The sequence below is a fragment of the Mesocricetus auratus genome, unplaced genomic scaffold (assembly GCF_017639785.1).
Source record: "Mesocricetus auratus isolate SY011 unplaced genomic scaffold, BCM_Maur_2.0 contig_7743_pilon_obj, whole genome shotgun sequence".
In the NCBI taxonomy this organism is placed as follows: Eukaryota; Metazoa; Chordata; class Mammalia; order Rodentia; family Cricetidae; genus Mesocricetus; species Mesocricetus auratus.
The window spans coordinates 2330-71168 of record NW_024430852.1 but is presented as its reverse complement, the minus strand read 5'-3'; the positions used below and the strand labels follow the sequence as shown (position 1 = coordinate 71168).

The following is a 68839-nucleotide window of genomic DNA, read 5'->3' as shown; positions in this document are numbered from 1 at the left end:
CTTTCAATGCCCTACCCTCCCATCCCTTATCTCCTTCCCAATGCATCTTATTGGAGAAAATATTTGACATGTGTCTTTCAGTGCCTGGCTTATTTTCACTAGTATTACTTCCTAAATTTCCATTCACTTTCCTTCAACAATAGAATTTCACTCCTTTTAGGTGCACATCTCATATTTCTTTTCATCTGTTGGCAAGAACCTAGGCAAATTTTATATCTTAAATAATGTTAAAAGTATGACAGTTGAGTTCACTAGAACGGGAGTTATAGGTGATTGAAAGACAGTGGACAAAAGTGCTGAAAATAGACCCAAACCCTCTGAAACAGCAGCCTTTGATCTTAAAGGCTGAGCCATCTCCAGTGCCATAGTCTCCAAGAACAAAGGTTTTGTTTTGTTTTGCTTTGCTTTTCCGCTTTTGGTTTTAGATAGTTTTTGTCACTGTATAGATTCAGCAATTCTCTTGAGAGTCAGTTCATAGTATACACCTGGTTTTCCTTCTAGATTATCATGTTCTATTGATTTATTTGATTCACTTTGATGTTGAAATGTGCTGCTTGTTGCTATGGTTCTATAATATACTTTGAAATATCCCCAGTAAGTTTTACAAATCACTTGGAACTTAATGGAAATTTTAACTCAAGAACACAGGAAGATCTTTGTCTTTTGTCCTGTTCTATTTAACTCCTTTCTTCCTCGTGTCGTGTTTCTTTATAATTGTTATTTCCTTTGCTTACTTAAGTTTATTCTCGGCAGGTTTTGTTTGATTTTATTTATTATTTATTGAATTTTTATTAATGGGAACAAGTCCATTATTTCTTTCTCAAAAAAATTGTGTTGCTATATTGAAAACATATGTTCTGGCTGGCTGGGCATGGGTAACAGCTGGTGAGGTGTGTGGAAGCTGGCGCTAGGCCCCCATCCATCTCCTCCCCAGGTTCTGGCCACTAGGGAGTTCATTGACACCGAGTGAACCGAGCTTACTGCCAAGATGCAGGCCTATTTCCAGAGGCTGGAAAATGCCTTCAAGCATGCCAATGAATGTCTTTAGGTTGGCAAAAAGCAACCTTCCCTGGATGTTCTTTATGATGTTACGAAAAGTAAGAAACACAGAACATGGCAAAAGATACATGAGCCAATTATGTTGAAATACTTGGAACTGTGCATGGATCTTCGTAAGAGCCACTTGGCTAAGGAAGGTTTCTATCAATATAAGAACATTGCCTCACCCTCCCTGGAGAAATGAGAGGATAACGGGGGGGAGGGGAGGGCACGGGAGGAAGGGAGGGAATGGGAGAGGGACCTGGAACTGACTTGTGAAGCAACCTTGATTCTTATCTAAATTTAAACTGGAAAATAAAATTTAAAAAAAAAGAACATTTGTCAGCAGGTAAACATTAAATCTTTAGAAGATGTTGTTAGGGCATACTTGAAATTAGCAGAGGAAAAAACCGAAGCTGCTAAAGAAGAGTCCCCAAAAAACGGTGTTAGACGTAGAATATCTGGGTAACATTCAGACGCCTGAGAGTGTTCTCGTAAGTGCAGTAAGCAGGGAAGACACTCAGAATGACACTGACAGATTGCTACTGACTCCCTGGGTCAAGCTCCTGTGGGAATCATACAGGAAGGGTTTGAACCTTCTTAGAAATAATTCTAGAGTAGAGCACCTTTACCAGGACATCGCCCAGCAAGCTCTCAAATTCTGCTTCCAGGATACTCAAAAGGCTGATTTCCACAAGTTCTGTGATAACTTGTGAATGCACTTATCTCAGATTCAGTGATGCCGTAACCAAAGCATGGCAATTAATCTTAATAATCCATAGAGCCAGTCCATGCATTTGGAAACCAGACTTGTTCAGCTGGACAATACTATCAACATGGAACTATGGCAGGAAGCCTTCAAAGCTGTGGAAGATATTCATGGGCTATTTTCCTTGTCTATAAAACTACCTAAGCCTCAGTTGATTGCAAATTACTATAACAAAGTCTCAACAGTGATTTGGAAATTTGGAAATGCTCTGTTACAAACATCTACTCTTCATTGTCTTTGTCATCTGTCTAGGGAAATGAGAAAGAATCTTACACAAGATGAGATGCAAAGAATGTCTACTAGAGTCCTTTTGGCTTCTCTTTCCATACCTATTACTCTTGAGCAAACAGATGTTTCTAGACTCTTGGACTTGGATGGTATTATAGTTGAGAAGCAGTGACGCCTTGCAAGGTCTTCAAGCTCTTCAAGCCCCACCTACACGAATTGGCCTTATTAATGGGTCAGATTCAACATGCTAAAGTATGTTGCCCCAGAAGCTCCTAGTAACAAGCAGTCAACAGACCCCCATGCCTGCCTTTGGTATATAAGGCTCCACTCTTGAAAACTAAACGCCAATCTCCTTGTAAGAATGAGCCTCTGTCTTTGTCTTTATTTTCAACCTTAGCCCTTAGCCTCGGATCATTGAGAAGTATGGTAGCACTGTAGCTGCGAACACACTGGCAGCTCAAAGGCACCCATGTTTGTAAAAGAAACATTACTAAAACTCAAATCACACATAAGACCTCATACAGTTATACTTGGAGACTTCAACACCCCACTCTCACCACTAGACAGGACTACCAGACATTAACTTAATAAAGAAACAAAGGAACTAACTTAAGATATGACCCAATTGGATTTAATAGATATCTATAGAGCATTCCATCCAAACACAAAAGAACACACCTTCTTCTCAGCGCCTCATGGGGCATTCTCTAAAATTGACCACATACTCAGCAACATAGTAAACCTCAACAGGTACAAAAAATGGAATAAATCCCTGTATCTTATCAGACCTCCATATTTTAAAGTTAGAATTCAAAAACAACACAAATTGCAGAAACACTACAAACTCATGGAAATTGAACAATGCACAATTGCACCATTCCTGGGTCAAGGAAGAAATAACAAAAAAATCAAATAAAATAAAGACTTCCTAGATTTCAATGAGAATGAAGAAACAACATTATAACGATAATCGAGGCTATAAAGGGAAAAACAATATATTTATTTATCAGGCAAAGAGAGAGTCGCACATACCAGGAGTTAGAAGCGTGGCTGGCTTTCAGGAGAAAAGAGGGAGGCCCCTTTTCCTTTCACTACCTTTTATCTCTACCTTGACCCCGCCCTGTTGGGTGGGTAGCTTTGTGGGGTTCACTCCTACAATTCCCCTTTTAGTCTAAATAGAAGATTTAATTTGATATAAACTCAAACATATACAACATATATACATAGAGGGTGATAATTAAGTTATAATCTACTTATCCTAAACTAAACATATCCATTCCACCTAAAATCTAAACTTATCTGAAAAGGATGCCTAAGTCTGAACACCTCCTTCCAGTTCCAACACTAAATAATTGTAAATTACACTAACAGGGGTAAACTATCCTTTATGTCAATAGTAGGGAGAGGGGACGTGGAATTCTCAAAGTTACTTCCTGCTGAAGTGGGACGATGACAATCATGGGGACCTGTGGGAAAAAATTGTTAGTATAACAAGAGTCTTAAATAGGTCGTTTTGCAGGAGAGGCTTGACTGAAGTTCCGGATTAGATTTCTGATTTTGATTGAAGCTCTTGTCTGAAGCTCTGATCAGATTGTAGAAGATGCACTGTATCAGTTTCTTGGCCTGACGATGTGTCGGGTGATGTAGTTCCAAGCTGGTTTCAGGATGGTGCCTGTCAGGTGGGGTCGATGATGTGGGGCAGTTTAGATGTATCCAGTCGAATGGCAGAGTTGGGAAAGTAAATCCACATTGTCTTTCTGAAGCAATGAGACAACAAAAGGAGATTAAGGGGATACAAATTGGAAAGGAAGAGGTCAAACTTTCACTATTTGCAGATGATATGATAGTGACCCAAAAAACTCTACCAGGGAACTCCTACAACTGATAAACATCTTCAGCAAAATGGCAGGATACAAGATTAACTCAAAAAAATCAGTAGCCCACAATATACAGACAATAAATGAGCTGAGAAAGAAATCAGAGAAACATCACCCTTTATAATAGGAACACACAACATAATATATCTTGGGGTAACACTAACCAAACAAGTGAAAGACCAGTTTAACAAGAATTTTGAGTCTTTAAAGAAAAAAGATACCAGAAAATGGAAAAATCTCCCATGCTCTTGGATAGGTAGTTTCACCATAGTAAAAATGGTAATCTTGCCAAAAATAATCTACATATTCAATGCAATCCCCATCAAAATCCCAATACAATTCTTCACAAACATTGAAAGAACAATAATCAACTTTCTATAGAAAAAAAAACAGACACAGGATAGCCAAAACAACACTGTAAAATAAAGAAACTTCCGAAGGCCACACCATCCCTGACTTCAAGCACTTGTCTATAGCTATAGTCCTGAAAGCAGCTTTGTCTTGGCACAAAAAATAAACAGGTAGACCAATGGAATCAAGTTGAACATCCCTATATTAACCCATACACGTATGAACACTTGATTTTTGACAAAGAAGCTAAAATTATACAATGGAAAAAAGAAAGTCTCTTCAACGAATGGTGCTGGCATAATTGGATGCTGGTATGTAGAAGACTGCAGATAGATCCATGTCTAACACCATGCAAAAAACTTAAGTCCAAATGGATCAAAGACCTCAACATAAATCCAGCCATACTGAACCTCTTAGAAGAGAAAGTGGAAGGTACCCTTGAATGAATTGGTACAGGAAACTGCTTCCTCAACATAACACCAGTAGCACAGACACTAAGATCGACAATTAATAAATGGGACCTTCTGAAACTGAGAAGCTTCTGTAAGGAAAAGAACACAGTCAACAAGTCAAAAAGACAGCCCACATAATGGAAAAAGATATTCACTAACCCCACATCTGACAGAGGGCTGATCTCCACAATTTACAAAGAACTCAAGAATCAAGTCTCCAAAACACCAAAAGACCCAATTAAAATGTGGGGTACAAAACTAAATAGAGAATTCTCAATAAAGGATTCTGAAATGGCTGATAGACACTTTTTAATAAAGTGTTCACCATCCTTAGCCATCAAGTAAATGCATATCAAAACAACTCTGAGATACCATCTTAGTCCTATCAGAATGGCTAAAATCAAAAACACCAATGATGGTTAAACTGGACAGGATGTGGTAAAAGGGGAACACTCCTCCATTGCTGGTGGGAGTGCCAACTTGTACAGCCACTTTGGAAATCAGTATGGAGATTCCTCAGAAAAATGGGAATAAACCTACTACAAGACCCAACAAACCTACTCTTAGGCATATACCCAAAAGATATGAATTTATACAACAAGGACATCTGCTGAACTATGTTCATAGCAGCATTATTTGTAATAGCCAGAACCTGGAAGCAACTTAGATGCCTTTCAACTGAAGAGTGGAAAGAGAAAATGTGGTGCATTTACACAATGGTGTACTACTCAGAGGAAAAAACAGTGGAATCTTGAAATCCTCAGGCAAATGGATGGAACTAGATGAAACTACCATGACTGGGCTGGTTTAACTCCCAGAAACAGCTGACCTGACAAGAGTTAACTCTTGAATCCCAGGCATCAGCCTGGAAATCCAGCATGGGACTGATCAAGAACCCCTGAATGTGGGCGTCAGTGAGGAGGCCTAGGTAATCTATTGAGCCTTGGGTAGTAGATCATTATTTATCCCAGGTATACAAATGGACTTTGGACTCCCATCCAACAAAGTGAGATGCACTCTCACCCTGAACTCTTGGGGGAGGGTCTAGGCCCTGCCCTGGATGAAATGACAAACTATGGACACCCCCATGGAGGGCCTCACCCTCCCTGGGGAAATGAAGGGATATTGGGGGGGGAGTTGTTGGGAGGGCACGGGAGGAGGGGAGAGAAACGGAGAGGGACCCGGAACTGACTTGTCAAGCAACCTTGTTTCTAATTTAAATTTAAATTTAAAAATAAGTAATAAAAATTTAAAAAGCTGAGGGAAAGCAAACAGGAATAAAATGTTTTATATGTGTACTAATATATTGTATATACACATATATCACGTTTGGATTGTTCTGATTCAATCAGTTTGTTTATGTCATTTCTATAAATGTCTATTATCAGTGAAGGGAGAAAATAGGAAAGAAAGATATGAACTAGCATTTTATTCAGACAATAAAAATAGCAAGATTAAGTGAAAAAGAAAGGTAAAGAGGTCTGTTTTCCTGTCCTCAATGACGGTATATGCGGCTCAGAGCCTGCCTATAGGACACGGCTCTTTTCCTTCTCCAGCAGCCTGAACTGCTATCTTCCACTGAGAGCAAACCTTTATCGTATGTGGCTTTCTCTGTTGACCCTGTCTTGTTTTGGTCACATGAAAAGGGTGTGGTTTGTGGACTGGGCTGAGGTTATTATTCTGGGTGATCCTTGGTCTCTAGTACTGATGATGGGCAGTACTGTCAGGAAGCTGGCTACTAGTCTGTCTTAATGCTGGCAGCTTCAAGCATTTACTACTAATTCTTTCTTCATGAAAACCAGTGACTCTCAGTACAGCTCAAACAAGATTTCTGGTTCTTGGTCAAAGACTTCTCCTTTAGCCAGAGGAATTTTGTGGAGAGGGTGGCTGGTTGCCTGCGGCAGTTAGGATGTTCACACAAGATAGGTCTTTTGGATATGTTCAGTTTACTCACACAGATATTCATTATAATATCACACTTTTATATATAAAAGTTAATCAGACATCTCACCAAGCATAGAATAGTTAATTGGACGGCAAATGCCACTGCAGGGTTCCACTGCGGAATTTTCTCCAGAAGCTTGCAGGCTCAACACATGTCTGCCCTGAAAGCCTTTAGGTGTGGCAGGCTGGTGGATGGCACTGACGGAAGTCCAGTAGGTCCTTGACTTCTGGCTATTGCTGACAGGCAGGCATGGGCGAGGCCAGCAACAGTGGCAGAATTTCAACAGTCACTGAAGCCAGGGCTACCCACAGAAGCCAAACTCAGGCCCCCTTGCTAGAGGATCAGAATCTTTGGGAACACCCCAGTGAGATCCTAGAGAACGTTTTCCATGTCCCGGTTTTTGTATCATTTCACTGAGAAGTAGCTTTGTGCTATCAGTGTTTACAAGCGTGGTTCACTAGTGTAGCAACGCCACTTTGGGGTTAGTCATTAGCACACGAAGGCTTAGCTTGGCTTGGCTCCTATGTGAGTTCCAGGTCAAGTGTAGCCATGTCTTATAAGAGCTGCATGGTACCATCTCTTATCTTATAGGCATTGCATTATTACAAGTAATATAAAAAGGCTTTTAAGTTATATAAAATTGTTTTTACTTGTGTTGCTAAAAGAGTTTTGAGGACAGACTTTTAGGAATAAATTATGTGGGGACTTTGGTGGATTCCACAGCGGGAGAAGGACAAACATGCCAGGCAGACAGAGTTTAAGAGAGAAGTTTTGTTAGAAAGGGAAGCGGGTAAGAGAAAAGAAGGCCAGAAAGAGAAGAGGGAGGCAGAAAAAGTCCTGTCTGCCCCTTCAGCGGATCAGCGGGAAAGAGTTTTTATTTTAAGGGGTCCTTTTTACCAGGTTTCAGACTATGTCATGACGTAGCAGCAGCAGTCATGGAACACTGGGCTGGCCAGAGCACTGCCTGAGTGCATTCTACCGGGTGATGGGGGTCAGGCCAGCATAAAGCCTAAGTCTTTAAACTGATACCAGCTTATACTCCTTGGACACTGGTACTTCCTTCTCAGAAAAAGGGGAGGAGCATTTTGGGTTTTTTTTTGTTTTGTTTTGTTTTTATAAAACCACCACAAGATTACAGGACAGAATTAACTGCTGAGAGTTGCCCTCTGCCTTACAAACACACACACACACACACACACACACACACACACACACACACACATGCATGCACACAAGCACGCACGCACGCACGCACGTGCGTACAAGTTCCGTAAAGAAATGCATTAAATATAACATTTGTACTGGCAGACTGCCAAGAGGAAGAGAGGATTTTCTTGGTATCTGTATGACATACATACTTGAAGATTCGCATCGTGTTGGGCTACAAATATCCCTGTTACTGCGATTTTTAATATCTCTGTTCCTTTTCTCTCCATCACTCCCTCAACTATGTGACTTTCATTTCTGGACCCCTTTTCTCCCTCCCTCCATCCGTCTTTCCTTCCCCATTTGCCTTCTCTTCCCTCCCTTTTTCCTATCTAAATTCTCTAGTATTTTGTTACTTTCATGCATGGGACATACTTTCTGAGATTCTCTTTGCCTGTGACGGTGTTCCAGATATCTGAATCTGAATCACATTACTGACTTGCACTGTAAAGCCATACCCTGACCAATTACTTGCCTGAGGGCTTTGAGCATATGCTTTGCAGTTTGAGAATTCTCATTGTAGTCACTGAATATTGAAAATATCCCTTCCAAAACATCCCACTTTTTATAATTTCTCTAATTTCGTGATTATCATATAATTACATCAGTTCCCCCTCCCGCTTTCTCCCTCCAAGTCCTCCCGTGTAACCCTCTTTTTCAAATTCGTGTTGTTGTTGTTGTTTTCTCTATGTCATTACTTCCTTCCTGTTTACATTTACATCTACTCTGAACACTAGTTTACTATTTCTAACTGGAAAATTCTCCTTTTTTCTCAAAGTTTCAAACAGCACGTTAACTATAACAAAATTTAGTGTATTTTCATAATTACATTTTTTATAGTTTCTCCATTTCAGTAGTAATGTTTTGACAAATGAGGAATATTTAACATTGTGAAAAACAGTTCATTTTTTAAAAGATTCCTTGAACAAATAGCTATTATAAGGAGTAATTATTGGGAATGTTAGTAAAAATATTATCTAAAGTAGTTTAAATAAATCAGATCATTGAATCTTAGCATGTAACTATGACTAAGAGAACACAAACTAAATTTACCCATTTCAACCTGAATTATGCAGTTCTGTCACTTGTATAGTGTGCTCTCTGCTTATGTTAATATCATCAATGTCTTTATTTTTATTTTCAAACTTGACTTAAATCTTAAATACAATTTTCACACTTTTAAAATAAGACTGTTCTCCTCTTTGTTTAGTATATTTAATGAATAAAACACAAATTTGAAAAGCAGTATATCCTTCTTAAATTGGGCTTAAGCTGAAAAGTTAGCGATGTCTTATCCTTGATTCATCTCTCATATATAATACTAAAATTAATAAATAATTTTTGTATAAATATACCACATTTTCTCTATCCACTCTTCGGTTGAGGGGCATCTAGGTTGCTTCAAGTACTATTCAGCAGAAAAAAAAACAATGGAATCCTGAGACTTGCAGGCAAATGGATAACACTAGAAGAAACCAGTCTGAGTGAGGTAACACATGGTATGTATTCTCTGATATATGGATTTTAGACATAGATCTGGGGAGTGCCAGCCTACAATCCCATGGCCAGAGAGTGTGGGAAACAGAACCTTCATTCAGTGGCTGATGGAAGAAGAGGCAGACTCCCATGGCTAAGCACTGAGCTGAACTCAAGAAAGTCAGTAACAGAGAGGGAAGACTGATGACCAAAAGGATTAAGACTGGGCTGATTTAACCCCCAGAAACAGCTGACCAGACAAAGGTTAACTCTTGAATCCCAGGCACCAGCCTGGGAATCCAGCATGGGACCAATCAAGACCCCCTGAATGTGGGTGTCAGTGAGGAGGCCTAGGTAATCTATTGAGCCTTGGGCAGTAGTAGATCAGTACTCATCCCGGGTATACAAATGCACTTTGAACTCCCATCCAACAATGAGAGATGCACTTTCACCCTGAACTTTTGGGGGAGGGTCTAGGCCCTGCCCTATATGAAATGACAGACTATGGACAACCCCATGGAGGGCCTCACCCTCCCTGGGGAAATGAGGGGATAATGGGGGTGATGGAGGGTGGGCACAGCAGGAGGGGAGGGAAAGGGAGAGGGACCTGGAACTGACTTGTGAAGCAACCTTGTTTCTAATCTAAATTTAAACTTAAAAATAAATATAAATAAATAAATAAATAATTTTTGTAGTTCCCTTCATTTGCTCAATAATACCAATAAATGAAAACAACCAAATATGCACAATTACTTATTTGCTACATATCCTACTTTTGATAGCTACAGTTGGGAAACTGTATTTGATACCACATTTACAAATACTATTTAGTAAATTTGAAACAATAGTGAATTACTCAATGTTTGCTATTATTTTTAAAAGATCATTTGCAAAGTACAGCAAACAGAATCACAAAATTTTACAACTTCTAGTCCTTGCAATTTGAACTGCTGTCAGCTGAATGATTGTCATTTTTAGAGTACAAAAAATGGATAATGCTTAAAACACTTAACAAAACTTGCATATAATAACATGCTCATTAAATGAACAATGTAGTACTAAACAGAAATTTATTTTTCCCAAATATTAAACTAAAATAACTCTTTAACCAAACAGTAAATCATTATAATGGTTTAGGTTTAAGATGTGCAGTGGTGGCACACGCCTTTAATCCCAGCACTTGGGAGGCAGAGGTAGGTGGATCTTTGTAAGTTTGAGGCCAGTCTGGTCTACAGCCCCAGGACAGTAAGAGATACATAGAGAGATCCTGTCTCAAAAAACAAAAATAAATAATGATTTATAATTAAGCTTCACTTATCATGAGATTGTTATCATGAGCTATCTTTCTTAGCTTAATTCTAATGTGAACTTCCATGGACCTGCTATAACACAAACCATCAGCTTTGCAACTCACCTCCTGACACTGAATTTCAGGATTGTTGCACTGGCCTATAAACCCCACTGTCAGAAGGAGGCATGGAAGTGGTGCCACTGTGATGATTAATGAGGAGTGTGAGTGTAAGGGTCAGGCACTGATATGCTCCTTAACTAGTGTGGCTGGTGGAGAATCACTTCACATCGTTTCTTTACGCCCCATTCACATTTTCATAATTGCATACACCAGGATTCTCTAATTCCAGAAGGTACAAATTGGTTTAAATGTGAAGTAGAAATGGCTCAAGGATGTGGAAAAATGGTCGTTTGGAGATAGACATTCATTTTCTACCACAGTGCATAATCCTAAGGATCACAGAAATCTTGCTCCTTTGTCATGTTTTAGGGGTATATGAGTTTCTGCACGTTCATAACTGTCATTATTTAATCACTTCATTCCTCTTTAAGCTGTAATTATTACTTGGTCCTTTTTTTCTATTGACTTGATTATTCAACATCCTAACTAAAGAGAAAATCCTGATATTTTGGGGATTTTTTTCTGGAAATAATTATTTCCATTAACTTCCTTTTAAAGATTCAGATGTATTTTTTCTACAATCATCACACAATTTTGTTGTTTCATAAAATCTGTTACACTTAATAATGAAGAAACTGAAACTAAAAAGAATGGGAAGGAGTTTCTATACTGAAATTTAGAAACTTACTTCTTAGTTTCCTCATGGCTGAATTTACTTCTTGATTTCTCAAAGTATATATTACTGGGTTCAGAATGGGAGTGAAGATGGTATAAAAAACAGACAGGATCTTTTCTATCACAAAGCTGTTTTGTGGCCACATATAGATGAAGATACATGGTCCAAAGAACATGAAGACAACAATGAAATGGGCTGTACAGGTGGAAAGGGCCTTCGATGATCCTCTGGAAGAATGATGCTTTATTGTGACCAGCACGATAACATATGAATTAAATAAGAGAATAAAGCAAGACAATGCAATAATGCCGCTTGTTGAAATCATAAAGAGACCAAGAACATAAGTATCCACACAAGCCAACTGGAATACCACAGGAAGGTCACAGAAAAAGCTGTCTATCTGATTGGGACCACAGAATGGTAATGTCAGGGCAAATATGACCTGGCTCATTGAATGCATGACTCCCACAATCCATGAAGACAACACAAATGCAACACACACCTGGGTACTAATGATGGAAGCATAGCGCAGGGGTTTACAAATTGCAATGTACCTGTCAAAAGACATAGCCATTAGTAAAATTATCTCAGTGCCAGTGAACAGGTGGAGGAAGAATATCTGGGAGATGCATCCACCAAAAGAGATTGTTTTATGGTCAGTGAGATAGTCTATGATCATCTTGGGAGTGGCAAAAGAAGCAAGAGACATATCAATAATAGAAAGGTTGGTAAGCAGGAAATACATAGCAGAGTGCAGGTGAGAGTCGGATATGACAACGACAAGTATGATGCCATTACTCACCATTGTTGCCACATAAAAGAGGGAAAACACTATAAAGAAAAATATCCGTAGTTCCCAGGAGTTAGAGAGTCCCAGCAAAACAAATTCAGTCACAACAGACTTGTTAGCCATATTCATAGGTAGAAGCCTGCACATATACAAAAATATGTGTAAGTAAATATAATACAAATTGTCACTATCCTTTTTCTACATCTTATTTAATATGTTGACTTGAGAGAATGTGAGGAAACAAATACTCTTTAAATAAATGTACTGAAAATGGCACTGTTTCTGGCACTACATGCCAGTTAAATGCAAATAATATGGACATATGTACTACATATTTTTCCATCTGTTTATCCACATAATCTTAATGATTATGGCCTATGCTCTATAACAACTCCTTTCAAACTGACAACGTACTAAACATATGCATAGAAACACACATTTGTATACAAATATACAGTGAGTCATTACAAATAGTTATAAGACTATCCTTACCCAAAAATCAAATAAAAATGTATCACACGTGAGGGATCTTAAGTAACATAATAGCACTTCATAGAACACTTTCAGAAAAATTATAAATTTCTTAAGAACTGTTTATATTATTTATAAATATGAATTTCCTAGTTGATTGTCAGGAGACACACTTAGAAAGCTATTTTCACTGATACTGACGAAAAATGCTGTCCTATTTACAAGGACAATGTCCTACTTACAAACACAACCAACGGAAGGGCAATACCCTCTCTAGTCATTGGAAAACAATTACCTTCTTTTCTTCTCACAGTTTCACTCTTACTAAATTACAAGTTTGCTCCTCCTAAAGATATATGCAAGTCTATAGTTTAAATTTTACTTTTTGCTCCTAAGATACATCACATAAATTTCTAGAGGAGAGTCAAAAAATGAACACATCTCTGTCATCAAATTTGTTAACAAATTCTTTCTGTTTGAGTTCTCCTATGGTATATGCCAACATGCATGAGCTATTTTATGATGGGATGGAAAATGACCAGCAATTAAGTCTGTCAGAAGTGTTTTATAATAAAATATCACTTACTAAATCTAGGGCAGAATCCAGGCTTTTGAATTACTGAAGATTAAGTAAGTTTCTTTCTGAGTTCCCTAGGAGGCAATTTCAAAAATAAAGGAGTGACCTTGCTGAACCATTAGTCATTTAGAAACTGTAGATTAAACAAGTATTGTAGGGAACTGGAAATTGACCAAGAAATCATCTTGCAATGGGATTTATTAAAAAACAAAGCAATACAGCATTAGTGAGCTCACAAAGAGAATTAAATAATCTTATGGGATTTTACAAAAGTTGTTTTCACTTGGACCTAAGTGATTTGGGGGCAGAATGGAAAATGTAACAGACATCATTTCAAAAGACAGTTGGAAATATCAAACCAACTAACCACAATTCTCGGTTATTTAACCCTCTATGGAAGTACTAGAGAAAAAAATCAAGAACGCTGACCACTACTTTAAGCAATCTAGAGTTCTTTGGAGATTTCAAACATGAAAAAGTAAAATAAATTTGAAAATGCAATGAAACATATCCCACATGGTTAACCATTTTCCAGGAATAATGAGAGAAATGGACCTCAGTCAACAAAAATATCTTGTAATGTGCCAACTATTTTCAAATTGTAGGAAGTGTTCATACAATCGAAAGCAGTATTTCATGTGTGGACTCACCAAGTAGCTCTCGAAAAGAAATTTAAGGTAGGTAGTTATTAATTAAATAAATATAATGGGTAGATTTGACTCAGGTATTAATGTGAATGTGATCATTAATAAAATGAGAACTACTGACTATTGTTCTGAATAATTTCACTTATCAAGTGATAGTCCCTGCAGTAGACTGAATTTATTAAAATAAAAATTGGCAAGATGTGAAGATGGTTCAGTTATACAAGAATAAAGACAAAACGTTAAGAATTCACTTAAATATGGGCATAGTGGCACTTATTTTCTTACTTGCAATCCCATTATTGGGAAGACAGAGGCAGAAAGGTTCCTAGCACTTTCTGGCTAGCCAGTCTGGCTGAAATGGTGAGGTACGCATTCAACAAGAGACCCAAGGATGACATCAATGCTGATTTCTATCTGACTTCCATACATAGGCATACATGGTACATACAACTACACACATGTATTACACACATAAAATGCCCACATGCTTACAACACACACACACATATGAATAAATGAGTGAATATAAAAATCAAAACAAAATTTGGCTACTGTTTTGTATGTGGTCCCTTCCATTGGGGATTTGGCTGTGCCACGGAGAAGTACAGCCTCCACTGCATTTATCAAATGTTTAGATACATGGCTTAGTTTGCTCTACGTAATTTGAACAGAAATGACAACTATGTGGGCAGTCTGTCTCTTCAGCATGATTCCCTTCTATCTCCTTGGTCCCAGTGCAAGTAGAATTAATACAAAGAAAGAAGGGTGGTAACTATGCCAATAAGCATTAAGATAAAATATCACTAGGCTGACATTGTGACTGTAGTTGTTTCATCTGTTGAACACCATGAAGATCATTAAGTTCAAGAGGCTTTAGATAGAGGCAAACTCAATGAAATTTACATGGAAGTGAAAAGGATCTAAAGGTACAAAACGAGTATTTAGAATATTTTGTGTTCTCATTCTTTCTACTTACAACCCTTAATATAAAACAAGAGTAATCAATATCCCTACTGTTTCCTAATACTATAAAAGCTGATAAAGCATGTTTTATTTTATTTTTCTTCTATTTTCAAGACATTACTACATCATTTTTTCTTCCCATTCCCCCTTCCAAATCCTTTCATGTGCCCTTCCTAGCTCTCTTTCAAATTCATGGTTTCTTTTCCCATTAATTATTGTTACACGCATTTATGTATGTGTATGTGTATATGCATTCCCACTCTATTTTCCTAAGTGTAACCTGTACATTATGCATGTATGTATGTGTGTGTGTGTGTGTGTGTGTATGCATATTTGAACTGTTCCTGAGCCTTAGGTGTGGGACTTGTTTTGCACCTGTAGCCATAGGGACTGGTCTGCATTTTCATAGGTTGCAGTATTCTGTAGTGGTCTATTACAGAGAGAAGTTTCCTTGATGAGAGGTGAGGTCTACACATATCTTCGGGTATACGGACAAATATTTAGATTGTTGTCATAGATTGTGCTGTTTTAATAAAGCAGTGGTTGTAAGTCCTTATCTAAGATCCAAGACTTCACTAACCCTGGATAGTTGGCTATGTTTTTAGTACCAAGCATGATGTTTCTCATGTTGAGAGGGTCTTAAGTCCAATTAGAGAGCTGATGGTCTAGACAGCACCCTCTGTAAGCCAATTTTGTCTGTCTGGCCTCTTTCTGACAGAATGTCTTAGCGGCAGATCCATAGCCCACACCAGTTCTTTGTTCTACTGAGGGCTTAAGCCTCTGAGGAACTCACAAGCCTGGGCAGCATTATCCCACAAATTCACATTGTTAGCTGAACAGGGAAGAAATTTACAGGCTGTTTTACTTACAGGCCGCTCTCTTAATAACCATGCCATGTTTCTCTTTTTGTGACTGGGTTACCTCACTCAGGATGGTTTCTTCTAGTGTCATCCATTTGCCTGCGAATCTCACGATTCCATTATTTTTTTCTGCTGAATAGTACTCCATTGTGTAGATGTACCACATTTTCTCTATCCATTCTTCGGGTGAGGGACATCTAGGTTGCTTCCAAGTTCTGGCTATTACAAATAAAGCTGCTATGAACATAGTGGAACAGACATCTTTGTTATATGAATGGGCATCTTTTGGATATATGCCTAAGAGTGCAGTTGCTGGGTCTTGTGGTAGGTTTATTCCCATTTTTCTGAGGAATCTCCATACTGCTTTCCAAAGTGGCTGAACCAGTTGGCACTCCCACCAGCAATGGAGGAGTGTCCCCCTTTCACCACATCCTCTCCAGCATAAATTGTCATTGGTGTTTTTGATTTTAGCCATTCTGACAGGAGTGAGATGGTATCTCAGAGTTGCTTTGATTTGCATTTCCCGGATGGCTAAGGATGTTGAGCACTTTCTCAAGTGCCTCTCAGCCATTTTAGACTCCTCTATTGAAAACTCTCTATTTAGTTCTGCAGCCCACTTCTTAATTGGGTCCTTTGCTGTTTTGGAGACTTGCTTCTTGAGTTCTTTGTAAATTTTGGAGATCAACCCTCTGTCAGATGTGGGATTAGTGAATATTTTTTCCCATTCTGTGGGCTGCCTTTTTGTCTTGCTGACTGTGTCCTTTGCCTTACAGAAGCTTCTCAGTTTCAGTAGGTCCCATTTATTAATTGTTGATCTCACTGTCTGTGCTACTGGTGTTATGTTCAGGAAGCTGTCTCCTGTACCAATTCTTTCAAGGGTACCACCCACTTTCTCTTCTAAGAGGTTCAGTGTGGCTGGATTTATGTTGAGGTCTTTGATCCATTTGGACTTAAGTTTTGTGCATGGCGATAAACATGGATCGATCCGCATTTTTCTACATGCCAGTCTCCAATTATGCCAGCACCATTTGTTGAAGATGCTTTCTTTATTCCATTGTATATTTTTAGCTTCTTTGTCAAAGATCAGATGTTCGTATGTGTGTGGGTTAATACCCGGATTTTCAATTCTATTCCATTGGTCTGCCTGTCTATTTTTGTGCCAATACCAAGCTGTTTTCAGGACTATAGCTCTATAATAGAGCTTGAGGTCAGGGATAGTGATGCCTCCGGACGTTGCCTTGTTGAACAGGGTTGTTTTGGCTATCCTGGGTCCTTTGTTTTTCCATACAAAATTGATTATTGTTCTTTCAAGGTCTGTGAAGAATTGTGCTGGGATTTTAATGGGGATAGCATTGAATCTGTAGATTGCTTTTGGCAGGATTGTCATTTTTACTACATTGATCCTACCTATCCAAGAGCATGGGAGATCTTTCCATTTTCTGAGGGCTTCTTTAATTTCTTTCTTTAAAGATTCAAAGTTCTTACGATACAGGTCTTTCACTTGTTTGGTTAGCGTTACCCCAAGGTATTTTATGTTGTTTGTGGCAATTGTAAAGGGTGATGTTTCTCTGATTTCTCTTTCAGCCCTTTTATCATCTGTATATAGTAGGGCTACTGACTTTCTTGAGTTGATCTTGTAACCTGCCACTTTGATGAAGGTGTTAATCAGCTGTAAGAGTTCCCTGGTAGAGTTCTTTGGGTCATTGATGTAAACTATCATATCGTCTGCAAACAGTGAAAGTTTGACTTCTTCCTTCCCAATTTGTATCCCCTTGATCCCCCTTTGTTGTCGTATGGCTATAGCTAGAACTTCAAGTACCATGTTGAAAAGGTATGGAGAGAGTGGACAGCCTTGTTTTGTTCCTGATTTTAGAGGAATTGCGTTGAGTTTCTGTCCATTTAGTTTGATGTTGGCTGTTGGTTTACTGTATATGGCTTTTATTATGTTTAAGTATGTCCCTGTTATCCCAGATCTCTCCAAGACCTTTATCATGAAGGGGTGTTGGATTTTGTCAAAGGCTTTTTCAGCATCTAGTGAGATGATCATGTGATTTTTGTTTTTCAGCTTGTTTATATGGTGGATTACGTTGATGGATTTTCGTATGTTGAACCATCCCTGCATCCCTGGGATGAAACCTACTTGATCGTGGTGAATGATTGTTTTGATGTGTTCTTGGATCCGATTTGCCAGTATTTTATTGAGTATTTTTGCATCAATGTTCATGAGGGATATTGGTCTGAAGTTCTCTTTCTTGGTTGTATCTTTGTGTGGCTTGGGGATCAAGGTTATTGAAGCCTCATAGAAAGAGTTTGGCAAAGACCCTTCTGCTTCTATTGTGTGGAACACTTTGAGAAGAATTGGTATAAGCTGTTCTTTGAATTTGTGGTAGAATTCTGCACTGAGGCCATCTGGACCTGGACTTTTTTTGGTTGGGAGACTTTTGATGACAGCTTCTATTTCCATAGGGGTTATAGGTCTATTTAAATTGCTTATCTGTTCTTGATTTAGTTTTGGCAAATGATAGCTGTCCAGGAAGTCATCCATTTCCTTTAAATTTTCGAATTTTGTGGAGTACAGGTTTTCAAAGTATGACCTAATGATTCTCTGGATTTCCTCAGAGTCTGTTGTTATGTCCCCCTTTTCATTTCTGATTTTGTTAATTTGCGTGTTCACTCTCTGCTGTTTGGTAAGTTTGGACAAAGGTTTGTCTATCTTGTTGATTTTCTCAAAGAACCAACTCTTCGTTGCATTGATTCTTTGTATTGTTTTCCTGGTTTCTACTTTGTTGATTTCAGCCCTCAATTTGATTATTTCCTGGCGTCTACTCCTCCTGGGGGAGTTTGCTTCTTTGTGTTCTAGAGCTTTTAGCTGTGATGTTAATTCTCTGGTATAACTGTTTTCCTGTTTCTTCATGTGAGCACTTAGTGCTATGAACTTCCCCGTAGCACTGCTTTCAAAGTGTCCCATAGGTTTGGGTATGTTGTGTCTTCATTCTCATTGAATTCGAGGAAGTCTTTAATTTCTTTTTTTATTTCCTCTTTGACCCAGGAATGGTGCAGTTGAGCATTATTCAATTTCCATGAGTTTGTAGGTTTTCTGCAATTTGTGTTGTTGTTGAATTCTAATTTTAAGGCATGGTGGTCTGATAAGATGCATGGAGTTATTCCAATTTTTTTGTAGCTGCTGAGGTTTGATATGTTGCCAAGTACGTGGTCGATTTTTGAGAAGGTTCCATGTGGTGGTGAGAAGAAGGTATATTCTTTTTTATGTGGATGAAATGTTCTATAGATATCTGTTAATCCCAGTTGGGTCATTACTTCTATTAGACCCTTTGCTTCTTTGTTGAGTTCCTGTCTGGTATTCTTGTCTAGTGGTGAGAGTGGTGTGTTGAAATCTCCCACTATAACTGTGTGGGGCTTTAGATGAGATTTAAGTTCTAATAATGTTTCTTTAACGAATGTGGATGCCTTTGTATTGGGGGCATAGATGTTCAGGATAGACACTTCGTCTTGGTGGGTTTCACCTGTGATGAGTATGTAATGACCTCCTTCATCTCTTTTGATTGATTTTATTTTAAAGTCTAGTTTGTTAGATATTAGGATTGCTACCCCTGCTTGTTTCTTGGGTCCATTTGATTGAAAAATTTTTTCCCAACCTTTAACTCTCAAGTAATGTCTGTCTTTGAGGGTGAGGTGTGTTTCTTGTATGCAGCAGAAGGAAGGGTTCTGTCTTCGAATCCATTCTGCTAGTCTGTGTCTTTTTATGGGTGAGTTAAGGCCGTTAATATTGAGGGATATTAATGACCATTGATTGCTCATCCTTCTTCGATTTGCGATGGTTGTTGTTGGTGGAATTATGGGTGGAATTTCGCCCCTTTGTTCTTTTGGCTGTTGGTAGAGAGGGATTCTCTAATGCTTATGTTTTTCTGGTTGTAGTTAGCTTCCTTGGGTTGGAGTTTTCCTTCCAAAATTTTCTGTAGGGCTGGGTTAGTGGACACATATTGGTTGAATCTAGTTTTGTCATGGAATATCTTGTTTTCTCCGTCTATAGTGATTGAGAGCTTTGCCGGGTATAGTAGTCTGGGCTGGCATCCATGGTCTCTTAGTGTAGGTAGAATATCTATCCAGGACCTTCTGGCTTTCAGAGTTTCCATGGAGAAATCAGGTGTAATTCTGATAGGTCTGCCTTTATATGTTACTTGACCTTTTTCCTTAGCTGCTCTTAATATTCTTTCTTTATTCTGTATGTTCGGGGTCTTGATTATTATGTGGCGAGGGATTTTTTTTGTGGTCCACTCTATTTGGTGTTCTGTAGGCTTCTTGTACCTTCATTGGCATGTCTTTCTTAAGGTTGGGAAAGTTTTCTTCTATGATTTTGTTGAATATGCCTTCTGCCCCTTTGAGGTGGATTTCTTCTCCTTCTTCTATACCTATTATTCTTAGGTTTGGTCGTTTCATGGTGTCCCATAATTCCTGGATGTTTTGTGTTAAGGATTTGTTGGATTTAAGGTTTTCTTTGGTTGATAAATCCATTTCTCCTAATGTATCTTCAACACTTAAGATTCTCTCTTCCATCTCTTCTATTCTGTTGGTAATGCTTGTATTGGTAGTGCCTGACTGTTTGTCCAGCTTTTCTATTTTCTGCCTTTCTTCAGATTGTGTTTTTTTAGTGTCTCTATTTCAGTTTTCAACCCTTGCAGCGTTTGCATTGCTTCTTGCAATTTTCTGTTTATCTGTTCGTCCGTTTGTTGCCTTTTATGAATTTTTTGGTTTGTTCTTTCTTCCATTTCTTGCATTTTTTGGTTTGCTTTTTGTTCCATTTCTTGGATTTTGTGCTTTGTTTCTTCTTCCATTTCCTGCCTTTTTTGGTTTGTTTCCTCCTCCATTTTTTCATTTTTTGCTTTGTTTTTTCTACCATTTCTTGCATTTTTTGCTTTGTTTCTTCTTCCATTTCCTGCCTTATTTGGTATGTTTCTTCTTCTAATTCTTGCATTTTTTGCTTTGCTTTTTCTTCCATTTCTTGCATTTTTTGCTTCATTTCTTCTTCCATTTCGTGCCTTTTTTGGTTTGTTTTTTCTTCCAATTCTTGCATTTTTTGGTTTGTTTTTTCTTCCATTTCTTGCATTTTTTGGTTTGTTTTTTCTTCCATTTCTTTGAGGGATTTTCCAATATCCTCTTTTAGGGCCTCTATCATTTTCATGAAAGTGCTTTTAAGGTCGTTCTCTTCTGCTTCCTTCGCGTTGGAATATTGGGGTCTTGCTGGTGTGGAGTCTCTAGAATCTGGCGGTGTCATATTTGTTTTTCTGTTGCTGACTGTGTTTTTGTATTGTCTCTTTCCCATCTCTTCTTTTAGTGGGTGCAGAAAGAGCCCCTTCCTGGTCTGGGGACCAGAGTTCCCTTTTGGTGGGTGCTAGTAAGTCCAGTAATCTGGTGGTTCTTCTATGCCTTGTCCATATGCTGGTCCGTGGGTAGAGAAGAAGAACAGGAATCTGGGGCGCTTAGCCTCCTACCTGGTCCCCTGGACCCTATGCTGGGTCCTGTTGTACCTGATCCGGAACAGCTACTCCCCTGGTCTCCCTGGCTCCTGTAGTTTCCTGGTCTCTTCGATGGGAGAGAAGATCTGGAGTCTGGGGTGCTTGGCTCCCGCCGGGATTGGGAGCTCTGTGCAGTTCCCAGGCGATCTGCAGGCTCTGGAACACAGGCCGGGAAGCTGGCCTGTTTACCTGATGCTCCCGCCGGGATTGGGAGCTCTGTGCAGTTCCCAGGCGATCTGCAGGCTCTGGAACACAGGCCGGGAAGCTGGCCTGTTTACCTGATGATGCCAGAGGGACAGCTACTTCCCTGTGCGCCCAGCCTCCTCTCCTTTCCTGGAATCGTTGGTGGGAGAGAAGATCTGGAGTCTGGGGTGCTTGGCTCCCGCCGGGATTGGGAGCTCTGTGCAGTTCCCAGGCGATCTGCAGGCTCTGGAACACAGGCCTGGAAGCTGGCCTGTTTACCTGATGCTCCCGCCGGGATTGGGAGCTCTGTGCAGTTCCCAGGCGATCTGCAGGCTCTGGAACACAGGCCGGGAAGCTGGCCTGTTTACCTGATGCTCCGCCAGGATGGGACAGCTACTGTGCAGTTCCCAGGCGATCTGCAGGCTCTGGAACACAGGCCGGGAAGCTGGCCTGTTTACCTGATGATGCCAGAGGGACAGCTACTCGAAAGTTGTTTTAATTAAGGCAGTTGTCTAAAACGGTTTCCACACACGAGAATAACTAAAGCCCTATGAATAATCCCATTTTTATAGCCATATTGTTCTTAAGTTGAACTTGAAAATTGAAAGCCAGACAAGGAAAACTTAAATTTGTCTAAGGATAATGAAGTAGTTATCCAGCAGATGGCGCTCTAAGAGCAGGAGAGTCTGAGGAAACTCGGACATTCCTAACTACCACCAAATCCAGCAACTCAAGGCACTAGCTCACTGAGAATTTGATGGATCTATTTCTATTATCTTAAATATTCCCACCTATATATTATCACACATGAGATATACCACATATTTGTGAATCTGTATATTGTGAAACTTAATATAAACTTTCAGTATGAATAGCAGACATATACATATACCCATATATATATATATATATATATATATATATATATATGATTACCAAGCTTCCTAATGTAATAACCCCGAGAACTCACCATTGTACTAAGAGTTAGAATGCAGTTAATATTCTTGTATGAGGGCTGAAATGATGACAGAGAGGTGAAGAGACCACAGTGTTCTTACAGAGGTCTAAGTTCAGACCCTAGCACCCACATTAGGTAACTCACAACCACCTTTAACTTCAGACCCAGAGGGACCTAGCCTCTGTAGTCAAGACATCTATGCTCACATGCACATATTTATACACTAACACACACGAACATACACTAAAAATAAATTATAATTATACACATATACACATAAACAAAAATAAATAAATAAATAAATATTTTTAAAGGGCTTTAAAACACGTCCATCCTTATGATACCTTCCTGATTTATGTCTCTTGCCATCCACTGTTTTGGCTCTGTCCTCTCCTCCGACAACATAAAGTATAAATAGTTTATATACATGTTCATTGATTTATTTGCCCCCTAGTTCTTCCTGAATCTCAGCGCTTCCTGCCAGGATTGTATTTCTTTCTCTGGTAGTAGAGTTCATTTTACAAAGTTTGTTTTTATTACTTCATTCTCAGAAGCATGGAAACATAATTCTCGGCTATCCACTTCTCTCCAGCACTTTGATGATGGCATTCTGTCTTCCAGTTTATGCTTCCAGTACTCTTCTGTGATGGCCATTCTCTGTCTGCTTTTCTTTGGAAGTGATCAGTCTTCTACTTCTGAATTTATCCCTTCTAATTAGGGTTTTAAGAATCTCCCTTTCTCCTCCTCACTCTTTCCCATGCCATCTGCTTGGTCATTGTTAGAGTCCCCTGTTACTTCTTTGTGTTTGTGACTTCATTTCTCTGCACATGGTGATTTCACATTATGTGTCTGACAGTTGTGGTCCCAACAATCACTCAGTTGTCTTTTCTGCTCTCCTCAGTTCTGGTGAACTGTCTCCTTGTTGTCTCCTTGACCCTTGTTACAAGTCGTTGGTTTGTTTAATTCTAATGTATTAAGAAGCCTGTGGGTTTCTACTGGGAATCGTTTTATCCAGAAAGAATCTACATTTTTGTCCTCAAAACCAAGCTACAGTATGCTTCTTAAAGACTTTTCTGTCCACTTAGAAACCCATTTACCCAGCTCTTAGTCATCTTGCTATGTGAAAGCCTGTCAAGTCTTCTGTCAAATGCTGAAGTCCAATACCTTTAAGAATAAACTCTAGTCTATTCCTTTGAGGCAGTCCCAACAAACTGAGTAAGAGATTCTTTTGCTTTCTCAAGTTTCAGATAGTTATAAGAACATCTGCTATCTGTGGCATCTTTCAAAATTAGGTAAACACTCATGGGGTGGTGAGATGGCTCAGTGACTACAAGCACCTGCTGACAACCACGCTTCATGATGTGAGTTCGAATCCTGGGCCCCACGAGATGAAAGGAGAGAATGGAGTCCCAAAGTCATCTTACCTTCACACGCGCATCACACACGCACGCACACACACACTCAACCCCCACACACATCCCTAAAATTATTATACAAAATATTAAATTCAAGTAATACTACATATAAAACGTTGCCTTTATTAAAACCTTATGTTCACTTCAGTCTGATCTTCTGAATGCCAAATAAACATAATTACTGAAGCATCCCATATTTGTATGCATAACTTTATTGAAAGTATTAAATTTCAAACTTCCTACTAAATGTGCAACAGCAAATATAACTTAAAATTTCCTGAAAAGTAGTCCTTAACACCGTTTAGAAGTAACATGGCTGAGAAAAATTTTGAGGCAAGATAATTAGTCTTCTTCAAATAGTGGTTGATGATATTTTAATATTTATTTTACCTCATTTAATTTTTCTTTCTTTAAATCTAATAGTTTTGCTCTTGATCACATCTGTTTCCCTTGTTTGTGTCTAAATGTGTGAATCCCTTACAACAATAGTGATAAGTTCTAGACTGTAACTTCTACTTGTTATACAATTTGCTCTTGATTCAGATAACAGCCTCTTGTGAATGTCTCTTCGGAAACAGGAATAGAAAACCATTCTTTTTGTAGCTACTCTGTTTAGAGGCAATGAAGCTGCATTAGCCTTGTATCTATACATTGTGAGCCATCCAATTTCAGATCTTTTATTTCAGCAACTTAGTTACCATAAAAGAATATTTTCTTCAACTGAATGAATAAAACCTGTGTATAAAACTCCACATTTATGCAAAAGATAAATTACAGATTGGATAGGCAGATTATTGGCTGCAAAATTCCAATTTAATTAGATTTTTTTTCTTCAAACTCTAAAAGTGGTCAACTTTTCCATAATGAGGGGTACATACTATTTTTGTGGAGATATGTTTTCCTTATTATACCTGTGAGTCTTTACTTTTTTTTTGAGACACGGTTACTCTGTAGCTTTGGAGTCTGTCCTGGATCTCACTCTATAGACCAGGCTGGCCTGATTCTACCTCCCAAGTCCTGGGATTAAAGACATGTGCCACCAAAACCTTCACTTTTTGAAAACAGAATTTGTCATATCCTTCACTGAGCCCAACCCTAAGAATCAATCACTGCATCTTCCTGGAAACATCCCCTCAATTATGTACCCTTTATGAAGCCTGAACAAACTTTTTTGTAAAGTTGCACTAGGCATATAGATCAAAAGACTATGATATCAACTTTCAAAGGAAAGTTCATCTATGCCCTGTTGTAAATACTGGGGAAGGTGGCATAGGGGAGATGACACTTTATAAGTTGACTCTGGCCAGTGCTAGAGACTGATGCCCTGTGCCCCGCCCTTTTCTCACTTTTCTAATGCTACTTAAAGAATAGCTTAGGAATACTCTGGCTTAATAGAGTGCAAGCGTCACGAGAGAGTCTTCTGAGGATGTGAAATGATGTGTGGCCCCCCCAGGGGCATCCATGGATCCTAAGAAAATTCTAGAAGACTGTGATTGGGAACCTTCACCTCATTCGCACTGTTTTAAATGCTCAATTTTGGGTCAAAACCCCCAGTGGGCTTGAGTAGTCACACATGCATCAAGAGAAGGCAAACACGACAGTCATTATGAAGACAAGCACCTAATCTTGGCTTTACACAACAATAGCACTGATAGGCCACTGTGCACATGGCTAGACAGGAAGATCTGAGCCTGCTTCTAAGCAAGATGGAAAGATGCCAACTGAGACATCATACGCTGACTTTCTCTGTATAGGAGAGCAGATTCATTCGGAGTGTGCAGAGCATAAACATAAAACTGGGGCTGGGGCGGGGAGTCGCCTGTAATCCCAGCCCTCAGGAAGCTGAGGCAGAAGGATCCTAAGTATGGGTCCAACCCGGGCTACACTGCAGGATTCTGCCTACAAATTAAATAATTATTTACAACAGATAAAAATCTGGATTGATGGCTACCACACACAAACCAGAATGTCCCACATCATAGTGAAAAGGCTGGGCTTTTCTTAGATTTGGTGCCACTAAGCTCAGATTTCCCTCCTGACAAAACAGACCATTCGTCTGGACCAGAAGTGCTGTGCTCTCCGGCAACACATCACACTTCCTGCTGTCTTCCTGTCTTCATATTGCTGCTACTATGTCATATACCTGCCACCCAGATAGTGACTGCATAGGGAGATGTACTTCATTGTAATACATGATAAATCATATGTAGTTTTAGGAGATGAGGTCATCGATCATGAAACTAAGCCATATTATACATTAATTCCATGTATAAATGTACACTAAGAATATTACATGTACCATCACATTTACTCCTCACAATCCAGGTAGAAATATCAATGTCCTTGTCTTACATACAGGAAACTGAGGCTTAAAGATGGCAAAGACTTTGATAAAAATTCATTGTGGTTTCCTGGTGGATCCAGGAATTGCACTCAAGAGAGTCCATTGGAAACCAGAAGCAGGGGAGTTTTCCCAATCTTTTCTGTCACTCATTGTTTAAGCTGGCTGGTCCAAGAGGCTTCACAGGGGAGGGTTTGATCTGAACTAATTCTGTCTCTTTCTCCCCCTCTTAATTTTAATTTCATTGCTCTGTTTTTGGAATTATATGTATTTCTAGTGGTTATTCCCCTACAATATGCCAACCTTAATATTCTATAGGTGAGAATATTGTTAAAACGTGTAGAAACAAATCAGGATTTGTCTTGGTTAGTACTGACTGTCAACTTGATACATCCTCAAGTCATCTTGGAGAAACTGCCTAGAGTAGACTGATCTGTGGGAAACTGTCTTGATTTTTAATTGATGTAAGAGGATCCAGACAAGTGTGAGCAGCATCTTTTTCCAGGGAGGTGATCCTGGGCAACATAACAAAGCTAATTTGTCACAATCCTCCCAGAGTGTTGTCAAGCAGCCTTCCTTCATAGTTTCTGTTTGTCTTCACTGGCTTGAGTTCCCTGGTTAGGGATAATGCTGTGTGGAATAGCAAGCAGGCCTGCCTTTGGGTTCCTGCCTTGAGTTCCTGTCCTGACTTCCCTCAGCTACAGAACTTGCAATTAAAAACAAATGAACAACACCCTTTCCTTTCCTAGCTGGGTAGGCATACACTTAAGCAGCACCATGGTGATGAACAGAGCCAGCCAGAGTACCAGCGATAGCTAGTGACTACCCTTACATCCATTCACACATTTCCCATGCTTGCAATAATTTGTACTCGCGTGCAATGAGATTTTCATATTTACATCTGTAAAGCAATACGTATATATGTCCATTCTCATACTGAAAGCTATGCCTTGATAAAAGACCAGTAAGATGGCTTTGTGGGTAACAGCACTTATTGCCAAGCCTGATAAATGGGGGAAGGAGAGAAACGACTCCTACAAGTTGTCCCCCAACCTCCGTGTATCCACAGACACACACAATAATGCAAGTTTAGGTTTAGAACATTTTTAAAAAGAAAAGAAAAATGTCTCCTCTGAGAATATGTAGAATATTTTTGGTATCTGTATGCAAATATCATAATGAAGCCCATACATGCTAATAACATTTTTAAAAACCTTGTGGAAGGAATTGGCAATAGGGTGGGAGGTTGGGGGAGGGATGGGGGTGCGGGAGGAGGGGAGGGAGAGGGACCTGGGATTGACATGTAAAACAAGCTATTTAAAATTAAAAGAAAAAACCTTGGAATCTCTTCAAGCTATTATCTACTTCCAGACTACATGCTTACTTCAGCTGCAGAAAATAGCCACTCCTCACAGAGACTCTGGACTACGGTGCATGAGCCACATAAGTCATTCAGAACAACACCTTCTGCATGGCACCTGAATAACCCTCTCAAGAGGAACACGGTACAGGTTCTAATGAAAGATTTGCTGGCCTGAGACTGAAAGCACAGCTGGGTCTTCGGTACTGACTCTTCTGTCACAGCTGTTATTAGAAGCTACCGCCCTCTTTTTAAGACAGAGTCTCACGTGTGTCTCTGGCAGGCCTAAAACTCTCCATGAGGACCAGACTGGCCTCAAACCCATAGAGATCCACTTGCCTCCTTCTGCCTTTCAAGTACTGAGAAGGAAGGTATGTGCCACCACTCCCAGCTTAAAAACTAATCTTAAAGAATAATTCATCTCACCACTATCTGAATTAGAAAATTTTGCTTGCTTCAATGTCCATAAGGTAATTTAGTGTCACATACGTGGTACCTATTCACTTTTCTTTAACATTTTTCCATATTTGAGGATTTGTCATACTTATTTTTCTGTAAATACCAACTTCATAATGAAGAAAGATATATATGCAATTCTAAATACACAGACATATGAGCATATGTGTCCATTCCATATTTCTCTAGCCTGGACCTTTTACCTTGCATTGTGTTATTTGCACATCTATTGTATATTTTCTACTAAAACTGTGCTCTGCATTAAGTCAGGCTCAATCCCTAATTCTTCTTGGTATTCCCTGAATTGCCAAATACCTCCCAAATGCATGCATAACCAGATGACTAAATAATACTGCTAGACTGCAAGATATAACCAAAATAAAACCCTTTGTTCAACATGAGTCTTCACAGAGTGTGTTCTTGAATGACTAAAGATGATCACACCAAGCAGTATTGAGTTGGGCAAGTGCACATGCATACATGTACATATATTTGCACACACACACATATACACACACACACACACAAACACACACACACACATCGGCCAATGGAGGACATCAACTCTGCAGCAACGATGTTGCTGAATTGTGTAGGTATACTAATAAATAATTCCCTGTGGTAAGAAAACATACCAGAAAAGTAGAACAAAGGTCATCTGTCTTTCTTCAGTGGCAGAGTTTGTGGATATAACATCACAGTAGCCCATCATAATTTTAATTTCAAATATTTTTGAAATACCACTGACCAAATGAACATTACTAGCAAGTGTGTGGCAGCCATTCTGAGTGACAAGGATTGGTTGTGCCACCCTTGGCTGCTGACAGATGCTCAGGAAGGGTCTGTCATGGATGCCTAAGGAAGCACGATGACTTCGGGGCAGGACAACAAAAAGACCTACCCTAAGAGGAGGCAATCGATAACTGAAATGGCCAGCAATCTGCGTTTCAAAATCTGCCACAGAAAACCCTTACAAATGATGCACAGAGGGCTGGAGAAACGGCTCATAGGCCAAGAGCACTGGCTGCTTCTGCAGAGGACCTGGGTCAATTCCTGACATCCACATGGCAGCTCACGGCCATGTGCAACTCAGTGTAAGGGGATCCAACTCTTTTCCAGTCTCTGTGGGCACCAAGCATCTGTGGGGTGCCCATACATTCATGCAGGCAAAACACCCATCCCAATTAAATAATATTTTAAGTCAAAGGACCCCTTCAGTGTCCTCCATGGAGATTTCAAGTAAAGTATCTGAGAAACTGTTCTATACTGCCTCTTAGAGCACTTCCAAATTGCTTTCTAACTAACCAACAAAATAGAAGAAGCCTTTTGACTGTAGTCAAACTGCAAGAAGGCTATCACATTGCCAGAAGTCTCATCTCAGTTGCTGGGATAAAGGCCTCCTTTCTAAGCACAACCTTCTGCTCCTGCTCTTGTGAGGCAGAAGTTGGAGGATTTCTGTGAGTTCAAAGCCAGCCTGGTCTATAAAGACAGTTTCAGGCCAGACAGGGACACAAAGTGAAATCCTGCTTCAAAAAAACAAAACAAAAAAATATTACTTTCTCCTAAAATCCTTATGTCATCTGTAGAGAGAAATGTCTGTTTTTTCATATCTTTATATTGTATATGAATCAATTTATGTTTATTAATGTAAATTAAATATACAAAAGGTAGTCCTCCAGCAGCAAATCAACTACTGTTCCATTATCCCTGCATTTATTACAAGATTATTATTCATTTATCCCATTAAAAATTGCATGCAGTGTCCATTTGAAACAATAAAGAAATGGGAATTGTCTGGGATAAGGCCTGGTCTCAACACTGTGCTCACACACTCGTTAAATAGGACCAACCCTACCACTGAACTCATTTTCTCTAGATAAGGCATCCCGGCAATGTTTCATCTCTCAAGCATTCCAGGAGAGCCTGGTCTCTCCATTTTCCTGTCTCTGCTGCACTGGTTTCCCACATCCAGGTGTTTAACAAAGGAGATAAGAGAGCAGAAGGAGAGTGATCACAAGGCCTGCAATGTCTCAGTGTTTGATTTCTTAGCTCTCGCTTAAACTTAGTATCTGGCAGAAACAAGAGCCACTGCAAATTCTTCTAAACATTGAATTTCTATTCTTTTCCTTTTCACAGTACTTGGGATTGAACTCAGGAACTTAGATGTGCTAGGCAAGCACCCTACCACCGAGCTACATCTTCAGCCTCTACATGCTGAATTTTTCAAGCAATGTCCTACTTCTTACAGAATCAGTGTTGTAATTTTGCAACATAGATTAATTTCCATCTCCTTGGGAAACAAAACACAGAAGGATTTTAAATTACATAAAGAAAACATATTCGTTTTGAACATGCAGAAAGTAAAAGCTTTAAAGTATTATTAATCCTTATTCCGTTTAATATCAGCATTAAAATATTCAGCCTAACAACCTGCCAAAATCTCAAGTGTGCTTTCAAAAGTAATCGTAAAATCTAAATTAGTACTTCCATGCACATAGACATCAATATTAAATTAATTTAATTACAAACAAATAATTGCATATATAAACTTATTATCATGTCTTTATGAGTTACATTTGACAAGCTTGTATTTAGAAATGCTGTAATACTAGTAGACCTATAGATATACTAAATAGAATGCTTTTTTAAAAAATCAAACTGAAAATACTCTTTCTTTTTTAAAAAAATGTGCATAAAAGTAAATGTATCCAGTAAGGTGAAAAATAAACTATTAGCTCTTTGAAAATAAAATTGCATTTTGATGACATAGTAGAAGACTTACTAAATATGCAGAGGGTGGCTTATCGTCTCAAAAGGAGGCTTTCCTGGGGGACCAAGGAAACAAAGCTTGCCTGCACACTTCTTACCCTACCAATTCATATCACTGGGGCAGACAACCAGAGATGTCCAGCTGCTCTCAGAGCCAATTGGCAAGCTGTCTGGCAGAAGAACCCTGTTATGTGTGGAATCGTTCCCTCGGTTTAATAAGTCGCACTTATGAACATGGCTTTATTAATAAGCAGAATCTGGCCAGATACCACCAAATTAAGACGAAACTATTATGGTGGGTTCTAATCCATTGACTGATGACCCAGTAAAAGAAGGAAATTGTAGCAGAGGCATGAAATAAGACAGTCATATGATGACACTGGACTTAGGCTTTCATGAACGAGGGTAGAGCAGGGTTCTGGGGCTACCAGAATCCGATGGCGGTGAGGCAGCTCTTGACCTAGAGGCCTTGGAGGGACCATGGCCCAGTTACACCTCAGCTTGGTGTTGTGGGGCTCCAGAATGGCACATGAGTAGTAGATTACTATTAATTAAAGCCATTTTGAACTTGTGGGAGTTTTTATGGAGGCTCCGAGAAACTAGCACATATTCTTAGTCATCATGTGTGAGAAATACAAATGAGGATGCAAGAGAAAATGACATCTTTACTCTGTTTGGGGCTTTTAGTTATCTCATGCAGAATAAATAGATCAGTGGGTTCTGAATTTGCACAATTCCAAGGTTCTGTCTCCTTGGGTTTCTGATATCTAATATGGGAATTTTTTTTTTACATTTTACATTGAGGCAAAATACCCTCAGTTATCTGGAGGAATGACTCTGTCTTTTCATGGGAAGGAAGACATTCACATAAAACAAAAAATAAGTGTATAGACAAATAAATACACATTTTTCTGCTTTTGACAGAGTCTGATGTGTCCTAGGCTAACCTCGAACTCATTCTACAGCTAAGTCCAGATCAGTGAATAACACACTAATACCCAGTTTCAAAAACAAAGCCACCTTGAAAGGCAGTTAAAGAAAATGTGACGTAGCTAATGCATTATTTGATTAAGAATAAATTCCCTTCTGATTTTAATTCTGTCATTAAATTAAAATGCCTCCCTAGTCAATACATCAGACTGCATTTACACTCCTAGTAAAGGCAGAAAACACAAGGTGAAATGGGAGTCTGTATTAATCCAGGAGTCCGGTGGGTTCATCTTTTCAAATACGTATAGCTTCTTCAAGCTTTCTGAGAATTAAACACCAGCTTAAAATTCTTATTTTAATACACAGTGATTTAACATATAGTATGCACCTTGGCCTTTGGGAGAAATTGTGTGCTAATCTAACTGTAGACCTTACCTTTTTTTTTCCAGTTTAAATTTAGAAAAGAAACAAGGTTGCTTCACAAGTCAGTTCCAGGTCCCTCTCCCTTTCCCTCCCCTCCTCCCGTGCCCTCCCCTCCTCCCATGCCCTCCCCCCAACCCCCCCCCCGTTATCCCCTCATTCCCCCAGGGTAGACCTTACCTTAAACCCAACAATGTAACAGAAAGAGTATTTTTTTAACTTAAAATGTCTTTCAGAACCCTTGACAAGAATCATAACTCAGGTCAAAACCTGACAAAACATGTTCTTGAAAAGGAAGCTGAAACTGAGTTGTGTAGAAGGGATCTCAAATCCCAGGATATCTTTAGTAATGTTAGAAAAATCCTCATATATTCCAATACAACTGCCATCATCTACTAAATATAGAAAACTACTACAGTTTTACAAGGATAGACTATTCACAAATGTTTTTTTTCCTTTGATTTAATGATCCTTGCCAAGTAGAGCTGCCAGCTATGTCTCAGGTTGATTTAAGGAAATTTTTTTAATAGATGGCATTCACGGGAACTGAAAACATGAGACAATGAGCCCAAAGCCATGTGGTATCTGTCTTCATGTGACATGAGAGGGATATTAGCCTCTGGGGCCAGAATTCCTCTGAGAAATTCTCTGAGCCACTCTGAACAGACTACAAGTGTCAAGCCTGGAAAGCTGTGAGACTTGGCCTGGAGAGATGACTCAGCACATAAGGGTGTGTATTGTTTCTGCAGAGTCTCCCAAGTTTGATTCTCTGCAGCCATGGCAACTTCCTGTGGTTCTAATTCCAGTGGATTTGATGCCTCTGGCCTCTAAGGCCATCAACACACACACACACACACACACACACACACACACACACACACACGGAATGCACTTATACACACACACACACACACACACTCATGACATTTTAAAACAAGGTAAAATGAATCTCTGTGGGAGGGAGCACCACCTCCTACACACGCAGTTGAACCTCTTCTTTGCAAATGAGGAAACAAAAAATCCCAGTACTGCTGTCCTTGTTCAGCTAAGACATGACTGGCTGCCTAGCAAGAGTGTCCCAATATTCTGAGTTAGCATCCTGTAACTCCAAACATTTGCACCCCCCAACCTGACACTCCTTACCTTTCAGGGTGCTCACTCGAGCAGTCATGTGGCTGTGTGACCTATCTCCATGCTCACTGTGTGTTGATATGCAGCTACGCCTCCATTGCATTTTTTTCACGGCCAAAGCCAATGCCTTAGACAGTACAACTTGTCATGAATTTCTCACCATTAATTAACAAAGAAGTTGTTTATCTCTAGACAGTAACTCAATGTTGTTACGAAGAGAACATCCCAGTACTCATAGAGTGATGTTATGAAAGGACAGTAAACCTATAAATGTTCCTCAGTCAGTCAGATGGAAAAAAAAAACAACGCAGTTCCTCCATTTAAATCTACTATTCTCATCCAGTCTGAATAGTGGAACCAACTAAGACATTCATTTTAAATGTAAATGTAATTAAAATCACAGGGAGAAACCCCAGGCAGAGGGTTTTACTAAAAACTCTTTGGTGGCAGGACAGTTAACCCAATGACATAAAGTTAAAGCTACTTCTTTGTTTTTCAAAATATGTGGTCAGAGACAAGGGTACCTTCAGATTCAAGTTGTTCCAGGCCATAGGAGGTGGATGTATTTGGGTGGTTGATAGATGGAAGAACCTCAGAAGGGAGTGCTGGAGAAATTGTGGGAGCTTCCACAGTCATTGCAGGGGGTGTCATTGGAGAGCCCAAAAATGGTATGAAGTCCTCATTTGGCACAGTGATTGTGTCCATTATGTCTGCCAAGTACAAGAGACAAGACTTGACACACAAGACCGTCATTACAGAATGTGTTAACATATGCTTTGAAAAGCAAGGAAGCAGTGTCTCAAACACAGTAAACTCAGCACTTAGTCCAACTCCTCTTCTCCCGTCAACCCAGCTACACACGGAAAACACTTCATCACCTGGGAGAAGCACAGCCTCAAATCATAATTTTGCTTTTAAAATTTAATCTCCCATTTATTCGATTGACAGTATAATGGATGGCATAGAATTTTGTATAGGGGACCAAAGGCAGAACATGCACCAAATTAAATGCCAGGGTTTACTTTGGAAAGAACAAGTATGCTTCACAAAATCGTGTGGAAACATTTGAACCTAGAACTGTAGCTAAAGTAGACTCTATTTCAAAGCATCCACATGAAGCCCCCACATCTACAGAAATTACAGCAATCATACCTTGAATCATTAGAATCTCCCTAGACAGAATTCACACATGCCCAAGTTTATATCCATGAGCCAGAGGGAATATGTCCATAGATATAGACATAGATATAGATATATAGATAGAGATAGAGACATAAGATAGATATATAGATATATAAATTCCTATGATTCAGAGCCAGAGGACCCCCTTATATTTCTTATGGGAATATATATTGGTACAACAACCACTATGAAAAGGAGACATTGGTCCCTATTGCCAAATACACATACATCCTGTGGTCAGCATATATCCATTATCTATGAGACAGTCCTTTACAGGTCCAATGCAGAACATGCAGAAGCGTGACCATAATAGCTGTACTCACAACAGCTATACCTGTAAATGGCCCAAATGCAGACAGCAGGAGCACAGATGGAGACCAGATGAATAATGAAATGTGTTTCCATAACTGCGTATGATACAATGGTCAGAACAACAAACTACAGAATGTATGACAATCAGAACAGTAAGCTAAAATACAAAGTTCCCAAAAATTTATCCGTAGCACAGTTTTTTTGCAGTGATATATTGTATATGATTTATTAAAGCCACTGGAGATCAAAAGAGCAAAGCAGTCATACTAGTTAGCCATAGAAGCCAGGCAGTGATGGCACACACCTTTAGTTCTAGGACTCAGGAGACAGAAGCTCAGGGCCACCCAGGCTACATGCGAATGAATCAGTCTATGAGAGTAACAAAACTCGCACCTTTAATCCCAGAACTCACAAGAGGTATTTAAGACAGAAACAGAATCTCAGAGCTGGCGTTCATTCTCCACCCACATTGAGGATAGGAATGATGGATTCTCCAGCCGCTCTGAGGAGAGGTTACAGTCTGAGGCTTAGTGGAGAGATCGTGGAGACAGGATCAGCCCTTTCAGCCTGAGGTAGAGTAAGAGCCAGTGGCTTGGCTTCTTTCTTTACCTGACCCTTGGCTTTAACCCCATTATCAGTCTCGGGGTCTTTTGCTTTCTGTGTTATAATTTTTCTTATAAAGTTAGAATCAACAAAGAAATGAAAATGTGTACTTGTAGTAGTAATTATAGATACACAAAACCTGGAGGTAGTGTGGAGAGAAGGAGATGATGAAAACAAAATTGATAACGCTGGTTCCCAGTCAGAAGCGAGACATGTAGGGTTAGGGTCAACAGATTTCATGAAGGTGGAGGAGAAAGAGGGAACAAGATGGCCGAGGCAGGGAGGGGTGCAATGGAGGAGCAATGAAAGACATATCTTAATAGAGAGAGCCACTATGGGCTTGGGAAGAAACCTGGCACTAGGGAAATGAAGGTTATTGTGAAGACTCCAGAGTTGAGTTTTGCATGTTTTGTTTTGGAAGGGGGATCAGGAGGCAGGATTAGAAAGTATTTACTAAAAATTTAAAAAACTATCTCAATGAATATCTTATCTTTACTTGGATAATGGTGAAACAGAGAAATGAAGAAATATATATATTTCTTAAGTATATGCATATTCCCTTGATAGAGCAGGACACCTCACAGTCTATAATACAGAAAGCCATAACCTAAGTAGACATTACTGGGAAAGAACAGAGGCCTACAGAAGTTCAGCAGCTTTCCTGAGGTCACAGTCTTAGAGACAGCCAAAGGTGACTCCAAACACAAGTCCTCGCTATTTTTACATTTTTCACACTGGCTCTTAGGAGGGAGTCCTCAGGAGGCTTGTACTTGGGGAACAGAAGAGTCCTTTGAGGCTACAGCACATTTCTACAAGCAGAGAGCTGACCATCTTTCCAGGGAGGGAACACATGCATGCCGGTGAAAGGCCAGAATCCTCACTAATCCCAGTAACTCACACAGTAAAGCCCACACTCCTCCTTCAAACACTGGCCCCACACTCCCCTACTGACCTTCCATAGAAGAGGTAACTTCGAGAGACGAAGGGACAACAGTGGGGTGGGCTGGAGTGGCCAGAGACACCCATTGTCTGGACAGCTCAGTGGCATCCACATCAGCAGACACAGGAGCGGGGGATGGCATGCCTTCTTCAGGCTCCCCACTGCCTCTGGGAACCTCAATATGCTCTTGTGTCACCAAGGGTAATGTGGGGTCTGGTTCTTGAGTGGACATTGTCATCTCTTGAGTGATGTCTAAAAAGGAGGAAAACATTTTTAAGTAAACCAAATTCCGATACATTAAAGTCACCATGAGGTCAATTAATTGAAAAAGGGTAGATAGCTGTTTCAGAAACCAGAACAACAAAGACAACTTGGGAATCAAAGGCCAGTTATTGGAGCTGCTTGGGGGATTTGTGGGCAATCTAAGGCAGAAATAAAGAAGGAAATGTGTAAACAAACAAATAAACAAAAATCTAGAATAAAATTGAAGCAAAATAGGAAGACAGATAGCTGGGCTTTTCAGATATACTTGAGAGCTGGTTGAATCAAAAGATAAAGTATAAAGAACTGAGTCACACTAAAATCTCCCAGAAGTATTTTCCCATATTAATGTTCACATCTGCATATATAAAAGGAAGGAAGAAGTTGGCAATTTAAAATAAAAAATAATAATTACGCCAACCAGTGTACACCTAGTTTCTGTGATGGACAGGCAGGGCAGTCATGATGTGGTGTGCACTCTTAATTTACCCTTCCACATCTGTTAAAGGAGAAGGATAGTAACACCACCCATGGAAATCTATCCCACAGTAGTCAAGAACACATACTACAGAGCCATCTTACTTGGGTCTGAATTTTGATTCAAATACTCTCTAACTTTGTAATCCTAAGATAATTACTGAACATCTTTAACCTTCAGTTTCTTGAGAAAAATATTTACCTACAATCTTCCTTCCTTCCTTTTATTTTTTTGAAGCGGGCAAAGTCTTTATATTCCAAACATGAAGCACAGTACCTTGCACAAATAAGTTTTTCAGTAGACATTTTTTTCTTTATTGTCTTATTTAAGTATGTGCTTGTGCATGTGTGTGCACATTAGTGTAGGTGCCCATGGAGGCCAGAAGAGGATGCAGGATTCCCTGGACCTGGAGTTCCAGGTGAGCCCCCTGATGGGGGTGCTGGGAACTAAGCTCAGGTCTTCTGCAAGAGCAGTAGGGACTCTTAACCATCAAGCCTGTTCTCAAAACCATAGGTAAGTGATGCAATTATTACTGAAAGTATAGTTAATCACCAAATAGCCTGAATATTATCAAATCCATCTTACTTTTTAGCTTGCAATCGTAAAAGTCCAAAATACGACAATACAGATGTGCTGGTGTAATATATGCTAGGGACCATGTGACTTCATGTTCTAGGAACATAAGTGCTATGGACAACTGAAGTAAAATTATTGTTTCATCTTATTTAACAACTTTATGCTTACACGAGCTCCACTCGGTGTCTTTTTAAAAACAGAGTATGCTGTGAGTGGTGTGAGTGGTGGTGCATGCCTTTCCTCGGGTCTTGAGATGCGAACACGTGGACCTCTACATTTGAGACCATGCAGGGTTACAAAGTGAGAAACTGTCCCCTCACAAAAAGTTTAAATAGAACTTATAAAACATGATCTGAAAACATCTATGAAAAGGTACACTTTTCAGCCCCTTTAGACTTCTAAAAATGAATTAGAAACTAAGTATGATAACACACAATTATAATCAGAGCACTCAAGAAAGGGAAGTGAGAGAACCAGGCATAAAAGCCACCTTTGGTTATTTAGCAAGTGTGAGTCCCAGAACCTGAAATACTGTGTCAAAACAAAACAAACACGCAAACAAAACCTAAAAACTCAAGCAGGCATGTAAACTATTCAGTCTTACTTTTGTTATTTATCAAATGATCACATTTACCATTTTAATTACATCTCAAGAAAACTTTATGAGCCATATTACAAATCTGTTTTATTTTTGTCTTTTCTTTAGTAGGTTCCTTGGTCCAGGTGAAAATGTTGTATATTTTAAAGCAATTTCAAGTGAGTATATGCACTTTATACAAAGTCTTTCCTTCCGGATGCTATTATGTAATCAACCACATAACAAAACATAATTCATCAAACCAATATTAGGGTTTCACCTTCTAATATTCAAAGATGTCGAGGCTAAGAAAAAGGTGAAAATTAAGAATAAATCAAGTTGATGATTTATATTTTCTTTCCATATACTTTCTAAACAATTTATTTTTGAGTAGATAAGGTCAGAGAACCCAAGTGGTTAATACTACAAGATAAATTTTACCTAATTATTTTTGGTGAGAAATATCAAAGATGTGCATATATTTTGCAATGAGGTATAAACAGGTATCACACATTATTGCAGAACTGAAATATATACCTGCTTCCTTAACATTTTTATATGTATTTCTACACTGGTTTCAATGCTGTTGGCTGAGACACGTGACACCTGTTTCTGGAAGCTGTCCTGCAGATGTAGAATATTCTTAAGCATCCCTGACCCCTAGCCAGGAGATGTTAGAAGTAACCCCAGCCAAAACAACTCAAAACATCTCCAAATGTTGCCAAGAATTCCAAGGAGGACTAGGATGTGCATGGAACTGCCCTTAGTTAAAGAATGTAACACGTGGAGGCTATGGTTTTTTAAAAGAATATATATGATTTATTTGAGTATTCTGTGTTTGATTAAAATTTGAGTAACTGTTTCTAAGTCACCTAGAAAAAAGTAAAACCAAAGTCTACCTTAGCAGCACACATCCATGATCTCACTGCTCACTGGGGAAGCAGTAAGACAGATTTTGTTTGAGGTCAACTGAACTACATGGTGAGTTTAAGGTTAAAACTGAAGTAAACAGACAAACAAATGAACAAACAAAAAAACACCCAGGAGTGATGACACACATCTTTAGTCCTGGCAGTTATGGGCAAAGGTAGCAAAATAGTGAAGTCAAGGAATCCTTTTTGAGATCCTATCTCAAAAAATTTCAAAAATAAAAAAATAAATCCAAATTGAAAGTTTCCAAATCTAAAGAATGTTTGGGGGGTGTTTTGTGGCTGTTTTATGTCTTTACATTTCCCTCTTACCTTCTGGCACACTTCCTGCTGCCCGATGTGCGTCAGACTCATACTGAGAGGTAGAAACCATGGTTTTTGAGAAAAGCGTGGTCCTATCCTCCAGAGTGGGTGCTGTGAAGCCTCCAGCACTTGGGAACGGGTTCGTAGTGGAAACTTCAGGGTCTTCTGTTGGACTCGTGGGAGTAAAGGGAGCTTGGTGGGTATAATCAGGTGATCTCTCCTCCTCCAGTGCAATCATCAGGGCTGTTCCCGAGGGCGTTTCTCCTTCAGGCAGCCCCGGAGCCACCTTGTTAACCTCTGTGAAAGTGAGGGTCCCCTCAGCCCCTTCAAAGTTTTCATATGCTTCATGTGGGGGCTCCGTACTCACTTGAATCTCTGTACTGTCTCCTGAATCCGGGGTCCCTATGAGACCTACACTCCCAAATTTGATGTCATCCCACTCATCACTTGAGACAGAAGAAACAGGAACAGCTGTGCTGGCACTCACTGTGACCTTGAGGTCCCCCAGAAGACTGCCAGTTGTTGGATCAATATTCAAGATATCCTCAGGGGTTGACACTAAGTGTGTGGTGGCAGTGGTCTGGGAATTGCCACCTGGTTTCTCTGAGGGTCTCTTCCCATCAGGCTCTGTATCTGTTGTGGAATCAATACGAGGAACAGCAGTCATCCCCTTGGATGCATCTGTCTCAAATTTCTCAGTTCTTGGATTGGCAGTTAGCATTTCTTTGGTTTTTATATAAGATGTAGCTGTGTTTCCCAAGCTAACTGCTTCCTGACTTTCAGTGGCAAACAACTCATTATCCACATACTTAAGGAAGTCACGTGTTACATCTGTGATCCCTTCTCTAATGGGCTGGATGCTAGAACTGCTATGTGGTCCCTCCAGGTGAGGATTAAGAGAAGTAGGGGAAGAGACAGCAATGATTGACATGGCCTTAGAAACTCTGTGTTCAGGAGACATCCTTGCAAGCTGTCTGGGACCATGCCCTTCTTCACTGGCTGAGATCACTGGCTCACTGGAAGAGTGAAGATCAGGGATGTCAGGATGCAGAAGCCCAGCTCCTGGAAGATGGCGTTCTTTGTTGACAGAGGTTACTTTATTTAATTGCATCACTGATGATCCTGCAGACAGCACCATAGGAGATTCAGAGGGCATCTGCTGGGACATGTGCTTTGGAGCAGAGGAGATGTTTTCTTGGTCACCCGTGTTCATCTCCCAGGACTGCTGTGTCTCCCCATGAGCATGTGCTGTCTCCCTCTTTTCCACTTTTGGGAAAGCTAGACAGTGGGTGGCTAGGGTGAGGCAGAAAATGCTACAGAAAGCCACAGAGCCGTGCAACAGAGTTGGTCTGCTCATAGTGGAAGAGAAATGCAAGGTGAAGGAGTTGACAGTTCCAGGGATTGAGTCCTGTAGAAAAGTAATGCATAGCACACTGTCATGTGGATATATTTTGAAAATAAGCTCCTTCAACTTAAACCCGAAGAACAATGATCTCCTTGACTCCTCCCAGAGAAGGGAGGTAGGACATGGTTGCTCTATTTCTTTGTCCCCTTGAGACATGAATAACCCAGATCACTTTTCCCTTCTGAATTCTGCAGCTGATTTAACTTAAAGCTCCCTAAAAAATGGTACACAAAATGACTTTAGAATTTAGCACCATGTCTAGGAGATGGAAAGCAAATGTTACAAATACATTTTAGAAACTTTTGTGTTTCTGTGGTCTGTATGTTTGTGTCCCTAAAATTCATAGGAGATCTAATCAGAAGGACAGTGTTGGGAGATAAGGCTTTTAGAAAATGCTGTCATGAACACAGGGCACTGATGAATGGGTCCAGGGTCCCTGGAAAGAGCCCTCAGACATGTCCTTCCCCTCTTGTCTGTCGTCATGTGAGAGCAAATACATACCTGCTTCTATGAACCAGGCCCTAGCCCGACACCTGATCCGCTATTGCCCTTAGCTTTGACTTCAAGAGTACAGCATTATAAGAGATGAATTTGATGGGTTTTGTTTTTCTTATACTGTATCTGGAGTTGTAATACAACCCTACTTCAGTCATGGTATTTTGCTACAATAATCAAAATAGAAAGTGTGCTTTTAAAACTTGATGAATATAAAAACGTGTTTAAAAGAGGTTATTTTCATGAGTTTAAGAATACATGTAATGAGTTTTCACCAAAGCACGTCTTTAAAATGTTCAATTACTTGCAATAACAAGTAAAATTATACAGAAAACCTTCATGTTGCAAAACTTCATAATCAGAAACTGAATATTTGTTATTTGAAAAATGTTAAATTTGCCCTTCTTGCTGGTTCGCTATGGTTTATAGTCATTAGATTTGGTATATTCTTTAAACTATTCACATTCTCATTACAGCTCAAAGTACAACCATATATTAAAACAGCCTGTTGTCTTCACAATCAAAAATTTATAGCGCTCTGTCCCCATTGTGCTGGGTGTGGCCCTTTGATTTACATTATTGTAAATTTCCCAAATCATGGTCCCCAGTATAATAAGAAAAATATGTCTGAAATAACACATGTCAATGCATGCCAACATTTGAGATGTCACTCTAGTTTAGATGCACCAGAATATGTCTTATTCCATAGCCAGGACACATGTGCCTATAGAGAGTTTGTCCTGATGTCTCACTTTTTCTTACTTGAAAGAAAGACAAATGAAAACTGTGAATCAAAAGTGACCATGGGCAATGAGATCACACCTTTGGATTTCTGTGTAGACAACCTGAACTAGGAAACTAGAATGATATTGTAAGATACCAAAACACTGATAATAACTGCACTAATTTCTGGTTTGTTTCAGATCTGCCCAGGAAGCTCTCCACTCTCCTTCCATTTGATAAAATCTTACTAAACATACTATAGCATGAAACGGGTGCCCTGGGGCAAGGCCTAAAGCTCAGGGACAGAATGCCTACTTAGCATGCACAAGACCCTGAGTTCAAAACAAGATAGGGCCTAAAAACATAGTCTACATGACGTCATATTTCTTGATAAAATCCAGAATAGTCCAAAGGACTGTAACAGAGTTCAGAGGGGCGTGGACTAGCTTGGGAAATGATTTCTGAATCTTTTTGTTGTTGTTAAAAGTTGAATAAATAACTTCAGTTCTCCCTTTATTAAAATGGGGCATTAACAAAACACCCTTTGAGAATCTGCTACCTCTGTGAGAGTATATTCTCATCCTGTTACCATGAAGGGAAACAAAACGGTGTTTCTGCGGTCTCAGCATGATTCCTTCAGGAGTGGAGTTACCACACATGTGAACGAGACTGTACATTTTATGATTTATGGTCTTGTGGACTGAGAGGAAAATTTTATGGACAAATTAGATTTAGTGGAAAGGAGAAAAATGTAAAGGTTTAACAAGCCTCAACCACCTTTCCAAGACAGAATTCTCCTTCAGGGTCATATTTCCATCTCCAACTAGAGTTCTAAATGTCTGTGTGCAGGGAAATCTGCCTGCTGTAAAGGATGTTGCTTCTGTGATTAAGTGCTGGCCACCTGCTTTCCAAATCCAATTACAGCAGAGAAAGTGGGGGTGAGCCACAGCCTTTTGTGAGTCTGTGTGTTGAGGCCATGTGCTCCCTTTCTCCACGGCTGCAAGCAACATCTGAAGTCCAGGGGAAAGAGAAATGATGGCCTGTAGGAATGGCAGCAGCGAGCAGTCTGCCACTCAGATTAATAGATGACTTCAGTGCCTTCATCTTCCAATCCTAGTGCAGGTCCTATTACCCTGCCTAGGAGTTAGCATCAGACAGGGGAAACTGCAGGACATTAGAAAATATGAACCAAAGGAGTGACCACAGTCAAGTTGATGATAATATCCTTAACCCCACACAAACCATGTAGGCATGTTTTGTGGTCTCTCTCCTTGTCTTTCTTCCCTCTGCTCTCTACCTCCTATGTGGCCAAGTGCCCAGGAGAGAGGAAAGGCTGAGCAAATTTTGTCTGAAAAGTCATTCATGTCCTTAGGGTACTGTGCTGGGAGAAGAGTAAAGGGGACATTTCACCGCTTTTGAGCATCTGTGTCTCGAGTTAAATTATCTCCGTCATCAGAATACTCAAGGAGCAAAGGAAGGAATGCTTCTCTACTGTTCATCCTGCCTCCCTGGTGCTGTTCTTGCCTTCTCTCAATGTCCCTTAGTTCTGACAAACTAACCAAGTTCCTAACAAGCAGAAGGTATTAACTCTACCAAGTTTAGAAAGCATTTCTCGGAGAGCTAATCAGTATCACTTTGTCTGTCACTCCCTATCAAGCTTCTCTAATGGCTTGGCTGTGCTCTGAGCATTTTGGGTGGGCAGATAAGCTGTTCTGTCAGGCATTGTCTTTCACCATCTGAAGTAGACACAGTCCAGGATCTCCTTCTTTGTGAAGTCTGGGCATAGTCAAGCTTCAGTGACAATGAAAAGTGATGTTGAAAAGCAAACAAAAATTGTAGCCTTAGACTTAAACATCGGGTTTTGTTCACGTTTACTTGATCTGTGTTTTCCAGCTGAGATGAAGAGAGGTATTGCTTCAGTGTGTTACCAAAACAAAGACACGGCAGAGAAACCAGCATGTTAAACATTTTTACAACCAATCCAATGGATAAATTGTACTTCATGTCTTTTATAAAAGCACCATGCACACTCTCCTAAGATTACTGAAGCCACAGGTAAGTTGTGAAAACTGGCTGCTATTTACAGTAATATTGTGAAAAACTGAGGAGGAATGGAGAGGAAAAATCCTTACTCTAAGGCAGAAGCAGCCTTTTGTAGATCTGTCCTTTCTCCTTTCTGTCCAAACAGATGCTTGAACTTTAAAGCAAGGACAGATCCTGCAGTGACTGCTTGCAAAACATTCATTTGCAACTCAAACTGACAAATAGCCTTCAAGTTTCTGATGGAGTCTTCCCCTGTTTATAAAGTCCAGTAGCTATTCAGGTCTGCCTCAAGCACAACTTTGTTTTCACACAACTTTCAGCATCATCTTCAGTTTTTTCTCTTATAAATCCCCAAGTCCCAACTTCTGTGATTCTGTGTTCATTATCCCTCTTGGAATTGTTGCCTCCCAACTAGAGCATCATGATTTTAATTTCCTTCTAAGAGGGACTCTGTCTAGACGCTCTCCTATGTAATCTGTTATAGGCCACCCAGATAACTTGTTCTTGAGAAGAAAATGACAGTGATCAATCAAATGTGGCTGCTGCCTGGGTAATTCTTTGTGCCAACTTTTGTTAGGTGCATGATGGAAATTTACCTTATTTAATCCCTCCTAGTGAGACAGGTTGCTTCAATGACTTAAGGCAGGGATGCCCATGCCTGCCCTCCTTGAGCATCTCCGGGACTCAGTTTCCCCTTTTCATTCTCCTGTTTGTGAAGGCAGAGAAGTGTCTGGAGTCTGGGTTTTAGAACAGGCGGCATAGCACTTTCCCTTGGTTCTGAGTCTTATGAACTTCCTTCTTCATGATGTCATTTTAGTCACAGCGGTGTGTGTCTGCGTGCAAGTACGTGTGTGTGGGGAGGCTATTTGTGAACACTTGCTCATCTTTGACTCTCACACTTTTGACTGTGCAAGAGTATGCACTGTTACCTGTCACCTTATCCATTCCCCTTCAGAGTAGATAAGCTCTGTATCTTTGAAAGGGAGGGAAGAGGAAGAAAGGTGAAAATAGGTGCCAAGAAAGGTTTACTCTTTTCCATGTAGCTCAAAATTCTTTCAACTCCTATCCCTATAAATTTTGGAAATTTGGGGAGTAAATACTATATTATACTTCATTGTCTCCCCTAAGTATTGGGTAATATGCAGGAACCATGCCACATGACTTATGCTTCTTTTCAACATTGAACTTATTTCCACCATAAGTCCATCAGCAAGTGTTTTTTGGGTTATTGTTTTAACCTGCAGAAGGTATGCAGAAAAATGCAAGGGTGTGCTTAAAGAGCTTGAATTGATTTGAGGAGAAAAGGTTCTCTATTAATAAACATCATTAAAACTACAAAACATCTCAATTCAGGCACTGTGCCTTAAATATCTCACATCTCCCACAACACCTACAGCGGCACCCTGACAGCTGCTGTGCAAAAAGGGTTGGATGACTAATTTTGTCCAGGAGCTCATAGAAAAATAGGTATGGGGTGCTGTAATGCACATCTTTGTACAACTGAGGGGTGAATGGGAGGCTTCCTTGGAATCAGAATGATTGAAAGCCTGTCTCATACCAAAATAATTATTTATTTTGGAACCTGTCTAATACATGAGTCATCACACAAAATGACCAATAAATTTGTCCCTAGAAGATCTCAGTAAATGTAATGGAGTGGTCATGTGACAGTCTTCCCCTCTCTCCCTTCTTGCTTTTAGGAGCTTTCTGTGAGTGGGATTCTGGCAGTGACATATTTTCTTTCCTTCTTTTGTAAAAGGCACTTACCACTGAAGCATCTCCTCAACTTGTGACACTTTTCCCGGCAATCCCTCTCCTAGGGACAAGCACACTGCATTCACATCATTCTGTTCAGTTCAGGAAACAAAACAACAAACAAAAATCCCAGCCAACTTCTCTCTCTTGTTCATCTCCATTTTCCTTTTGATTCTATCTCTCTGATTTCCTTTTCTCACGCTCTACTGACTTCCTAGATGTAAACGCTACTGTTTTTTTTTTTAGTTTAATGTCTTCTCCAGTGCATACTTGAGGAATGATTGAGCACCTAGGTCCAATCCCGAGTTCCTGAATCTTTAGTTCCAGTGAGCTGCTGTGTTGTAGGCAGCCATTAGGAGCACAACAAAATCTTGCCCAATATAATGTACCATTTGTCCACACACTTTTTGTTTATTTTACATCCTGACTGCAGTTTCCCTTTCTCCCAGTCCCTTTACCCCATCCCTCTCTGCCCTCACCCTTCCCATCCACTCTCCTTCTCTTCTTGTTTGGGAAAGTGACAGTCTTCCATGGATAGCTACAAACCTGGCACATCGAGTTGCCGTGACAGTACACACCTCCCCATGTGTTCAGCCTGGGCAAGGCGACCCAGTGTGAGGAGTGAGATTCCTAAAGCCAGTAAAAGATTCAGAGACAGCTTCTGTTCTACCTGTTAGGAGTCCCACAAGAGGACCAAGCTGCACAACTGTTACATATATGCAGAGTGTCTAGATCAGTCCCACAAGGCTCCTTGGTTGTAGGTTCAGTCTCTGTGAGGCCCTATGAGCCCAGGTTAGACCATTCTATGAATTTTCTTGTGGTGTCCTTGACGCCTCTGGCTCCTACAATTTTTTTCTTCCCCTCCCTCTTCTGTAGGATTCCCCAAGCTCTGCCTAAAGTTGGGCTGTGGGTCTGCCATCTGTTTCCATCAGTTTTTGGATGAAGCTACACTTTTTTAGGTCCTTTACTTGCCCAAGGCATACACACAAGCAGTTGGCCTTCTTCCTCCATCTGGAAGAAATATGCCAGCAGGAAAGACATGTAAAGGAGATGGTGAAGCTATGCAAGCAATGGCATTCCTTAGGAGCAGTCATGAAGACAGGGAGGTTTGAGATGGTGCGGCAGGGGACTTGGGGATCTAAGAGGAATACTTCCCTTTGGAAAGACAGAAACAGGGCAAAGCTCCTGCTATTACACTGAATAGTCACTCGAGCATAGATATACCAGTCAACATAACGAAAATTTCCACTTCCCCAATAGTTAAAAAATCTCATCATCTTAAGCTATTTTTTCCAAGTCTGCCTGTTGCCCTCCCCTTCCCAGACCCAACTCCTCCTTCAATGCCACCATGCAAAAGAAACAGTTAAGTCTGGCTTGGGTTATAGGCTGAGATGCATCCCCTCAAAACTCATATAATTAAATCCTAATGCCAGCATAGCAGAGACTGTTTCTGGAAGTGGGGTCTTTAGAGGTGTAGTAAATTCAAGTCCAATCCAAATAACTCGTGTTTTTATTAAAAATACTAGGAGTATAAAGAATGTAGACACAATAGGTCATCTGTGTGAAGATGCAGAGAGCAGCCATCTACAAGCCAAGGAAGATGTGTTGGGAGACACCAGTCCTGCTGACTCCTTGATCTTGGACTCTACTCCCAGAAAGCATAAGAAAAAAATGTTGCTTGAGGTTTCCAGTCTATAGACAGCACTTTGGAATGCAGCCCTAACATGAGTGTGACTTGAAATGCTCAGGAATCCTTTTTGATTTGTGCCCACAAATGCAATATTTTATTTTATCTGTATGGGTGTTTTGCCTGCTTGTATGTAGGCACATGCCTGGTACCCTCGAAGATAGAAGGCCGCACTGGATAGCCCGAAACAGGAGTTACAGATGATTATAAGCCACCATGTGGGTGCTGGAAAAACTGAGATGGCTGGGATATGTGTCATAAATATCCAATACCGACCATCAACATAAATATGAGATGAAAATAGAATAACTACACATAACAATATCTTTATATGTACAAATATATATTATACACTGTACATGCACAAATAATTGTAATAAAAATTCATTAAAACCAAAATTGAACACATTATGCTGGAACTGAAATATGACTCCTTTAACAGCTACCAGTATGATTGGGTACATCAATAACATCGGGGTCCTCAACATTCTCTTTTCTTAATGGGAAAAAATGTAAAAGTTTAGTTTATGCTATGGGTATTTTGTCTACAAGCTAGTTAGCCGCCCTCTGACGTAGTATCTCCCTGAATAGATTATGGTACAAATTTGAGGTAGTTCCAAACACTTACACATGGCTGTAGTTTGGTAGTTGGTGTTCCTCCCAAAGACTCCAAAGTGTTAAAATTAGTCCCTAATGTTGCCGGGTGGTGGTGGCACACGCCTTTAATCCCAGCACTTGGGAGCAAGGGGCCGGTGGATCTCTGTGAGTTCGAGACTAGCCTGGTCTACAAGAGCTAATTCTAGGACAGCCTCCAAAGCCACAGAGAAATCCTGTCTTGAAACCATCCCCAAAAAATTAGTCCCTAACATGGCATGATAGGGAAGTGATAACTTGTCCTTAAGTCCCTGGGGACGTATCCTCCAGAGGACTGTGAACCTCATTGTCTTCTCCTTTCCCTTTGTTCCTGGTAGAAGATATAAGCAATTCTCCTTTCGTGACTCTCAACAGGGATAGGCTGCCTTACCACTGGCCCCAAAGAGATGGGGTCAGTCATGGCTTGAAACTAGCAAACCTATAAGACTTGCCTTTTCTGTTTATAAGCTGATTTTATCTGGTATTTTGTTACGTTTATGGAAAGTTGGCTAATACACATAGTTTGCTGTATTAGTAATGGGTGTTTTGCTGTGATTAAATCATGGCCCCTGACCGCTATCCCTGACAGAATCACCTTGCCAGACTCCCAAGTGATTGTTGTTGTCAAGAAAAGGTGATGGAAGGATGAACATGAGCCAAGAATGCATGGAAGAAGAAAAGTCACCAAGAAACCCATTATTTTGTTCTCTTACTAAAACATTTAATTGCAAGCAAATTATAAAGAAGTAAAACTTGAAAAACAATGTATTCACCTCAAGTATGGACAGACAGAGCAAGAGCTTTGACAGTGGCTGTGTTGGAGCACTTCTTCGAAGTCTCGTCTCCTGTTGCTGGCCTTGCTTTTCAGTGTTGTGGAACTTTGGATGTCTTAGCAGGTCTTCCCTGTGTTGACCACACTATCTGTCTCATTCAAAATATCATTTCTGTAATAAAAATATGAGTCAGTTAATTTAAAAAGAAAAAGGGCTATTTTGGCTCACCAGTTCCAACTTGGCTGATTCCAATGTTTGGGGATTTTGATGACCACAAACACATCATGAGGAGAGTGTTGAGAATAAACAACTCACCTCATGAATCACAAAGCAGAGCAGTAGAGGGACAGGAATAGACCAGAGTTCCACAATCTCCTCAGTGGTACACCTCCACCGACCTAGGAGCACACCACTATAGTCTCTCTCTCTCTCTCTCTCTCTCTCTCTCTCTCTCTCTCTCTCTCTCTCTCTCTCTCTCTCTCTCTCTCTGTGTGTGTGTGTGTGCGTGCGCGTGCGCGCGTGCATGCGCACATGTGTCTGTCTGTCATTCTGTCTCTAAAGGATACCACCAATGCCCAATAGCTCCACCCCAAAGATTAAGCCTTTGACACATAGGTCTTTCAAGATGTCTTGTCTTAGCTTTTCCTCTGTTGCTGTGACAAATCACCCAAAAGCAACCTGAGAGCAAAGGATTTATTGTGGTGGTCCATCATAAAAAGAAGACAAAAACCTGGAAGCAGGAACTGAAGCAGAGGCCATAGGAGTGCTGTCTAATTTCTGCCTTGCTCTCTGAGGTTCATTCATCCACTTTCTTATACAGCCTAGAACCACATCCCCAGGGTTGGACCGTGTACAGTAGGCTGGGTCCTCTGACAACAATCATTAATCAAGAAAATGTTTCATTTCTCAGTTGAGATTCCCTCTTCCTATATGCCCTTGCTTGTGTCAAGATGACAACAGAAAAAAGAAATGAAAAGAAAAATCTATCTAGCACAGAGGACATTCAACATCCAAGTTATATAGCAGTGTCTCTGCAGAACCTCTCCCAGAAGTTATGTCTCAACGTTTTATTAGATTTTATATCCACAGAGGCCTGCTTCCATAATAACTGGAGAACTAGACTCAATGTTTTCTGCTTGTTTGTTTTATAAGGGGCAGAGTTTTCCTGTATTTTCCAGGTACCCCAAACTCCTAGGCTCAAGTGATCCTTTCCCTTCAATCTCCCAAATATCTAATGCTGCGGTTCCAATAATTTTAGAACTTGCCCACCACAGTGGCTGAGGCACATTTACCAAGTGCATTCCATTCGAAATTTGTTCTCATTATTCAACACCTCTGAAAACATTGTGGGAAAGGCTGAAATATCTCCACATGGCAACAGATGAGCAGTGCAAGCTATAAACCCGTTCATTGACCATTCCCCTAGTTTAGCCACACAAAGCAGGTAGTGAGGAGATGGTTCTGTGGGCAGAGTGCTTGTACAGACATGAAGACCTGAGTTCGGATTTCTCACACCCTATGGGGGGTGGAGGCAGAGTTTGCAATGCCTGCCAGTAGACCCAACATCAGAAGGCAGAGAAAATCTCCATTGAGTGCTGTCTGTAATACACCAACATAATTCCAGATCCCCAAGGATGCTTGAAACTGTTGTCACCTTTCCCCTTCTCCTCCTTGGGCTTAGCCACAGGCAGGAGGTGTTCTAGTATCCTTTCAGACATCTGGACAAGCCCTATGACCAGGGAATACAAAAGAAAGAAAGTAGAGGGGTTCAAGCCTGAGCCAGCTTCCTGCACAACTGGCTGCAGGTTCCAGGGGAACCTGTGGAGCAAAATGCTCTTGAGAAGGGAGAAAAGTCAGGAATAGGGGCTGCAAGGAAGGCGCCCAAGTCTGAGATCAAATAGATGCAAAGCGGTATTTAACTATTATTGCCGTGTTGTGGACAAGCACACTAAGCATGCAGTTCTAAGCTATACCCTTGCCCTGAGAAAGGGGATTTAATAGTAGACACATAATATTGGGAGATAGCCTGTGACTGGGGCAGGGCTGGGGAACAGCATGAAGTCCTGTGAGTGATGTGAGTGAGTATTGTCAATCAAAGTCATTGAGTCAGACTCAGAGAAACTTTTGTTCTGAGACCATGATTTGAGCCCACACTCTCTATGTAACCTAACAAGGAAAGGACGGGAGTTTAGTGACAAAAAGACCCAGTTATGGGAAACTGGATAGATGTAAGACCAAGGTCAGTTCTTAGAGAACAGATGGCTCATGGAGCTGAGTCACTGTGACCTGATGCTGAGTCAGCAGAACACACACTCACACTCACTCACTCTCTCTCTCTCTCTCTCTCTCTCTCTCTCTCTCTCTCTCTCTCTCTCTCTCTCTCTCTCTCTCTCTCTCTCTCTCGGGCAGGGCTAAATTCACAGATGTAATCCACAGGAGACACTGTACCACAGTTATCTGACCTTGTGGAAAGAAGAACAAAGATTCAATGTAATCTCAGTCAGGAACTTCCCAGCCAATGAGATAAGACAAATTTTTAACAGTTTCCAGGGTCTGATAACAGACACCAAATACAGTACTTCTTTGCTATTGTTTCTTACCCACCCAGGGAACTCCTTCCAAAGTTTCTATCACATATGGACCTAAACGAGTTAGAGTCTATGAGTGAGGCAAATCAGCTGTACCAGGAGAACATGAGGCACACTCTAATTGGACATGCAGAGTCCAGACTGGAGAAGCCCTTCACTGACTTGAGTATTTGGGGCCTGGCATAATTGGCAGTTGCTAGCTAGCTCCTCTCACTTGCCTTAGGAAGTAACTAGATGCTAATAACCATGACTTTGAGGCAGAATCAGATAAAGAGAAGGAAGGAGGGAGGAAAAAGGAGGAAGGAAGGGAGAGAAGGAGGAAGAGAGACAAGGAATGAAGAAATATATAACACAAAATATGCTACTTTACCCATTATTAAGTGTGAAATTGTGTAGCATTAACTGTGTTGTAGGCCCTCTATGTCCACATGCACTATATCTGTGAATTCAACCACGTGGCAGATAGAAAATAGAAACTGTGTCTGTAGTGAACATGTACAGATTTTTTCCTGTCGTTATTGTCTCTGAGGAGCATTCCCCTCCCCAGAAATTGAGAAGTAAAACTCTAAACATATGTTCTCTCAGCCCATGGGTAAAGTAAGACAGGAAAGTTCTCCTAACAACTTAAGCAAAAAGCACACAACCTCACCTTAATTATTGCATACTCTTTGCCAAAGATGAAGGTGTTTTTGTGGGGAGTGATTTCTGTGGGCTGACATTAAAAAAAAGGAGAATGAAAGAAAGTTCAAAAAAGAAAAAAATTATCCCTTTTTCTAGTTTCCCTAGGAAATAGGCCTAATAAAATGAAATTAAGCACTCATTAAAATCAAGCCATATAAGAAGTAAGAAAGGAAGAGAAAAAACCCATTTATGATGTGGGGGATGAAATGAGAAATACGGTAATGATGTCAGTCATCCAGGACTGAATATGGTTCCCCTAAAGCACAAACAGAAGGTCACCAGCTCACGATCACCATAGATCTCACCTGGCTAAAATCGGGAGTGACAAGAAGGAGCAGCTAATTCCATTTTGGAATTAAAGGCTCTGAAAGTCAGGATTGGACTTAAGGGCTCCACCATTCCTTATTGAGGCAAGGCACAGAGTGTACACTGGAGACGACATGAAAATTCAAAGGCAGCAACGTTTACATCTAGGGAGTCAGTAGAGCGTGAGAAAAGGAAATCAGAGAAATAGAACCAAAACGAAAATGGAGAGGAACAAGAGAGAGATTTTTGTTTGTTGTTTTGTTTCCTGAACTGAACAGAAGCTGATGTGAATGCACTGTGCTTGTCCCTAGGAGAGGGACTGCTGGAAAAGGGTGTCACAAGCTTCAGTGGTGAGTGCCTTAAAGTGCTTTTTACAAGAGAGGGAAAGAAAATATGTCACTGCCTGAATCCCACTCACAGAAAGCTCCTAAAAGCAAGAAGGGAGAAAAAAGAAGATTGTCACATGACCACTCCATTTACCTTTACTGAGATCTTCTAGGGACAAATTTACTTATCCCTTTGTGTGATGCCTCATGTATTAGATGGGCTCCAAAGTAAATAAGTATCTTGGTATGAGACAGGCTTTCAATCATTCTGATTCCAAGGAAGTCTCCCAATCACCCCTTGACATTGTTTTTTTTGTAAACAAATTAGAGAAGAATTGCTTTGATCTGATTCTGAGAAGTGAATATTTTATGCCTATTTTATGTTTCAGGTCTTCAGAAAGAACAAGCAAAACAAAACGTTCCTCTGGCTGTTTCACAGGATTTGAGCCTGCATAGTGTTTGAATTCTGCTTTCAGCTCGAAGCAAGGCTTTCTTTTCTTCTTTTTGTCTACCTCCTTTTAAAGTCTTCTACATGTAGTATTTCTTGTTCATGCACAGCTACTCTTTAAACAAACACACATTTCACCAACCAAAGAGGTCGCAGCCTTATGATCAGAAAGGGAATTAACACAACAGATGGCTTGGTTCTCTGGTTTCATAAAGCACACATATGCATGACCCAACATCTTTACATAGCATGTAAAGAAATAATTAATTAAGCCTCAAGTATCAGAGCCACTTACCCCCTATTTCATCTCCCTTGTAACGGATTAAGATACTTCATCCTGAGATTTGCTGGTCACACTTTACTTTACTTGCCAAGAGAATTCAGTTCAAATTTCAGTTGTACAAAGATGTGCATTACAGCACCCCATACCTATTTTGCTGTGAGCTCCTGGACAAAATTAGTCATCCAACCCTTTTTTGGACAGCAGCTGTCAGGGTGCCGCTGTAGGTGTTGTGGGAGATTTGAGATATTTAAAGCACAGCGCCTGAATTGAGAGCTCTTCTCTGGGGGGAAGGCAGCTCCACGCATTTATACTGTAAGACGACATTAAGGTTCCACCCAGACTTCATTAGGTGGGTCTTCCCTGGGCTAGTATGCAGAGAGATGATGAGAAGAAACCCCACTTTGAGAACACTGATGAAGAAGATGGGAAATTTGATGATGTTGTGTAGTATTGTAGTATTCATGATGTTTATTAATAGACAACCTTTTCTCCTCAAATCAGTTCAAGCTCTGTAAGCACACCCTTGCATTTTTCTGCATACCTTCTGCAGGTTAAAACAATAACCCAAAAAACACTTGCTGATTGACTGAATAAGTTCAATGTTGAAAAGAAGCATAAGGCATGTACGGCAAGGTTCCTGCATATTACCTAATACTTAGGGGAGACAATGAAGTATAATATAGTATTTACTCCCCCAATTTTGCAAAATGTATATGGATAGGAGTTGAAAGAATTTTGAGCTACATGGAAAAGAGTAAATGTTTCTTGGCACCTATTTTCACCTTTCTTCCCCTTCCCTCCCTTTCCCTTCTTCCTCCTTTCCTCCTCTCCCTCCCTCCCTCCCCTCTCCACCCCTTCCTTCTGTTTATCAGGTCAGTGCCTCTTTGTAGATCCTGCTGGCATCCTTGATCTCTCTTTCTCAGTTCTCTAAGCAAGAATTCTCTTCTGCACTGAAATCTTGATAAACAGATGTTTACCTTTGTGATATTATTCTGGTTAGAAGCAGCATGGGAACAGGAGAGTCTCTCCAGGTATTGGCTTTCTTAGACTATGCTTACACAGTCAGCCTACTGTGGTAGAATGTCCTCTTGGACTCCTGGATATCCTGAGCTTTAAAAGCAACATGGGGAATTGTATTTGTCAGAATTGTCTACATTAACACAACTTATGGGATGGATCATTATGTATACATTCAAAGGGGATTTATTAGAACTACTTTCAAGCTGTGGTCTAATTAATCCAATGATGGCTGCCTATGAATGCAAGGTCCAAGAATCAAGTAGTTTTATGTCCACAGCTCTGAATGTCTCAGCTTGTATTCAGTATACCTTGGAATCCTAAAAGAAGTAGACTCTAATTATAGTAAAGGGAAAAAATGTGCAAGCAAGGACAAGAGCTAGTAGGCAAAGAGAAGCTTTCTTCTTCCATGACCTTTCTGGAAGAATGTGTGGCCCAGACTACAGGTCATTTGTTCCACCTCACAAGACCTGGATTAAAGCTATGTGTTCCCACCTCAAATGATTCAGAGTAGAAGTAGATCTTCCTACTTCAAGTTATTTAATTAACAAAGATCCCACACAGATGTGACCTGCTCCTTTTGGGTTTTAGTTAATTCCAGATGTAGTCAATTTGACAACCAAAATAGCCATGCTTGTTGCAAGGTAGGCATATAAAAGAACAATTTTAGTAAATATATTTGGGAGTCTCTTCATGTCTGTAACTGTCCTCAACATCTCCTACTTAAGAAGATAATAATGTTTCATCACAACTCCACAACTCTGAACAAACTCAAGCTCATAGTGTTACTGATATCTAAACTGATAGAGAATAAATGACTCTCTTCTATGCCAGTGCTCTAGGACAATTCCTTGAAAAGAGCTTCCTTTGTGTGCAAGCTAACAGCCTATATCTGCAATGCCAACACTTGAAGTGCTGAAGCTAGGGTACTGGGCATTTCAGAAAAACAAATCTGGGCTATGAAGAATGACCCTAGCTCAGAAATCACGAGAAACAGTAAATTATTGGTCTAGAGTCTTGGTAAACAATTCCTTCATTTCTACTCTTCAGAGGGGTAGAAGTTCCTTGGGGGGAGGGGTGCAGCAGGTATGCACTTACTTCACTAATATATATTTCATACACATTGTTTAAAATATTAAGTCTGAGGTTCACTGATTTATTTAAAAAGACAAGAATGGGCATAAGATGAAAAAAATCTATCATGGACACTTTTTTGAACATAGCTTCCAAAATTAGTTTGGAATGAAAGGATCTATTACATGAAATACATGGTCCTTTGATGATCCAGACTTTTAAAAGGGATTTTTTGACCCAATTCACAAGGACATGGTTGCACGATGAAAAAGATCTGTTATGAAAATTGTGCAGCTGCAGACTTTATCTTTAAAGGATTCCTTTAGGATGGCACTGGTTTAGTCATTTGTTACACTCAGCATCTTCCTCAGGCCTCTACACTCTTGTCTTCTTAAGGAAAAGTCAAAAATCCATTAATGACAGTCGAATAGAGGCGTTCAGGCCGTAACGTCAGCAAAAGGTGAGTAAGAATTAAAGCAGCACATGTTTAAAACAGATGCTGTAGACTATGTCATATTTTGATGCTTCACTGATAAAGAATTTTGGGCAGTAGGACAGAGAAGTAAGAGGATTATCTGTGTGATTCCAGAATAATTGCTAAATAATGTAGATACACAGATAGGGTAAACCCTTGAATTTCAAAGTTAAAAGTAACTGCTGTATGTAAAATTTATCACCCCAAATGTTAAGAAAAACATTTTATTACAGATTTTACTCCACCAACTCATCTTACAGTTAACTGTACACCAGAAACTATTTTGGAAGGCTATCTGCAGTGAAGTAGTTTAAGATTGGTCCTGCCGAGTTTTCTAAAGAGTTTTGGAAGCAAAAAAAAATCAGAAATCATGAAATGTATTCTATCCATTTTGTACCATCATCATCCCAACAATAAGTAAATTTCATGTAATACTTAGTGTCAGTAACACATTTCTTGGAATACTACTCCAACCCAAAGACCATTCCTCAGAAGTTGAACTTAAAACATCAAAAGCAACCAGGAAATCCCCACTGGAGAATGAATCACATGGTCAGGGAAGAAAGCTTAGCAAGAAACTGCAAGGCTCATGTGGCTCCACTTTTAGGTATGCCAGGAAGCAGACAATCTTTCAGAGCTAAGCCTTAAACACCCATTATGCAAATGCATCCTCCTGCTCCCTCCATGGCTACATCTCCAATAAGGAGAATACAATCAGAAAGATTCTGAGGAGAACCAAGGAAATGCAGCCTTGGGTGCCTGTGTTCCCTCCCACAGGTGCCTTTAACCTTTCATTCTGTCCCAGTGCCTCAAATCCTTGCTTTCAAATGAAAACCAGTTAGACTTCAGTAAACGCACCCTCCTCCAATAGCAGCAGGAAGCCTGTGTGAGTTCTGCCAGTTAATTATTTCAACTTCTTGATCATGTGTTTGCAAGACCAGAGATGCAATTTCTGTGTGTATCCGGATGTCTAAGAACAGACCTCTACAAAGCAGCTCCAATGGTGCAGAATAACAAGTGTCCCACAGAGCTCAGGTGGATAGGAACCCTGACTCAGGCTTCCTCTGGGATGAGTGGCATGAGCAGTGTGGTCAGTGATACTCTAGTATTTTAAATGATCAGGGAAGGCACAGATTTCAGGCAGTATAAAATCCCTGAGTTCCTTGTTACTTAGTTTCTAGTGCTGGCCTGGTCAGGCTAGACTAAAAATGAGCCAGCATTTGCCATCGGCTACTGATAACGATCCACAGGAGACTTGTAACTAACTGTGAGAACAAAAGCATCCTCACTGTGGTTTCAAGCGGGCAGCAGAGACAGGAGAACACCATGAGAGGAAGCACAACTAGTTCTTCTGTGACGGTGTATAACACTCGTGTGCCAAAGGCAAACGGCCATCAATACATGTCCTTATGTCTTCCTTGTTGGACACAAAGCTAAGAGGTAAACTGATAACATTAAATACAACTAGCTTTCATTGTTTCTGTCTCAGACTTACCCACACTTCCAGGCTACGTGGAGCATCTCTTGGTGATTATAACATTTAAATCAAATGATACTAAGGTTAATTAATTACTTCCTCCTTGGTGATACGGAAAGGTCGGAAGGAACCTTAAGTCTCCAAAGATAAAAGCAATCGTGAAAGAGAACATTTTTGTGACTCTGCCAATAAGAATCAGAGGGGACAAATGCTCTGGATACCCTGTGCTTCGTCATTTTGATGTGACTAGGTTTTCCTTTTAAAATTCCTTTGTCAATAAGACCAAGAATCCCTCCCCAAAGAGATTCTGTCCTTTTGCGCCAACCCTTGAGGATCATATTAAATAAATGATATATTTTGAATTATTTGTACTCCTTTCAAATAGGGTTTGATTAAGTAATTAACTAGTTAATTAACTAATTTTTTTAGGTGTAAAGATAGTTTGCCGCATGGATTATGTACTACATGCCCGAATTGCCCAACAAGGCCAGTAGAGGGCAGTGAATCCTGACATACCTGAGTTACAAAGGCTGGGAGCTGTTCTTTATATATATGTATATATATATATATTTAAATTTAAATTACAAACAAGTTTGCTTCACATGTCAATTCCAGGTCCCTCTCCATTTCCCTCCCCTCCTCCCGTGCCCTCCCACCAACCCCTCCAATATTCCCTCATTTTCCCTGGGAGGGTGAGGCCCTCCAAGGGGGTGTCCATAGTCTGTCATTTCATCCAGGACAGGGCCTAGACCCTCCCCCAAGAGTTCAGGGTGAGAGTGCATCTTCCATTGTTGGATGGGCACCCAAAGTCCATTTGTATACCCGGAATAAATACTGATCTACTACCTAAGGCTCAATAGATTACCTAGGCCTCCTCACTGACACCCACATTCAGGGGGTCTTGATCAGTCCCATGCGGGATTCCCAGGCATCAGTCTGGGATTCAAGAGCTAACCCTTGACAGGTCAGCTGTTTCTGGGGGTTAAACCAGCCCAGTCTTAATGCCTTTGGTCATCAGTCCTCCCTCTCTGTCACTGGCTTTCTTGAGTTCAGCTCAGTGTTTAGCCGTGGGAGTCTGCCTCTTCTTCCATCAGCCACTGAATGAAGGTTCTGTTTCCCAGACTCTCTGGCCATGGGATTGTAGGCTGGCACTCCCCAGATATATGTCTAAATTCCATATATGAGAGAGTACATGCCATGTTTCTCTTTTTGTGACTGTGTTAACTCGCTCAGGATGGTTTCTTCTAGTGCCATCCATTTGCCTGCAAATCTCAGGATTCCATTGCTTTCTTCTGCTGAATAGTACTCCATTGTGTAAATGTACCACATTTTCTCTATCCACTCTTTGGTTGAGGGGCATCTAGGTTGCTTCCAAGTTCTGGCTATTACAAATAATGTTGCTATGGACATAGTGGAGCAGACATCCTTGTTGTATGATTGGGCATCTTTTGGATATATGCCTAAGAGTGTAATTGCTGGGTCTTGTGGTAGGTTTATTCCCATTTTTCTGAGGAATCTCCATACTGATTTCCAAAGTGGCTGTACAAGTTGGCACTCCCACCAGCAGTGGAGGAGTGTTCCCCTTTCACCACATCTTCTCCAGTATAAATTGTTGTAGGTGTTTTTGATTTTAGCCATTCTGACAGGAGTGAGATAGTATCTCAGAGTTGTTTTGATTTGAATTTCCCAGATGGTTAAGGATGTTGAGCACTTTCTCAAATGCCTCTCAGCCAATTTAGACGCCTCTACTGAGAATTCTATATTTAGTTCTGTTTAGTACTTTTTAATTGGATCCTTTGGTGTTTTGGAGACTTGCTTCTTGAGTTCTTTGTAAATTTTGGAGATCAGCCCTCTGTCAGATGTGGGATTAGTGAATATTTTTTCCCATTCTGTGGGTTGCCTTTTTGTCTTGCTGACTGTTTACATTGCCTTACAGAAGCTTCTCATCTTCAGGAGGTTCTATTTATTAATTGTTGATCTCAATGTCTTTGCTATCGGTGTTATGTTCAGGAAACTGTCTCCTGTACCAATTTGTTCAAGGGTACCACCCACTTTCTCTTCTAAGAGGTTCAGTGTGGCTGGATTTATGTTGAGGTTTTTGATCCATTTGGACTTAAGTTTTGTGCATGGCGATAGACATCGATCAATCCGCTTTCTTCTACATGCCAGCATTCACTTATGCCAGCACCATTTGTTGAAGATGCTTTTTATTTCCATTGTATATTTTTAGCTTCTTTGTCAAAGATCAGATGTTCATACATGTGTGGGTTAATATCAGGGTCTTCAATTCTATTCCATTGGTCTACGTGTCTATTTTTGTGCCAATACCAAGCTGTTTTCAGGACTCTAAGCTCTGTAATAGAGCTTGAAGTCAGGGATGGTGATGCCTCCGGATGTTGCCTTGTTGAACAGGGTTGTTTTGGCTATCCTGGGTCTTTTGTTTTTCCATACAAAATTGATTATTGTTCTTTCAAGGTCTGTGAAGAATTGTGCTGGGATTTTAATGGGGATTGCATTGAATCTGTAGACTGCTTTTGGCAGGATTGCCATTTTTACTACATTGATCCTACCTATCCAAGAGCATGTGAGATCTTTCCATTTTCTGAGGACTTCTTCAGTTTCTTTATTTAAAGTGCCAAAGTTCTGCCACTTGTTTGGTTAGCGTTACCCTATGGTATTTTATGTTGTTTGTGGCAATTGTAAAGGGTGATGTGTCTCTGATTTCCTTCTCAGCCCTTTTATCATCTGTATATAGTAGGGCTACTGATTTTCTTGAGTTGATCTTGTAGCCTGCCACTTTGCTGAAGGTGTTAATCAGCTGTAAGAGTTCCCTGGTAGAGTTCTTTGGGTCATTTCTGTAAACTATCATATCATCTGCAAATAGTGAAAGTTTGACCTCTTCCTTTCCAATTTGTATACCCTTGATCTCATTTTGTTGTGGTATGGCTCTGGCTAGAACTTCAAGTACAATATTGAAAAGGTATGGAGAGAGTGGACAGCCTTGTCTTGTTCCTGATTTTAGCGGAATTACGTTGAGTTTCTGTCCATTTAGTTTGATGTTAGCTGTTGGTTTACTGGGAGCTGTTCTTTTTGGTTGTTGGGAATTAAGCACAAGTCCTCTGGAAGAGCTGCCAGCATTGTGAACTGCTGAGTCATCACTGCTGTCTCTTTCTGATCATTTTAATGGTAGTCTCACTCTACATACCAAGCTTTTATTTTTAAAGCTTCTTCTATGACTGGCATTTGTATGATCACTTTTTTGTTGTTGTTGTTGTTTGGTTGGTTGTTTTGAAGTTGGGTATTTTAGCTAATTCCCTTCTGACTCAAAAGATTTTTAACCAGCTAGAACCAAGTAATAACACTGTACTGATTCCCAGTGCAATGTGCATTTTGTATAAACCCCATGTCATTTCAGCATAGTATGACTTAAATACTGAGTAGGATATATTGATTTTACTTATCCTAATTTATAAGACTTTTTATTTTACCTACATATGTATGTGTGTTTTTCTACATGCATTTATATGTGCATAACTTGCATGCCTAGTTCAGGCACAGGAAACTAGGGTGCATTGGATATTCTGGAGATATAGCTAGTTGTGAGGTATTTGTGGTTATTTGGAATTGAACCATGGTCCTCTGGAAGACCAACAAGTGAGTAATAAGTGACCATAGATATTTAATCTTCTTTCTAGGCCAGATAATAAAAATGTTTTTAATTAAGTGTTTACTATTGGATAACCTGTGCATACTAATGTTAAAGTTAGACATAATTTGTCAGAAATTCAAATTTAACTGAGAAGTCTCAAAACAGATGTTTGCTGAATCTATCAATCCCCAAAATTCTTTATTGAGTTTCTTGCCTTTTTTGTTGGTATGTATACATGAATTCATGCATACTTTCTCTCTCTCTCTCTCTCTCTCTCTCTTTCACACACACACACACACACACACACACCACATATACTTTCTTTCTTTACCCATTAAAAGGTAGTAGCTTTCATAATGTGTGAATTTCTTGATTTGACCTGCAGAGAGCACGTTCCTGGTCTACAGTTCACTTGTATTTTGGAGTGGAGGAGAATAGATTTTGACTACTCCATGGACCAGCAACAGCTGTGAGATAAATGGTTTAAAGGAACGCTGACCATTTGGGACAAGATAAAGGACTAGTATAAATGAGATTCACAAAAGATTATTTTACAGCTGACATAATTTTCGTGAATGGGAGAGAAGAACTTTACTACAGGAAAGAGCTCTCTTGGAGATTACAGCGTTAAACTGGTCTAATAAATGGCACTTTGGGTTTCTAGAGGTGTCGCAGCAAGTAATGCACAGAGACAGGAAGATGCCAAAGAAGTTTTGATCAGATAAAATTTGTGTGTGGGTCAGGCCCTGAATGTGGGGAATGGAAACATCCCCATGTCATCTCTTCTGGTTCTCTTGGGTCTCTGCATTCAACACCTACCATTCAGGCTGTTTTCATTATCCCATTACACCTGAATTTAGGTTATTCCGACCCACTTTTGTGTGCTAGCTGGGACCTTACCATACAGCAGGATGTTATCTTATGAGAAGACAACACCTGATTTTCAAAACACCGACTTTAAAAGAAAATGCTGAAGCATAGCTTAGTTGGGTATGGCCATCCTGGCAGGAGACCTGGTCACCACACAAAGTGTCATTCATTGAGTTGAACACGTACAACATATAGATTGCATTCATCAATCAAATTTAATTTTATTCCACTCAAAAAGTATTTCTTGGGTACCTTTCAAAGATACAGAGCTTTTCTACTCTGAAGGGGAATGGATAAGGTGACAGGTAACAGTGCATACTCTTGCACAGTCAAAAGTGTGAGAGTCAAAGATGAGCAAGTGTTCACAAATAGCCTCACCCACACACACGTACTTGCACGCAGACACACACCGCTGTGACTAAAATGACATCATGAAGAAGGAAGTTCATAAGACTCAGAACCAAGGGAAAGTGCTATGCCACCTATTCTAAAACCCAGACTCCAGACACTTCTCTGCCTTCACAAATAGGAGAATGAAAAGGGGAAACTGAGTCCCGGAGATGCTCAAGGAGGGCAGGCATGGGTATCCCTGCCTTAAGTCATTGAAGCAACTTCCCTCCTGAGTCTTTAACCTCAAGGATCATAGCTCTTTTCAGACCTCTCCCGCAGGCTGCTCAGTAACTTATGTGGTACCCTGCTTTGTGTGAGAAGAAGCAAGAGTCGGTAACCTGCACTCGGTATTAACTCTTATGTTCTCCTTGAGTGATAGGAAAAGAAGGCTTCTTTCAGAGTTCCTTTGAGACTCTCCTTAGGGGATCCACTAAGCTGCCCTCTGTTCTCACAGCCCGCACTCTGCAGCAAGGGACTGAATGCCCCTTGTTCACCAGGCACCAGAGAAATTCCTGCTGGGGTCGGAACAGTGCTCTGGTGTCCTCTCTGAAGGTAGGGAGAGAGTTGCCTCAGAAGCCCAGGATGTGAAGAGGGGCAGGTGGGGCAGGGTCTCCTGAGGTGTCCCAGGATCTGGGTCCCACCCTGATCCAGCTGCTTGTGGGGGTGGAGTTGCCCCAGTGGAAGCTGTAGGGGCGTGGTGCTGAGGCTTTGCCTGTCATCGCCCCGGGGCGGGCGTACCTCCCCGCTGCCCAATCCCTAGCCTTCGCCTCAGCCTTATGAATAAACAATAAAGCCAAGTGCCCTCCCTCTGCTGTCTCAGACAGCCAGGGAAGCTGGAGACCTCTGTGTGACCTGCTGCAGCTATGCCCCAAATGCTGGAACCTCCACTGTCCTCTTAGCTTAGCTTCACGGGTGAAGTCCAGCCTGGCTCTTGCAGACCTGATCCAGGTACAGGGGAGAAGTGAGAGTCTTGGGCACTGTGGAGCATCCTGGGAGCTATGCTCATCATGGGAGCTCCCTGTACCCTCCCTTGAATTCAGTACCCAGTTGCCCGGTCCTCTGCACTTAATACTCAGGTATAACACATAGCCATTGTCCTGAGATGCAGAGACGTCGCCTGTGCATCCTGGTCAGGGACAGAGTCCAGCCACTGTAGAATGTAATCATGCAGAAGCGAAATTCCTAACTAAGCAAGGGGAGAGCCAAAATAGGACTCTGAAGAATTTGGAGCTGAGGCATTCTTTTCTGTCCTTAGAAAGAAAATTTGGGCATCAAATTAAAATGCAGCTCTCTCGTGAAAGATTGCAAAGAAGGCTGCTTCAAGTTCCTCCAGTTTTCCTTTGAGACTTAAGGAGAGTTAAAGCAAGGTCCACAAACCACCCACACAGTTCTGAAAGAGCTCTTTACTGAGGACCAATACACGTGGTCAGAAATTGCATGCCTCCTTGTTCTTTTGTGTTTTTCCTTGATCACAAGTCCTCTGTTGAGCTCCTGTGCATCTATCTCCCTCGGCTAAGCATCTTCTGTGCTGGCAGATTCAGCACGGAAGCCAGCAAATCCTTAGCAGCATCATTCAGAAAGACTCAGTCCAGGGAGGGCGGTTTCACAGTGACAGAACACTGGTTCTATTGTTCAGAGTAGAGATTAAAGTCGATCTATTTGCTCTATGGATAAAGTTGTGTTTGTTACATTAACTATAATAATGAACCACATGCTTACGACCAGCCTAAATATTGATTGCAAAACTCCCAGGGCTCACTAAGTCTAAGGTAGCTACAGCAACAGAGCCAATTAGGGAAATGTGGATTTGCCTTTGTTTTCATGCAAAACCTCTGACTATATATTGTGGATGTTTTCTACTGGTCCTTCACACTATGGTAATTTGTCACTATAGAATATTTTATTTTAAATGTATCTACAGAATAAAAGAAGAAGCTGAGATCATCTGCTATGATAAAATTAACTTGTTAATTCCAGATGTGCGTCACACTACTGAGGAGCTTTAACTTTACTTTCAAGTTGTATATGACTTTTTTCTTCTTTCTTTTTCTTTTCCTCCTTGAGATGGGATCTCGCTATGTTGCCCCATGAGGCCTAGAGCCAGATGTAAAGATGAGGCTGTCCTGGAACTCAGAGAGATATGCCTGCCTCTGCCTCTCTAGTGCTCTGACTAAAGATGTGGCTACCATGCATGGTGCATTGATTTGCATTGCATTGTTGTTAATTGAATATTATTTATCCTAACATCGGTAAAGAATCCCTCCAACAGTAGTCTGGGTTTATTCTCTAAGATGAAACTCTTTTCAGTTAATAAATGTGTGGTCAGTCTTATTTTTTCATGTCATATTTACTTATTGAAGATGCGAAAACTCTGTGAAACTTCTTTTGGCTTCCCTGTAAAGGCCAACTAGTGCTGAGAGGTCTTGCCAAGTGACTGAGGTTTGTGAACCACAAAGGACAGAAATAAGGTGTCAGATTGGGCCATTGAAAAGAGCTGTTTGACGTGGAAGCAACTGCTTGCTGAGGGAAATTGCTCAGGACAGACTCTGCACTGAAGATCTGAAAAAGGAAGTTAGGTGCAGAACAAATAGTCCACACTTCAGTGATGCTGTAGAATTTTCAAATTCTCACATCTTTGCAGTTTGAGGGACTTGTACATTGGAACTGCATTAGCATGTCTTATATTGCACGGTATTTATGTTTCTTCAAACTCCTTTCATATGTGCTGCCATTATTTGTCTGTTTTCTACCCTTGGAAGAAAATAGGATGCTTATGATGATAATGATGGTGGTGGTGGTGATGATGGCTTAGTGTGAGTCTCTTCATCTCCATTTTTCCTCTTGGGAACTTTGCTGTAGAGATCTGACCAAGGTATTGCTGGAACTTGAACATTGTTTAATCTCCAAGGCCAGATTTTCTTACCAAACACAGGATGGTATTCTGAGAGTAAGAAGCATGGGTATTTTGTCTGTTTGCATCACTACATAGACTGCAGCTCAGAATGGGATCCATATTCGGGACTCATTTGTGATCTGCATGGTGGAGATAGTGATTTGCTTGTAGCCGATTGGCCCACTCACCCTCTTCTCAGTCTGACCTGGGCTGGGGCACTTCTTAGGGAGCAGACTTCACCTATAGATACTTTATTCTCTCTCATTCCACTATGATTGAACAGGCTGTTGAAAGGATCATTTGTCATCCTAACTCTTAGAACCTATATTAGAGACCAATGACAGCTGCCAATATCACAGAGAATCAGAAATGGGCTGAGTTAATCCAAAGAGCTATAGTAGAATTAATAGTGTCAGGATTCAGCATTAACATATTTAAAAAAGAAATCAGTTGAAAACCAAATATTCCATATTTGACTATGATGTAGATACTTCAAATTGCTCCTATTTTTGTAGTTTGGGGAACATGTATGTTAGAGTGACACTTATATGTATTATTTTGCATGATATTTAAGCTTTTCAAACTGTACTCATGTCTGCTGTCACTTTTGTCCATTCCCCAACCTTAGAATAAAATAGAGTGAGCATGGTGACAATGGTGGTAGTGTAGATGATGACTTGGTAGGAGTGTCCACGGATCCACTTCCTAATGTGAGAACTCGGTGCACAAGTAAGTGCTTAACACATCTCTTGATTAAGTCTAAGGCTAAAGTTGTACCTTTCTTTTCTTTGCTTTTTACATTTTTGTTGTCTTTGAAGCTTAACTCTGCCCAGACTTGACAAAGATGAAGATCCTGGACTGTGTCTACTTAAGATGGTGAAAGATAATGCCTGACATAACAGCTTATCTGCCCACCCACCAGTGTCAGAAATCAGCAAATTGCTTGGAGGACAGCCAGGTCATTAGGGAAACTTGATAGGGGGTGACAGACAAGGTGATACTGATTAGCTCCCTAAGAAATGCTTCCTAAGCTTGATGGAGCCAATCCTACTACTTGTTAGGAACTTGGCTAGTTCGTCAGAACTAAGGGACCTTGAGACACAGCAAGAACAGCACCAGGGAGGCAGGATGAACAGTAGAGAAGCATTCCTTCCTTTGCTCCTTGAGTATTCTGATGACGGAGATAATTTAACTCGAGACACAGATGCTCAAAAGCGGTGAAATGTCCCCTTTACTCTTCTCCCAGCACAGTACCCTAAGGACACGAATGACTTTTCAGACAAAATTTGCTCAGCCTTTCCTCTCTCCTGGGCACTTGGCCACATAGGAGGTATAGAGCAGAGGGAAGAAAGACAAGGAGAGAGACCACAGAATATGCCTACATGGTTTGTGTGGGGTTAAGGATATTATCATCAACTTGACTGTGGTCACTCCTTTGGTTCATATTTTCTAATGTCCTGCAGTTTCCCCTGTCTGATGCTAACTCCTAGGCAGGGTAATAGGACCTGCACTAGGATTGGAAGATGAAGGCACTGAAGTCATCTATTAATCTGAGTGGCAGACTGCTCGCTGCTGCCATTCCTACAGGCCATCGTTTCTCTTTCCCCTGGACTTCAGATGTTGCTTGCAGCCGTGGAGAAAGGGAGCACATGGCCTCAACACACGGACACACAAAAGGCTGTGGCTCACCCCCACTTTCTCTGCTGTAATTGGATTTGGAAAGCAGGTGGCCAGCACTTAATCACAGAAGCAACATCCTTTAGAGCAGGCAGATTTCCCTGCACATAGATATTTAGAACTCTAGATGGAGATGGAAATAAGACCCTGAAGGAGAATTCTGTCTTGGAAAGGTGGTTGAGGCTTGTTAGACCTTTACATTTTTCTCCTTTCCACTAAATCTAATTTGTCCATAAAATTTTCCTCTCAGTACACAAGACCATAAATCATAAAACGTACAGTCTCGTTCACATGTGTGGTAACTCCACTCCTGAAGGAATCATGCTGAGACTGCAGAAACACTCTCAGTTTTGTTTTCCTTCAGGGTAACAGGACACAAATATATATGGGGATCATGATTTGGGAAATTTACAATAATGTAAATCAAAGGTCACACCCAGCACAATGGGAAAACAGTGTTACAAATCATTGAATTGGGAAGACAATGTCCTGTTTTAATATACGGTTGTAGTTTGAGCTCCAATGACAATGTGAGTTGTTTAAAGAATATACCAAATATAATGACTATAAACCATAAGTAACCAGCAAGAAGTGCAAATTTAACATTTTTCAAATAACAAATGTTCACATTGGCTATCTTTTCTGATTATGCAATTTTGGAATATGAAGGTTTTCTGTATATTTTTTCTTGTTGCAAATATTTTGAAAGCTTTACAGATATATTTTGTTTAAAAATCTTTCACATGCATTTTTAAACTTGTGAACATACCTGCTTTTCAGCATTTTTGACATTTATCAAGTTTTAAATTGTACTTTGTATTTTAATGACTGTAGCCACATATCATCATGGGGGTGGTTGGAGGAAGGGGAATTGTATATAACTCCAGTCACAGAATAAGAGCAACAAAACCCTCCAAATTAATATATTTCTGGACTCTTGAAGTTCAAGTTAAGGGTAATAGCAAATGTGGTCTCTGGCCAGGGCCCGGTGTTTACAAGGCAAGTACGTATGTGATCTCACATGGCAGACAAGGGGGGAAGGGGATGTGTGAGGACTCTTTCCAGGGACCCTGGTCCCATTCATCAGTGTCCTGTGTTCATGACAGCATTTTCTAAAAGCCTTATCTCCCAACACTGTCCTTATGGTTAGATCTCCTATGAATTTTAGGGACACAAACATACAGACCACAGAAACACAAAAGTTTCTAAAATGTATTTGTAACATTTGCTTTCCATCTCCTAGACATGGTGCTAAATTCTAAAGTCATTTTGTGTACCATTTTTTAGGGAGCTTTAAGTTAAATCAGCTGCAGAATTCAGAAGGGAAAAGTGATCTGGGTTATTCATGTCTCAAGGGGACAATGAAATAGAGCAACCATGTCCTACCTCCCTTCTCTGGGAGGAGTCAAGGAGATCATTGTTCTTCGGGTTTAAGTTGAAGGAGCTTATTTTCAAAATATATCCACATGACAGTGTGCTATGCATTACTTTTCCACAGGACTCAATCCCTGGAACTGTCAACTCCTTCACCTTGCATTTCTCTTCCACTATGAGCAGACCCACTCTGTTGCACGGCTCTGTGGCTTTCTGTAGCGTTGTCTGCCTCACCCTAGCCACTCACTGTCTAGCTTTCCCAAAAGTGGAAAAGAGGGAGACAGCACATGCTCATGGGGAGACACAGCAGTCCTGGGAGATGAACACTGGTGACCAAGAAAACATCTCCTCTGCTCCAAAGCACATGTCCCAGCAGATGCCCTCTGAATCTCCAATGGTGCT

The 68839-nt window shown here is 40.4% G+C and overlaps 2 protein-coding genes and 1 pseudogene across 2 annotated transcripts; 1 reads left to right on the top strand and 2 right to left on the bottom strand.

Moving 5' to 3' along the window:
• Window positions 1–11441: 11441 nt before the first annotated feature.
• LOC121138117 (olfactory receptor 4K2) lies at window positions 11442–12234 on the bottom strand (the record flags this gene model as incomplete). The annotated part of the gene is made up of 1 exon (XM_040740930.1): window positions 11442–12234. A coding segment is annotated over exon 1 (793 nt), but the record flags the coding sequence as incomplete, so codon positions are not given.
• Window positions 12227–40956, bottom strand: LOC121138116 (armadillo-like helical domain-containing protein 4). The gene is made up of 4 exons (XM_040740929.1): window positions 39405–40956; window positions 36284–36523; window positions 33759–33944; window positions 12227–12358 (listed from the first exon to the last, which is right to left on the bottom strand). The coding sequence occupies exons 1-4, from the start codon at window positions 40954–40956 to the stop codon at window positions 12345–12347; spliced, it is 1992 nt and encodes a 663-aa protein (XP_040596863.1). The 3' UTR covers window positions 12227–12344.
• Window positions 40957–68408: 27452 nt separating this feature from the next.
• Window positions 68409–68839, top strand: part of LOC121138115 — a 1352-nt pseudogene continuing 921 nt past the window's right edge.

Excerpts from the sequence above, each read along its gene's own strand:
- LOC121138116 (XM_040740929.1), bottom strand. The coding sequence starts at position 40,956 with ATGTCTCAAGGGGACAAAGAAATAGAGCAACCATGTCCTACCTCCCTT. Across the intron at positions 36,524-39,404 it reads AGCAGGAAGTGTGCCAGAAG|ACATCACTCAAGAGATGACA; the intron begins GTAAGAGGGAAA and ends CCTCCTTTTTAG. Across the intron at positions 33,945-36,283 it reads AGTTACCTCTTCTATGGAAG|ACATAATGGACACAATCACT; the intron begins GTCAGTAGGGGA and ends TGTACTTGGCAG.